Genomic DNA, 72,089 nt, shown 5'->3' on the forward strand with positions numbered 1-72,089 from the left:
GCCGCAAGAAAGTAAAAGACTCTCTACCTTGGCCATGGTGTTGAGCGTGGGCAAGAAAGGAAGTCTCTGCCTCTAAGGGATAGCATCAGGCACAAGTTGCATGGTTTTAAAGTGATTTATATGTTCTTTTATCATTGAAATATGATGATTAAGTTGTATGATGAGGATAATATAATGATAACTCATTGTGTTTTTTTAGTTGATAGACTATTTAATGATGTTTATACTGCTAAGTTGTAAGCTAATAGATGATTAAGTTATGAAATTATATGATGCTATAAGTGATTAAGTTGTTAAGTTATTACACATTTGGTATAGATACATGTCTTTGCTAAGTTACATAAAAATTACAGGAGAATAAAAGATGTTTTAGAAATAAAAATATCTCATTGTGTGGATATAAGTTGTGGTGCTTTGAGAACTTAATTGAGAATCCTTCAATAAGTAAGCTAGCTTTTTCAACAAGTAATTGTTTTAAGTTGTTTCCTCTAGGTTTTATGTGAAATTCATATGTAGGCAAAATTGAGACATACATATATAAAGTGACAAACTAAGTAAGGTACAAGGTCGGAGACTTAGTTCCCTAATTGAGTACTGGAAAGGCGTGATAGCAATGCAAAATAGTCATTCCTAAACCCTAAATCCTAAATTGTTGCATGAGAACCGTAAGATAGTTATGAGTTTTTGTTTTTGCTACGTAGTAGTTGAACTTTACTAAATGTAGTAACCCACTGGGTCGTTACTTTGACACTTCTAATACACATGCATTAAAATCAAATAAAAATACTAGTTAATGCTAATATGTTATAATGTAACTGATAAATAATTATGTTTCTTATATATGTGATTAGGATTTAATTTCTATGTCCACGTGTATGAAAGTATTTGAGGAATATCAACCGCTTAAATAAATATCCATACCTTGTAGTTTTAAAATTATTGTCGAATATTCAATATATCACGTAAAAAAATGATTTTCAAATATTTAATTATCACATTCACCTAATATGTTAAACATAAACGATTATTTTGAATGAGAACATTTTTTTACACCTTTCTTCAACAAGGAACTTTTTAAAATTTATTTTAACTTCTTATTTAATTCAATTTTTATTTATCATATTTATTTATAAAATTAAAATATATTATTTTAAAATAAATTAAATTATAGAAATTTAAAAAATATTATATCACAAAATAAAAATTATTTATAATAAAATTTAAAATATAATATATATATATATATATATATATATTTAACATAACATTTATTTGTGTGTATACTTTATTATAAATTTTAATTATATATCATAAACATTTAATATTTGCATTTTAAATGATAAAATACTAATTCAATTTTATTCGTGTCAAGTTATATGTTTCTATTTTCAAACATTCAATATATCACGGAACATGTTCTTTTAACATATAGCACTTGCATTACAACGACGTATCAATAACTATTTAAAAATAATAAATGGAAAATCACTGGTCAATGGATTACCTTGTCAATCCCTTTTGTTTTATCCAACCGAATACGATTGATAATTGTCCGAGCATATTAAAGTTGAGTAAATTGATTTTGAATTTAATATTTTGTTCCAACCACTTCACACTCTCTCTCTTTCTTAACTTCAAGCGAGCGTGTGGTTTAGCGGTAGGTGTTGATCTACGTAGGTTAGAGATTCGAATCCTATTTTGTGTATGCAACCACATTAAATCTTAGGGTCAGCTATCTCACTTTCTGAATAAAATTTTATATTATCTAACAGATTATTAAAAATACATAGCTCAACAAATAAAGGGGTATATTATCATTTTTCTCATTTTTGTGCTAAAGACGAAGGCCAAAAATTAAAGTTTTATTTTTTGGGAGATGATATTTATTATGTTTAATTTTTTGTTTTATTTTTCAATGAGTGATGTGGTTATCAATCGTGTTCAGATGAATAAGAACAAAAGGATTAGTATTGACCGAACTTTTCAATTATTCTTTTGTTTTGGTATCAACTATTTTAAGATGAGTAATTGTAACGTTATACGTTTTCATAATTAAATTAATTATATATTTTTTAATATTTGGGTCATTAATTATATATATATATATATTGTTTTATTGATTATTTGAGAATTATGATATAATATATTATTTTATATTATTATTATTTTAATCAAGTAATGAGAAGAGATATGCAATGTTATATATATATATATATATATAAATACGTAACTATAGTTAAGGTTGAGTTATCGTAAATGAGTTAATGGAGGTTGAGTTAGGCTTTAAATTAAAAAAGAGAGACATGTCATTATCTTATTTTTACACTCTAAATAATTAAAAGGAAAGAAAGCAAGAAGAGATCATCTCATACACTCATATTCTTCGCATTTTTCTAATTGAGGTAAAAGGGATTGAGAATTCTTGCTATAGAACGTAGAAGTAATTGTTAGGTAGCGAGATTGACCTCTAGCTAATCTCTTTGTGTTGCATGCATTACATGAAGGAGAAAATCTCACTTGTTTTATTTTCTTATTTGTTGTCTTCCACGTGATTCTATTAGTTTTGAAATGTTGTAATTTGCGATTATATATGATTAATTTTGCATACTAAGTCTTTTCTTGTATGAATTGAGTTGCTCAGGATTATTGTGAGTAATTAATAGAGATGTGTAATGGTGTGTAACGAACCGCCATAGTTCCTACACTTTGTGGAATCGCACTACTACTAGTGAACTAAGAGAATATAGAAACTGAACCACTCATACATACATGTGTATAAATATAAATATAATAACTACGTTTCTATGTACAAAATATAGCACCATATATGTACAGTCATCCCAAAATCATAATCTCCTAGTATCGGTCAAGCACACACAATAGTTACCCAAGAAGGTAACTTTGACACTAGGACAAAACTCCTTCTCTCGCAGCGGTCACCTCAACTCCAAGCTAGCCCTGACATGCTCCCATACAAGGTATGATCATCGCAATCCATCCACATGATAACAGAAGGATAAGCTAGAGTTCAATAAACAATCATACAAGTATAAAACAAAATCTATACTACATATTCATCCAATCAAGTTCCAAAGGAACTCTCATCTCAATCAATCATCAATTCATCAAACATGAAGTCACACCACACACTTCATCATAACAACAATCATGCAATAACATGCAACTCATGACAGATAGCAATGCATATCAATCATCTAATGCATCGTCATGCATATACCTAGGAGATCTCCCTAACAGTAGAGCCGTATAAGTGACATCTCAATCATACCGAAATCACCCCAGCCATTTTCACGTCCAATGCGCTCACTTAGTCACAGTTAAACAAGATATAAATCCTCACTCGAGTTTACTCGGATGATGTCACTTACACAATTAGAAGTCCGGTTCCACCGTCAGGTATAGCACAGCTGGGTACAGGCTTACCACGACCTTGGCATGCATTATCAAATCACTTGTGAAGTTCGCCCACCGACTATCCGCAAGGAACCACACCTTTCCCAGTACTTGGTTAAGGGAATAACCCTCGACCTCATACTCCGCTCAACCACTAGCTAAGGACTTAGAGGAGATTCACCCAAACTAGTGGCCTACCTGAACACCACTCTCGCGTGCTCCAACACACTTCGCGCATCAAATCACGTGACCCAACTCCGAGGCCGAGCACGCTTCGGCCGAACACTCTCAACCCGAGCACTCTCGCGTGCTCCAACACACTTCGCGTATCAAATCGCATGATCCGACTCCGAGGCCGAGCACGCTTCGGCCGAACACTCTCAAGACGAGCACTCTCGCGTGCTCCAACACACTTCGCGCATCAAATCACGTGACCCAACTCCGAGGCCGAGCACGCTTCGGCCGAACACTCTCAACCCGAGCACTCTCGCGTGCTCCAACACACTTCGCGCATCAAATCGCGACCCAACATTCCGAGGTCGACCACACTTAGGTTGAACACGCTGATGCCGAGCACTCTTGCGGATTAAATACGCGTATCAAATCGCATGATCCGACTCCGAGGCCGAGCATGCTTCGGCCGAACACTCTCAAGACGAGCACTCTCGCGGATCAAATACACTTCGCGTATCAAATCGCATGATCCGACTCCGAGGCCGAGCACGCTTCGGCCAAACACTCTCAAGCCGAGCACTCTCGCGTGCTCCAACACACATTGCACATCAAATCGCGTGACCCAACATTCCGAGGCCGAGCACGCTTCGGCCGAACACGCTCAAGCCGAGCACTCTCGCGGATCAAATACATCGCGTATCAAATCGCATGATCTGACTCTGAGGCCAAGCACGCTTCAGCCGAACACTCTCAAGACGAGCACTCTCGCGGATCAAATACACTTCCGCGTATCAAATCGCATGATCCGACTCCGAGGCCGAGCACACTTCGACCGAACACTCTCAAGCCGAGCACTCGCACGTACTCTAGCATTTCGAGGCCGAGCACGCCTAGGCAGAGCACTCCTGAGCCGAACTCACACCAAGCATTAATCCGCGAAAAACATGAATTTAAACCCCCTTCGGTCGAGCATACCATTCGGTTGTGTTTATATTACTAGGCGTTAATGAATATGACAAAATTAGAAAGTAAAATATTCCATTAAAGTATGGCCAATCAGTACGGCTACTTACACAAAAAATCATCTTTGTCCACGACGCCAATGGCCGATCACAAAAGGCACTAATGGCCTGATTACAAGCAAGCAAAAAATTCTAACCCTAACCTACTACCACGAGAATCAACCTCTTACACCGCGGCCGAGTCCTTCGAATTCCCATCGCCGACCACATCAATGATCGGCTCCTCCTCCCTTGCCGGTGGGGCCTCTTCGTCAGGCTGGGCACCCTGAGGGAACTCGGCGTAACTTATGAACTTTCCACCGTAGAAATCCCGACTAACATCAAAATTGAAGTCAGCCGGGACCTCACAAAAGTAGAAGGCCTGTCGCATAGCATGTTGGAAGCCGGCATCATGCTGGTCGAGGAATTTCTCGGTGGCCTTGGCTTCGAACTTGGTAGCGGCCTCATTTAGCCGAGCAATCTCGGCAGCTGCAGCGGTGGCCTCGACTTTCATTTTCTGTACCGTCAACTTCAAGTCGTCGGCCTCTCTCCTATGGGCGTCGGCTGCCCTCTTCAGTTCTTCGGCCGACTCGGTGACTTTGCATTGGTGGTCAATGCCTCCTTCAACGTCACCTCAGCCTCCTTAAGCCGCCCCTGCAACCTCTCCTCGGAGACAACCGACCTCATCATAACATGCTTAGCAATTAGGGAGGACGTTTGGCACAAGGAAATTCGAACCGGCCATGACCACCGAGGTTAGCAAAACCGACTACACTAGGAACATGCACACTACTACTAGCGGTCGGAAGCAACATCTGCCACTCCACGTCGAGAACCACAACCCTATACAATTAAAACGTCTTCGTCTTTCCCATCATCGACGCTGCGGGGGTTGTATACCGTATGGTGGATGACTAGGCCGAATATCCAAGTTCGTGGCCGACTAGGCCGAATACCTGAGTTCATGGCCGACTAGGCTGAATACCCGAGTTCGTGGCCGACTAGGCCGAATACCCAAGTTCGTGGACGACTAGGTCGAATACCCGAGCCCACCGACCACTCACAATCTGAACGAAACGTGTCGGTGTGCTCGGCCAAGTCACGGATTTACGCCAGGATAATTATGGAGAGGTTAATTTTTGTAATGCACCGGATTAGCCCCCTAATTTCCCGGGGCCCAGTCCTTAATCGCGACCCAATAAGAATCACTATAAATAGGACCCCAGCAAGGTACGTAACTAACTTTCAACTACCACATTTATTACGCCGATCACTTACTTGAGCGTTGGAGTGTCTTTGCAGGCACACCCCCCTCACATCGGACTACCCGGATAGGAACGAGAAGACCGAGACCCAGGATCAGACCCGCTACAACAAGGATAAGTGAAGTGTGTATCCTAACACAGGAACAATTGTTTTTTTTATTATTTTTGTCTTTGATTCTTTTTAAATTTGAATGTATGAATTTTTTTTTTAAATCTTATCAAATATCAAAACTTCACAAAATCCCACAGAATTCATTAAAATCATGATTTAAAAGTCTTGCAGAATCCATTAAAATCCTGATTTTAAGTCTTATAAAATTCTGTAAAATCTTAAAAGTCATGAAAATCCTGCAAAGTCTTTTAAAATCCGCAGAATTTTTTTAACTAAAAAAGTCTTTTAAAATCCCAACCCAATACACCCCCTTAAGATTTTGATTTAAGATTATTAGAAAATAATTTTTTTTTGCATACCAAAACCCCTTAAAAGTATATTCATATTTAATATTTAAACATAATTTTTAATATAATAAGTAGATCCGCTTCATGTAATATTTTAATAATATATATTATCTGTTTTTGAAATTACACAAGTAACAGATTTATTAAATATATAGTTATTATAAATTAGTTTCAAATTATTTTTTCATGAATAAATAATTTTATAATTTCTTTTTCATGAATTGAATAAATATACCTCAATATTTTTTGTTTATCATTTAATTTTTACGTTGAAGGAGAATTAAGTTTTAAGTTTGCCAACTAAAATATATTTAATGAAGTGGACACCAAAATTTTATTTTAGAAAGAAATATTAGAAATCTCTACAATGTCTACTAAAAATAGTACCTAAATAAAATTATTTAAAAAAGTTATAGAAATTCATATTTAATGTATAGAAGTTGATTAAAATTTATAATAAATTATATATATATATATAATGTTTAAATATATAAATTATATTTAAAATAAGTATACATAAATATTTAATTTATTTATTGATAATTATGTAATTATTAATATTTAATTTATAAATAATAACGTTAAATAAAAAATAAATTAGAAAATATTCTTACAGCTCCTCTCATTCGAGAAAATCTTTAAAAATATTATTGTTTGAAATAGGAATTCGTGTTTAATATATGAGGATAATTATAATTTGACTATTTTGAAAATTTGAAAACTTATTAAAATTATTTAAATACAAAATTCAACAAAAAATGTTACATTATAGTTGTTTCATTTCATTAAAGTAAAAAATATTAACAAATATCATTAAAATGTAAAAATAAAATAAACTTTAATAATATTAGTAAAATTGACAAGGTTAAAAAATAATTAGATATAAGGAAAATAATAGAGAAAAATAGAGATATAAGAAGGAGACAAAGAGGAGAGGAAGAGGAAGAGAGAGGTAGTGAAAGTGAGAGAAGAATAAATAAAATTAGAAGGACAGAAAAAAAAAAAGAGAAAAAAACAAATATTTTTTGTTTTAAAAATACATATTATGATTTTTATATACATTATTTTTTTTTCTTAACACACAAAAGTTGAATTCCTACTCTTTTATGAAAAAATAGGATAAAAATAATTTTTAGAAAATTATATTTTTATATTATTTTTTAAAAATAACTATTAAATATGAGAAACTATATTTGATTTAAGATTATTGGAAAATAAAATTTTTTTTGCATACCAAATACCCCTTAAAAATATATTCATATTTAATCTTTAAAGTTTAAACATAATTTTTTAATATAATAAGCAGATCCGGTTTGTGTAATATTTTAATAATATATATTATTTGTTTTTGAAATTACACAAGTAATGGATTTATTAAATATATAGTTATTATAAACTAGTTTCAAATTATTTTTTCACTAACATCATGAATAAATAATTTTATAGTTTTTTTCATGAATTGAATAAATATACCTTAATATTTTTTGTTTATCATTTAATTTTTACATTGAAGGAGATTTAAGTTTTAAGTTTACGCAATTATTATTATTATTTCGTATTGTTTTGTTGATGAAGACAAGTATTTTAGTATTTATTTATTTAAGTTATGATTGTTTTTACTTTTTACTAACAAATAAGGAATTATAAAATAAATTGATTAAATATAAAGGTAATAAAATATAAGAGAGGAAAAAAAAAATATAAACCTTGAATAGCTTTTGTTTTCAATTTTCATCATCCATATGACATGCATGTGAATGTGAATTAGGAAAAGCAGAAGAGTGATAGTAAAAATAAAGAAAAGGGGTTGATTTTATCCACCTGGTACGTAGGATATTTTGTCCCCAGTCTCTCAGAATTAGTATAAAAATAGGGAGAAAGAGAGAGTGAATCGCAAATCAGAATGCAGAGATCAGGATATGGATCGGAGGGAATATTCAGGTCTCTAAGGCCTCCACTTGTTCTACCAAAGGACCCAAACCTCTCACTCCTTTCACACCTCTTCACCAGAGTCTCTGCCTTTCCCTCCAAACCCGCACTCATCGATTCTCACACCGACCAAACCCTCTCCTTCGCGCAACTAAGGTCGCTAACCGTTAAACTCTCCCACGCGCTCCTGCGCCTCGGCGTCACCAAAAACGACGTCGTCCTCTTCCTCGCGCCTAACGACATCCGCTACCTCGTCTCCTTCCTCGCCGTCACCGCACTCGGCGCTGTCGTCACCACCGTCAACCCCGCCTACACCACCGCGGAAGTCTCCAAGCAGGCCAAAGACTCCAATCCCAAACTCCTCGTCACCGTCCCCGAACAATGGGACAAGCTCAAACACCTCCACCTCCCCGCCGTCTTCCTCCGCTCCCACGCGCCGGCGCCGCCCGAGGCCGGCCACACCTTCGACGCGCTGCTCGAGCTCGCCGCGTCGGCGACCGAGTTTCCGAGTGTTAGTGTGGCTCAGAGCGACGCGGCGGCGCTGCTGTACTCTTCCGGGACCACCGGTGTCAGCAAGGGCGTGATTCTCACGCACGGGAACTTCGTGGCGTCGTCGTTGATGATTGGAATGGACGATGAATTGGCGGGGGAGATGCACAGCGTGTTCCTCTGCGTTTTGCCGATGTTTCATGTGTTTGGTTTGGTGGTGATTTCGTACGCGCAGCTTCAGAGGGGGAATGCGGTGGTGTCGCTGAAGAAGTTTGAGTTTGAGCTTGTTTTGAAGACGATTGAGAGGTTTAGGGTGACGCATTTGTGGGTTGTGCCTCCTATTGTCCTTGCTCTGGCCAAACACGGTTTGGTTGATAAGTATGATCTTTCGTCGTTGAAGCATATTGGTTCCGGCGCTGCTCCTCTTGGGAAAGAGTTGATGGAGGAGTGTGCTAAACGTTTTCCTCGTGTCAGTGTTTGTCAGGTCGATAATTATTCTTGTTATTGGTTAAGGTTCTGTTTGGATATACTTATGTGGAAGTACTTTTAGGAGGAGGAAATTGAAGTGTTTGTTGCTGTGGTTTCAGGGATATGGAATGACTGAAACTTGTGGGATTGTTTCTGTGGAGAATCCGAGGATGGGGATTCGGAATAGTGGCTCCGCCGGGCCGCTAGTTGCGAGAGTGGAAGCTCAAATAATCAGTGTGGATACGCTGAAGCCCCTGCCTCCTGGACAGTTGGGGGAGATATGGGTACGGGGTCCTAACATAATGCAAGGTACACTTCTGATTGCACTGCACTGCACTGTTAAGTTTATTGTATTCTGTGATTGCTATGGTACAAGATGTATGCTGTCAGATCTGAGGGGAGAGGCTGAGGTAACCTTATTTAGAGCTTAGGTCATTAGCAATGGAACTTATTCCCTAGGCCAGACAGGTTAAATGCATCTGGTTTAATACTCTGCTTGAATCTGCTTATTCTGCTCTTAGCTGCTTTAGTTACATCAATTATACATTTCCTCTCGCTCTTTCTCATCAAGAAAACAATTACTTGCTTTTAGTTTGGTGATACTTAATATAGGCTTGTGGGGATGAATTCATCTGATCACTAAACTGTGGTGGAGAGCATCATTCTGGTATGTGTCTTGAAGTTTTATCTGACTTTTTGAGTGGGATTGTACTTCCGCCTCTTCCTGTTTCACCCAATAAAGTTTTGTCAACATATCTTTTACTAGACATTAGATCATTCATTCCATAGGTAATGACAGATTGCGTTTAATTACAAGTTTTAACTGTTTCATGGAATGTTGCCAACAAACTGTCTCTTTCGGTGAAAAGTTATAAATTTTATTGGCAAAACCAATTGAGCACCAGTGCATACTGGAAAATGTTGCTTCCAATATTCCATGTTCTTGTATTAAAAAATGTTATGGATCGGCTGATATGCTTGCTTATAATCAGCACCAGATATTCTTGTTAATTGAACGAATTTTTTCTTTGATTATTTGGTTCTTGCCATGGTAGAGCTGGTATACAGAACATAAAAAAGGCTATGAATATAAGTTACTTTGGTTGTTGGGAAATTAATTTTTGAACTCTATTTATGTTTGAAAAAGGTTAATGCTGATTTATTACTGGAAGGAGATTTATGTCGCGATGTATTGAAATTTGGACCAATGGTTTTGGTATACATGTCTGCGTTAGATATTCTAGACATCGAGGGTCGTTAGTTTACTTCGGATGCAGTTTGTTTTTTATAGGTTCAGAAGGAGTATTCCGTAGGGTTTTTTCATGTATGCAATTTAAGAAAGCTATTACAAAACATTTCAGGTTATCTCAACAATCCACAGGCCACAAGATTGACTATAGATAGAAAAGGATGGCTACATACAGGAGATCTTGGATATTTTGATGAGGATGGGCAACTTTTTGTTGTTGACCGTATCAAAGAGCTGATCAAGTATAAAGGTTTTCAGGTATGTAATCCAAATGTCGCGTCAATGGTGAATATACAATTTATCTGACATGTCTAAATGCATGCATGGTCACATGTCTGAAATCTTCCCCGTTTAGTATAGTAGAAACATAATCCGGTACTTTGGTAGTTTGGTGCGTTAAAATGTGTTCAACCCCAATTTGTACCGGAAAATCAAGTTTAGTCACTTCGGTGCATTATGTGTTTGCTGCTCTGCATAGGTAATTATTTGTGCTTTTAAGTTATTTTCTGGTGGAGGATTTTCACCCTAATGAATTATTTTGCTATTTGTCTCATCGTTCTAATTAGGTTGCACCCGCAGAACTCGAAGGGCTTCTTGTTTCTCACCCTGAAATACTTGATGCTGTTGTCATCCCGTAAGTTTCACATACACGATCTATATTTAATTATGTGTACAGAAAAGGTACCTCTTATGTTATTGGTAATTGGAATTCATGGTTGACTTTCATTCTGTAGATATCCCGATGCTGAAGCTGGTGAGGTTCCAGTTGCCTATGTCGTTCGTTCCCCCAATAGTTCACTGACTGAGGAAGATGTTCAAAAGTTTATTGCTGATCAGGTTAGAGGCTAGAAAAATGAGCAAGATGCTTGGTCTCTGACTTGCATTCATGAAATTATAAGATCTTTGACTTGTGAAGACAAGGTGTAAATCTGGTTCTAAAAATATAGTTCAAAGAGTAAAAAAGAATGCATGTTTTAAATAGAACTGCCTCTTTATGTTCTATGTTTACGTCTCATAAACCTTAACCCTCCGGTTCCTAATAGTAACAAAGGATTTGAATATTGTTTGCATGCTCATCAGGCATCACGTAATGCCTTAATACAACATTAGTTAAGCGTACCCGTTTTCACCACTTGTCAATTGTCAATTGATCTTATCTAAACGATGGTGTGCGTATTTTCTTTTGTTGACACCTTTTTGTATTTGTTTGCAGGTAGCACCTTTCAAAAGATTACGAAGGGTGACCTTCACCAATGCTGTTCCCAAGACAGCGTCGGGAAAAATTCTCCGAAGAGAGCTTATTGAGAAAGTAAGATCTAAAATATGATGTCGTGATATAATTTATTATTTCTTAAAACTATTTTCGGGGTAAATTGTGGGGTAGAATGCAAGTTCAGAGCAAATTCCGATAGATATGTATCTGGCTGGGACTAGTACTGGAACACTTGGATAAGGGAGTACTCAATATTTCTCAGAAAATATATCAACTCATGTAAAATAATTGCTTTGCTGTTAAATAAAATAAACATTTACTTTCTGTCAAAAAAATCAACATTTACTTCACTTTCATACTCCATTATTATTACTAGAAAAAAGTACTTCGTGATTTTTTTTTAATGTGGGTAGTTATTATTTTGTATATGCATTCTTTTTCTATTTTATCCTTAGATATATATTTGTGAAAAAAATAACACCAAAATGAAATATATAAAAAATATTCTTTTATATATTGTTATAGATTATTATTATTATTATTATTATTATTATTATTATTATTATTATTATTATTATTATTATTATTATATACTTTTGTGAAGTTTTGCTAGAACATCAAAATTTGAGTAAAATGAAAATTGTAGTAATCTTATTTAACTTTTTTTATTTTCTAAAATAAAGTTAAAAATTTCTATTCATTGTCCCATATTATTTATTGACTATAACTTACTACCTTACACTGTATTCAAACAAATTTTACTTTGATCATTGTACAGTTAGTTAAGGTGTTTCGTTCTTATAAATTAAGATTTAGAATTAAAGTTGATTTTTTTTGTGTTTTATATCTTTATATGAAGATTTATATTGAAAGTGAGATTCAAGATCTGTAATTTTATTAAAAATCTTTTAAAAAATGTGGCTGGCTATAATTTTGCTTTAAGTTGTATTTTGTTCTGAAATTTTCCAAACACAAACAAATTTTACTTTTACTTTTGGATACAAGTTTTTTAAACAAGTAAATTTTATAGTCTTATTATAATTATAATACGTGCCATACTTAACATTAACTAGTACATTATGTCATTATCCGTGTGTTTGTTTCTCCAATGGATACGCACGTTAAGTATTAAAATCACGCCAGTTGAGTGAAATAATATAAAAGCTAAGGATTGTAGCTTCAACCTGATTCGGGTTCAAAATAGTGTTTTAAAACCCGGACCGACCCGGCCGGTCGGACCGGTTAGACCGGGAACCAGTGGTCCAGCCGGTTCGAATCTGAAGTTGGATCGGTTATGCAGTCGACCCGTTTCAAACCGGATTGAACCGGTCAATTTTCCAGTTCAACCGGTGAACCGGTGGGTCAAACCGGTTCAACCACATTTTTTTCTTATTTTTTTTTAAATTTTTTTAAGGGACCATAAATCACAAAAATAATAATGAAAATTGAATCTCTTAATGAAAAAGTAAGGAGTCTTATTAAATATAACAATGACTACTTGTTCTAATATATTTGTTTGCAATATATACAACTTAAATAACTTTTATAGTATATTATTAATTTTAAATTATATATTTAATAATACAATATCTATGTAAATATTACATATATTATTTTGTGATATTAATTGCAAGCATATTATATATGTACATATTATTTATATTTTTAATTTGTATTAATATACTGTTTAACATGTAATTTTTTTATGTATTTTTTTACAAAATAAAAATAAAAATAATTTTAAATAAGATAGAAAAATTGAAATTTAAAATAAGATATGAATTTATTAAAATTTATAAGTATAAAATATATTTAATATAAATATTTTTTAATAAAAATTGAGTCATGCGGTTCAACTAGTGACCTACCGGTTCAACCTTTGACCCACTGACCCAGTACCTTAACCGGTTTGATGACCGGTCCGGTTTTTAAAACTATGGTTCAAATAGTTGTAACGCTCAGTTAAACGTGTCTTATCATCAGTATTTCAACTCGGATGTGACACCTTATAGTCTTATATGCCTACTATTTTATTATAGAAAAATACTGAATATTCGGGAATTTTTGCCAAAAACGACCTTACATTAATCTTGTCTATTATATTAAGAGTTAATCACCTATATATTATTAGTGTAAATTTTTTTATACTAACAATTAATCAGAGTAATTAATAGTACTTTTTTTATTTTAATTTAATTAAATGAGTAGATGAAAATATACTATTAACGGTTTTGATTGACTGTCGGTGTAAAAAAAATTTACACTGACAATATATAAATAATTAACTCTTATATTAATGCGTCCAAGTTGACCTGTGTTTCTAGGCCTTACTGTCAAGCACAATCATTGCAATAAATAGTTAGTGAACCATTGAGGAGAAAATCTTTATGTCTATATGTCAACGTTTTCTTTCTTCCTCTCTTTTGGAAGATTGGCAAGAATATGCACAAAGAACCCTAAAACAGATCGGGTTTCCATATACATCTCAGTTATTAGTTGATTGAACCGAAACAAGTGGTGAGAATAAGATAAAATAAAAGAAAATGCCAATATGGAACAAATGGTTAATGACTTTGAATAATTGGTTGAAGCTACCAAGATTTGGTCATGAGCACCATCGAAAAGGAGACCCATCTCTCCACAAATCTCAAGCTGATGAATTCATTCGCTATTCAACGCCCTTTTGGTATTATTGCTACTATTGGGAAAATTTAAACAGTATGAAATTGTTTCGCATGAACATGCTATATAAGGATAATGTTAAACGTTTACCCTGTTTTGGAACAGAGGAAAAAGATGATAGATATAAGATGTGTGTGGATCATTATCATTTCGATTCATATTATATTACTACTACTACTAAACACTCGTAACCCTTAATTAATCCACCATTTTATAAATATAATAGTTGATTGATCTCATGTTTTGGATTTGATTGAGACACTAAGCAGATTGTACCATACCAATGTTTCACGTTTAAATTAGTTCAGTAAACAAAATAATATATATGCTTGATTTACTCAAAAGTATTTTGTGAATTGATATGTTTTGGCTATCGCAAATGAGAATCAGCTAGAATTCAAGGATATGGAAGCCTCCTTTACTACTGGTGAAAAAAAAGAAGAAGAAATATATTATGAATTCTTCTACCATTCTTATTTATTGTGATGGTATTTATAAGGATTATAATTGCCAATCATTGGCTCTCTGCAAATGACAGCAACAGAAAATGGAATCTAATAATAGTAATAATATCCTAACAAACTCTAGCAATAATATCTATCAATGACACTTAAGAGTGAAGCAAAATAATCCTCTAAATGTGATTCACAATAGTTACTCAAAGTCATTCAAATAATTAGGCCTCCTTATGTTTCTCTTGGGCCTAACATCTTGGATTGGGGTGGCATTAAGGACTGGGTTGCTATCAGAATCAAAGTAAACTATATTTTATTTTTTAAAAAATGTTCACTAAACGTGAAAGTAAACACATTCTGTGCAATTTTTTTCTTTGTATTTAATCCTAAAATGAAAAATATTTTAAAAAATAGAAATGTTTTAGCAAACTATACACATCTTAATAAATAGGAAAATGCTGTATCCTTTTCCTTTACTGCAAGAGATGCGAAATTATAATTTGGTGTATGTTCTTAATGATGGTTTCATGAGAATGACATGTGTAATCTCCACTGGTAGAGTATTAATTGTTACGTAAAATTCATAATCTATATATATTATGAGTAATTTGTATTCTTATTAAAAAAATTACTTTAATGTGTGGTTTTTAAAATTGAGAGCTGGGACAAGTGTTTCCATCATCATTAATTATTGTTAGTATTAAAATAATGTTGGTCAACGAAAATATATTTTAAGTGTAAATTATTAATTATAAAATATTACGTAAATTATATTTATAAATAATTTTTTTAGAATTGAATTTAATAGTAATACACTATTTTACACAGTCAATCACTCAAAAATCACTGTTTATGAGTCAACAAATTAATCATTTATGATTGATTATAATATAAAACTATTTTACATTGTTGAAAATAAAAAATTTATCTTCTATTTTTTACGTATAATAATGAGAGAATATACAAAAATAATATAAGATAAATAAGAAAAAATTACAATTTTATTTAATGTGACTTGATTTCTCATGTTTATGTTCACAAAGATATTATATATATATATATTATATATATATATATATATATATATATAATTTAAAAACACCTCATAAATTTTATGAATAAAATGTGAGAATTCTTTCTAAATTTCTTTTTATGAAACTTGACAAATTTTTATTCACAATTTTGTAACAAAATTTAACAAACTCTTGTTAATATGACTCTCACTTTTACTTAAAACAATAATCCATGGGATGATTCTTTTCTTCTTCTCAACAATTTCCATTTATTGACCTAAAGTTCTAATTTTAAAAGAGAAAGTGAATTTCTAAAATAAATATAATATTTTTAATTTTAAATAATATCTTAAAAGATAAATAATATTATTTTATATATAAACAATATTTTAAAATTTTAAAATTTAAATTATTTTTCCAACGATATATCACCTTTAAACTTTCCCAACCTCTTAATATATGTAAAAGAAAAACCTCTAAAATTACTATAGCTAGTTTTTTTTTTTAATTTTTTAAATTTGACACAATTCAACTTAAGAAAATGTCATATCAATTTTTGAAAGTGCGAGAAAGTTATGAATATGTTGTAATGCATAAATATAAGTGGGCAGGAATCTGATTTGGGGTATAGATAGAAAAGTATGTGAAAATTGAAATTGAGCTCCCACTTATTTCATACATATCCACATCATATCTTTTTGGTACGCTACCAAGAAAGAAAATGCAGCCATCAATTAATTTTTTTCAAACTTTTCATCCCTTCTTTCCCTTCCCACTTTTTGAATTTTTGCTTCATTGGAATTCCAGTTTCCAAGTATGGTTGTTATGAAAAGTTGTAAAACAACGCATAAACAGCAGACACATTGTGTGGAAGCTCGTTGCCAGATTAAATTATATACTTCATAATAAAATTACCTGGCAACCATATCACACTCTTTTTAAATTTAAAGTTGAAACATAAAGACAACTTCAATATACGTGATCATCTGCAAATGTGTATAATGAAATAATTATAATGGCAAGGAAATGGAAATCTGGAAAATTGGTCTTGTTTGTATAAATTATTTAACAATGCATAGTGCAGTGTTGAGTGCTGACTACTGAAACTGGTTCAAGATTTGAAGCATCACACAGCCTTTTGTATGGCGGTTTCACATATTCTACACTTCTACCATTTTCTAGATTGTGCTGTACTAATTTTTACACCACTAAAATAGAAATAAAATAAACTTTTAAATGGTTTCTTTTTAAAAAATAAAATAATATTATAAATTATTTGATTCCAATAAAAAAATATCATTTCAAATATTCTGTTTAATTGATTAGATATTAATTTAATTGATTGATGTGTTAATTTAATCTATTAAATTTAAGTATTAGACTAAAGAAAATTTATATGCTCAATGGAAAGGGAGATCTTAATCAATTAAATTTTAACGTATTTGAATTTCGCGTTGTTTTGTTGCATATTGTTGCGGAACTTTTTTCCATTGAATCTACTGTTTCTTTTTTATTTCTTCCCTCGTTATCTAATCTCAACTCCTCAACTAAATAATTATATTTCATTTTTTTTTCTACTCTATTTCCACTTTCTTATCAGTTTCTCACTTACTAAACTTATCAATAAATTCTATAAATTGTGCAAAATAAAATAAAATTAAAAGCCAAAATAACATTATTATATCATTCAAAATATAATAAACACCAGAAATGTTTATACAAGAATTTAGCATAATACAAATTTAGATTATGTGTTATAATACTTCATCACATTCTATCTTTAACCACTTAGCTATAATTCAAAGCAAATACACCGACTATAGGTATACTTTATAATTTACCAAGTATAACAAGTTTGACTATTCCCTCAAAATAAAGTACGCCACTTTTGTTCCTATCTAAGTGCTTATGATCTACACTATATGAATTTAGAGTTTAACAATTATATGTTGTAACTATACAAAATTTTTACATTATTAACCAATAAAAGTCATAATTATTATAATCACTATAAAAAAAAACTTATACAATAATCTACATTCTATAATATTATAATATTTATTATTAAAAATTACTTTTATTTATTGATATATAATTAAAAAATATATAATATATATTATTAAATTTTATTTAAAATTAATATTAAAATTGTGTATAATTATATGTTAAATAAATTTATACTTATATATTTTATACTTATAATAACATTTTTATATATTATTGTATGTAATATTTATTATAGCAAATTTTTTAAGATAATTATTTTAAAAATTAATAAAATTATTATAATGATGATTTGTAATTAAATAATTATATAAAATTATTTTCCATTCACAATACATATACGAAATATATTATATATTTATGTATAATATATCACTTGTTCTTGGTATCTACCTTCAACTGTTTCTCATCACAGTTGCACTCAATAAGCAACTAGAGAGTTCCAAAAACCAATTCAAAAAAGGTTGATGCAAGCATATATTACTGGGGTAGGTGGATGCAGGAGGTTTCAAACTGACCCAAAAAGATGCTTTATATTCTTACGGAAGCTATATTGTTATCAGATCATCAAGCGAATAGAATTAGGCAGATATTACACCTTGTTTTGATCATAACCCTATTTCAAAAGTACTTTTTTATATATAAATAAAATTCCATATCATTAAAACGAGAAAAACAATAAACAAAAATTTATAAAATATATATACTTTATTAGTACAAGAATTTTTAAATAATGAAAAAAATAAATCATGAAAGTTTAAAGTTTAAAACATAATATTATATATGAAGAATAAAATAAAATATAAAAAAAAAAAAAACACATCTCATCACTTGTCAACCTAAATAATTATGTGGTGATTAGTCATTTCGTGTGACAAAATTAGCCTATTATATCTACATTATATTTAACTCGCTACATGAACTCGAAATCGAAAGTATTTTTATCATTTAAAAATTTGTTTAAATATTTGTTAGTTAAAGAAGCTCAAAATTAATCAAAATAATATATATATATATATATATATATATATATATATATATATATATATATATATACATTAGAATTTGAGTATGTGAATTGGAATTCCTAAAAGTACTTTCAATATTTTTATTTTACATATAGATTAAATTGAATTCTCGTGATATCACATCAATCTGAATTATCATGACCAAAACTAGGGCATAATATTGTCTCTCATAAGTTTTGTCATTATTCTTCCATTTGGGAAAAAGGGGTAAATGGGGTTGAGAGAAGGGACAAACATAGATTCCTAAGGTATTTCAAAGATAAGATAAGACTATATAATGTTGATTGGCCAGATGTCTATTCAAACCAAAACCATGGGCTGAAAAACAAGTGATGGTTCCATCATTTCTCTTCTCTGAAAATATCTAAGGGAAAGAAGTAATAGCATTAATTCAGTTGTGACATTTTCATAACTATAATACACTTAGAATGGGATTGGGAAGGAAGAAGATGAATTCTCAAGTCCTCTCCAGGACTTACTACAGATGAATTTTGGAATCACTAAAAAAGGACCCTAAATTATTAACGGTTCTTACCCTCCTAGGCCAGTAGTATCCTCCTACTCATTTTGAAAGGCTGAAACCCTTTCAGATCAACCCTCTTGTTACATTAACAATATAGAGCAGTAGCTTTAATTAAAAGTGTTGAAATTAAGTGTGAACCAAAGTCTCACATTGATATTGGGGAATTTTTAACATCGGGGAGCACTCCACATAATAGGTAGTGAATAAGTCTTACAAGTGAGCTTGACACTACAACATAACCTAAAACCTTAAGATAATAGGTAAGTGAGTCTTTCTCACTTATATATTACTCAACATGTCCAACTCTAACCAATATGGAACTTTGCTTTACGCTTGAATTCCAACAAAAAGAAAATAGGTATGTTCAAAGTTTTTAAGTTATGGTCGCAGTTTGATCACAATTGATCCTTTAAGTTTGTGAAGACCCTGAAAGCAAATGTTACTGATCTCGTCATCAAATTGCATTTGCGATGCAACAATTGAGCTAAAAAAATCTTAATTTTGAAGCTGAAATTGTAGGTTTATAGTCAATAGATATCGTACATCATTCCTCCCTATTAAATATAAGTATTTTTTTGAACTAATTATCATATTATTTGATGTATTATTCTTGGCCTTTTCTGATATTATATATATCCTACAAAAATCTCAAAGTTTTTTATGCATGAATTCATGCCCAGAGGAATCTGATTTCAGGCATCTATATATGTTTTATTTTATTTTTTTATAGTTTAAAGTGAGATAATAAATTTAAAAAAAAAAAAAAAAAAAAGAGGTGGAAACAGACATTAGCACCTACTTATTTCACATATAACCTGTCATACGTCTCCATTTTCCATATCTTTGGTAAGCTACCCAAAGAGAAAATACATGCATCGCTTAATTCTTTACAGACTTTTCATTCTTATTTATTCCATCTACTTGTTCCCTCTTTTTGAATTTGCATGCTGAAATTTCAACGGAATTCCAAGTTTGAACAAAGAAAAGTTGTACCAACACATAAACAGGCTCACATACACATTACGTGGAAGCTCTCGTCGCAACGCAACCAAAGTAAACAGAAAAGGATGACTACACATTAATTAGGCAAAATAAAATAAAGTTGAACAGCTGACAATTGTGCATCTTTGTATATATTCCAATTGCCTACAACTAGAATAGCAACATAAGAAGGTATTCAAGTCAACAAAGGCAGCTTCAACATGAGTATCTGACTAACTGTCTGCAAAAACTGTTTCGTAATTAATTAATATGGAGAAGTAACCCTTTTATTAGGTAAAGAAGGATGCAGTATATAATCATGTGATGATGCATAGTTCAGTGCTGACTATTTGATTGGTTGAGATTCGAAGCATCATAACTGAACTCATCTTAAATAAAGTCGAGTTACACCGCCTTCTGTATGGCAGTTTCATTCTAGAGACTTTTCTACCCTCTTTTTTCTAGATTGTTCTATGTACTGCACAAAGTGCTAGTTGATAGCTTTCCCTTCTAAATATTTCCAAATATCTCTCTTTCACCATAGCTTCTAGGCGTAACTTTCAGAGACTCTGCAGAATTATAAACAACATATATATGTATACGCAAGCATTTTACTGCGTTGTGTATGCAGCAGGTTGAATTGCAACTACACTTCCCAAAGGAATTAACGTATACAGTCAGTAGAAGTGCTTCTCTGAGAAAATAAACAACATTTTTTTAGTGGAAAAGTTCTAATAAAATATAAAAATATATTTAAGAATTTATTCACTAAAAACAACTCTTTATTTTTAATAAAAAAAAATTCTATAAAAAACAACTATTCTAAACAAAATTTATATATCCATTGATTTACTGAATTAGCCATGTGTATGATTGTTCTTTGATCGTCAAGCCAAGAGAAACAATATATGAATTTCACCTAGTTTCGTATAAGATAACATCATCTGTTTCATCACTTACTGGCATGGCACACTAGGGCATGATATGCTCTTTGGCAAATTTTCTCTCCTTCTATCAATCTTTCATATATTCTTACATCCGGGAGCGGAGGGAGTAAATGGGGTTTAGGGTATATATTCCGAAGCTGGAATAACCCCAAAGTGGAGAGAAAACTTTATCTTGTTAATTGATTAGAAGTCCTTTCAAGCAAGAACTATTGGCTGAGAAACAACTGAGAAAGGTTTCGTTATTTCTCTTTAATCCAAGGGAGTACTACTACCACTTTTCGTAAAGCATAACAAACAATTAAGTGGTTGTAGGAATTAATTATGTTTCGTCATTTTCATAAGTATAAATACGCTTAGAATGGACAGGAAAAAACCGGATTTTACTTACCTCGTGTATGGCTTTCTGCTGATGAATTTTTAAAATCACTCCAAAAAAAAAAACTTAAATCAGGAATGGAGTTTCTCTCCTTTTTTATGTTTATTTATTGTTTATTACTTTAGTTTTAGATGTACAATAAATATTAATATTTTTATGTTTGATATTTAATATTATTTATATAGTTAAAATTATTTTGAAAAATGGAGAGATTCAAAATCCTAAATCAGCTAGGAACCCCCTTTACAGCCTCTGATTAAAATGACAATAATATTAAGCAGGTAATTTAATTTGACTCCTTTTTATTTTTATTATCAAACGCTTGATAGGGTAAAGGAAGCAGTTAGTTCAACAAAACATACATTTCATTCTACACACACTTGTCTAAATTTTAACATAAAGGATTTGACTCCACCTCCATATTTAGATCTAGATCTGCACAAGAAGCTTGTTTGTGTGTATATGCCACAATAAATAGTATATATTGCAGAAGCACAGCACATAAAAGAGGGACGTTGTGTATGAAAGAAGAGCTAATAATCTTACCTTTATATATATAATCCAAACTTGAAAGCAGAAAGAGCTGCAACTCCACAGAAACAGCTCCAGCACAGTTAAATCAAAGTCAATAATAGCATTCACCTGCAGATGCACCTGCACCTTGTTCTTGTTTATGTTACATTGCAGGGAATAAACCAAGCAAAGTGCAGCTGCAAATGCAGATAAAGGCGATATATTGGCGCATCAATGGCTTTGCTAGTGAAAGGGATTGAGAGAAAGTGAGAAGAATGAGACTCAGAGTCACACACTCAAATATCGAAGGATGTGGGACATGCCTATGTTCATTCCTTTTATGGAAACAATAATAACATCTATATATTTCTTTAATATATATATCTTTTTCACCTTATTTTTTATTCGAAAAATAATAATTTTTATGTTCAAAATATCTCTTTCTGTATTTATTATACAAAATTGAGTGTACAGTGGTCATTCTGCTAAAAATGAGGAGGGAGAAAGCATACATAGTTTAGTAAAAATGATGATTCCAGATAGGTTTATGAGGGCCTTTAAGCACACAAAATATGAGGAGCGGATAAGGATGGATGTCCATTATTTATTTATAATTTGTTTTTGTTGTGATATCTAAAGCTATAGCTAGAAAGAGAAGTCTAAGGAGATAAGTAACGTTTACAGTTTACACACACTCCAACATGCACGCCTTCCAACGGGATTTGGATGGAAAAGAGGGAGTGAAAAATGAGGGATTTGAAGAGAAAGTGAATGAAAAGTGAGGTTGTTTGGATTAAGAGAAAGTTTGTGAAAGTTTGTGAGTGAATTGATTGATGTGATAGATAAAAATGAATTTTTTAATTAATGATTATGTAAGATTACTATTTTGTCCTTAAGTTAAAAAAAGTTTATAATTACTATAATTAAAAGATAAATATAAAAATTTTAACTAAAAAAATAAATATAAAATATTAATTTAAAAATAATTTAATTTAAATATTTACTTTAAATTTAATGATAGATAAAAATTAAAAATTTTAGATAAATATGTAATTTACACTTTTACCCTTGGATTAAAAATGAGTATAATATTATTTATTGTAAATAATAATAATTACAATAAAATTATATTAATAAGTATAATTTATTAAAAAATAATAAATAATGATAGGAATTATAATAAATATTAAAAAATAATAAGAATCATAATAAATGTAACGACCCGGCTGGTCACTACACACACCACTGTACACCGGAAACGCCAGACAGAAAGGACAAGTATATAAATATAGGGTCTAGAATATAAATATATACAAAGTCCCTATCCGACTAGAGTTAGAGTGTACAAAAACAAAATACATTATCAACGGCTACACCAAGTAGCTGAAAACAACAAAGCATCAACAAGGATCCAGCTCCGCCTGCTAGATGTAGACTCACCACTAGCCACCCGCCTAACCCTGCTCTGCTCCCATACATAGTATGATCATCGCAGTCCAAACCACATGGAAACAACAAAGGGTAAGCTAGTGAAAAGAAATAACATACATATATATAAATATATGAATAGTAAACAGCTACCCCTATCAGCACAACAAATCAACACATCAATCAACTTAACAAAATTCATTTAAAGTACCACATCATTTAGCCATAACAGCACACATCTCACATCTTCAGCATACAACTCATCGATCTTACAGCATAATCAGCAATAAGCACACAATGTGTCGTCACGCATATCAACTCGGAGATCTCCTACAGCAACTCAGCCATTATGGCCTACAACAACTCAGCCATTATGGCCTACAACAACTCAGTCATTATGGCCTACAACAACTCAGCCATTATGGCCTACAACAACTCAGCCATTATGGCCTACAGCAACTCAGCCCTTATGGCTTACAACAATTCATATCAACATTCAACACAACACAACGTTGGCAACTTAACATATCAACTTGCAACACAACACAACTGTACAACTCAACATCAACATTCAACACAACTCAATTGTACAACTCAACATCAACTTGTAACACAACTCAACATGTCAACTTGCAGCACAACACAAATATACAACTCAACATCAATCAACTAAAATCATCCATTAGTCATCACATTATATTCGTCTACAACTCAACTAAGCATAAAACAACATTAACCAACATATAGAAATTTCTCAGCTCCGCGCCCGGCGCACTCATGGTCGCGCCCAACGCGGTATAACCAGAGAGCACCAGGGGCTAGCGCGCCTAGCGCAGGTATGCCTACGCCTGGCGGGGCTCAGCTAGAGAGCCCAAGGCTCACACGTGCCCAGCGCATGCCAGGCAGAGACTCCAAGGAGTCTCGTGCGCCCGGCATATCCATACCCGCGCCCAGCGCGGGGAAGGCAGAGACCTCCCCTTGGTCTCGCGCCCAGCGCAATTCAAATTGCGCCCAGCGCCCACAAGGCAGAGACTCCCAAGGAGTCTCACCGCGACAAGGGTCGCGCTCAGCACAGCACATCAATATCAGCATATACAATACAACACACAACATATTCAACATATAATACGGCTTATCCATATTGTTTACAACTCGTCTATCCTTTCAAATTACCCACCCAAACAACACCAATCAACCTAAGCACCTAAAACAACTTTGAACTTAACCAAATCACTAAATGGGAAATGACAACCTTCACAGAAAATAGCACATCATGAGTTATACTACTCCTACCATGTTCATCCTTATCTCATATGAAAGATAATCAAATTTCCTACAACTCTCATGAAGACACCAAGTCTTAATTCATTCATATACCTTGTTAAATATTCTAAAAACCGCAACAGCTATAGGTAAAGCTGGCAGCCTGACCCCTCTTCACTAAAACAACCATATCTGGAGTTCTAAAACTCCTTTTTGAGTGATTCGAGTGTCATTGGAAAGATAACATCCAAGGCTACAACTTTTATGAAGACTCTAAAGTCAAATTCTGAAACACAAATGCGCGCCCGGCGCGTTAAGTGCGCCCCCGGCTCAATTCTCAGCCAGAGACTTGCAATTTCTATTGCGCCCAGCGCTGTCCTCATCGCGCCCAGCGCTGTCCTTATCGCGCCTAGCGCGATTCACCCAGAAATTTCCCCATTTCAAGTCGAGCCCAGCGCGAATAATTGTGCCCGACGCATATTCAAACGGGAACCCTTACCTACTACAAAAATTTCATCAAAACCTGCGAAAACCAACATAAATCCCACATGCAAACCATCCAAAGTATCACATTTTCATCAATCGTCAAGAAAAACCCCTCATTTTCAACATGCAACCATTAAATCAAGAAAACCCCAAATTTTCACCCAAACCCCGGAAAACCCGAAAACAAATTTCTTCAATCTCAGCCCAAAATCAACGAATCATCAGTCCACAAATGAGTGTATGAACTCACTTTCAACAAATCATAGCCAAAACTAGCTTCCCTTACCTTGATGCAAGGATTCCGAGCTCCGGGAAGAAGGAACGGAGAAGGAGATGAAAAACGAGCTTGAACGGGAAAAAGGAGAAATGGAGGAGAAGAGAAGCTCCACGCCCACAGCTAGCTCCAAACACCACTAAACAGCACCTATGCTCACCCAAGAAGGAAAAATTAGCAAGTGAGTAGGAAGAGTTTGAAGAAGAAAGAGTGAATGAGAGAGTGGGAATGAAAGTGAGAGTTGAATGGGAGAGAAGAGAGTCACGGTTCTCACAATAAATAATAATGATACTAATTATAATAAATAATAATAATATTAATAATAATAGTAATAATAATAATATTTATAATAATAAATAATAATAACAAAATATATTATGATAATTATATTTTCTAACATTATTTTATTAATGTTTATGAAAGTGTTTTAATTTTATAAACATGTATTACTTTATTTTTTTTATATTTTCACTTTTTGATGTCAATATTTAAATAATAGAATTTTCTTAATATAAAAAAAATGTACAATAAATTTTTTGAAAGTTAATTAATAAATTAAAAAAATTGATAAATCATTGACATAAATTAGAATGAAATGAAGATACATTTGTTAATTGTACAAGTTAATTTTTACCAATTAAAAAATTAAGAAATTTTTAACATTACAAATTTGGGGTTGCATTTTTATCCATAACAGCCAATTTGGAACGAGTCGTTCTCAACTAGGGTTTTTAAGCCAATTTACTAGTTTGGGAACGGCCCGTTCCAGTTTGGGAACGGCTCATTCTAGGCTACTAAATTACCCTTGTTTTAGTAGTTTGGAACAAGCCGTTCCAATTTTGGAACGGTCCGTTCTGGGCACGCCTGGAACTGAAAATATGGCAGCATAATTGATTATGTGCCATGCATGGGCTGGCATAATCAATTATGCTTAAGCATAATTGATTATACCAGCCCATAATCAATTATGTGTCATGCATAATCGATTATACTGACATATTTTCGCTTCATTTTTTCACCTCTTTTTAGCTTTTGGGCAGGGTATTATCGGGTTTTCTCAAATCTTACGTAGCTTTTATCTTTTTTCTTTGCAAAAGCGCGAGGACGGCAACGCGGCTTCTCCCGCTTTTCTTCGCCTTTCTTTCCTTGCAAATCAGTAGAAACAAACATCCACTTTTTTTGCCTTTCGTTCATCGTGAACAGTAAATCAGTGGAAACAAACACTACCCTAAGGTACTGTAAATTCTTTGCTTCGGTAACTATTTTTTTCTTTATTTCTTAAGATTTTAGAAAAATCAAAATTAGATTATAAATATACACTTTATAAAAATAACATTTATTTTAAAAAATTGTATTATGAATCTAATACAATTTTATAAAATAAGAAATATTCCCTCCATTCATATATCCATCAATCAATATAGTGTAATATATAATATGACGATCATTTTAATTAAGAAACAATCATCATTTTTAGAAGCTAATATGAATGTTCAAATCCTGAAAATCATATTTACATTAATATAACTATGATTTTAATAAATTAAAATAAATAATTTAATTATTTTTTCCATAATTATAATTTTTCACAAGATTTAATAAAATTAATTATTGTATTATAAAAAATTAATTTCCGTATAAGATTCAATGATTAATTCATACATGTAATTATAATATATATCCATTATTATCGATCACCTTATTTATTATAATTATTAAAAGTTACAATTCACTACCCATATTGCTTTTATTGGTATTTTTTAGTTGTAAATGAATCACTATCGTAGTGTAATGAAAAGGGGGGAAAACATTTTCTTTGTTTAATTGTTTTTTCCGACAAAAATCACAAGATAATAACGGTCATTAAATTTTAAGAAGGTTGAAATACTTGTTTTAATTTAATGGTCTTATTTATTTTATTTTTTATTTCTATATTTAAAATAACTTTTTATTTTTATATTTATCTTTTTTAATTTTTTTATTCATATAATTTCAGTTAGATTTTTTTTAAGATTTTATACTTGTATTAATCATTTTGAATCCTTTATTAACTTTTTTTTTATAACATTGTCTATTTTATATTAACATGACAAAAATATTGATTCAATTTTGTGTCTTATGTCAATTTCATTTTATTATAATTATTTTATAATAAATCTTTTAATATTTCAGACCATTTTGACCTATAATGCATATATTGTTGAGACTTTTCTTTTTACTTCTCAAAATTAAAGATATGTAAAATGTTAATACAAAACAGGTGACATTGTTAAGAAAATTAACAATAAAGATTAAAATGATTAAAAAATTATAAATATAATAATTAAAATATATTTTTTAAATTATAAGAACTAAAAATAATTAAAAAAATAAATATAAACTATATGAAGAAAAAAAATATTTTAACCGTTTAAGAATTTATTAGGTCATGTTATTATTTAGAGTTTTATACTTTTATGTATCATGATTTTCCTTTTCTTCTTTCTACAATTGAAATAACATGAGTTTTTTTTTATTATTATTAATCTTTTCAACAATATGACGAGGTGGACAAACTCCAAAGACAAGTTTATGGTAAGCTTGTTTCTGAGTAAAAGTTAATTGACAAGAAACCAAACATTCATATTATTATTATATACATTCAGTTTTTTATTATTATAAGAGTTAATTACTCATACAATAAAATAAATTTATATTGATAATTAATTATATCTTTTAATAATATTATGTTAGTTGTTTATTTAATTAAATAATAATAAAATAAATAATTTTAAAAAATATAATTAATTACTGTATAAAAAAGTTTTATACCGACGGTCTTAACACGTACGATAACCGATTCGATTCAATTCATCGCAATATGTAATATCTTTTTATTTATGTCCATTATTTTAATCACAAACATTTTCGTCGGACTTTTCAATGTAAAGATGTCAATTTTGAATTGTGACATGTTTTGAAGAGTATAAAATTTGATCATGATTATTTAGTTTATAATATAAAAGTTGAGTTACTCAATATTATATTATTACATAGTTGTATTATTTTATACATGTTAATAAATTTTTTTATGTGTCAATTTTTAAGTTATCTTCTATTACATTTTTTTCTTCCATAAATTGTTCTACTTAATTCATGTTTTATTATCAATTTTAATTTAAATTAACCTATTCAAGCTTTAACTTTTATATTATTTAATTATTATTTTACTATAATTTTCGTAGGAAATTTAAAGGGATATTTTTTCCTCTCCTTTTTGACTTTTAGTTTTTTTTTGTCAAAACATGATTTAAGATTTGATAATTCATTTTACAAGAGAAAAAAAATTATATGAGAATCGTCAGTATTATTAATTTTAGGACACCTAACAAATTTAAAGTGATATTCTTTTTTATCTTGTTTATTGTTGTTAATTTTTTTTCTTATACATAATTTGAAATATGATAATTCATTTTGAAAGGGAAGGAGAATCATATTAGAACTATCAAGACCATCAAATTTTTGGACACATAAAAAATCTAAAGTGGTATTCTTTTATTTTTATTTTTGCTTTTAATTTTTTTCTCATACGTGATTTGAGATTTGTTAATTCATTTTGGAAGAGAAGGAGAATCATATAAGAATTACTCAAACCATCAAATTTTGGAACACATGAAGATGTATTTATTAAAGGTTGTAACGTTGTTTAAAAAAAAATCTGGTTGATTCAGTAGCTCAGAACAGGCCGTTCCCAAACTGGAACGGGCCGTTCCAAACTACTGAATTGAACTATATAATGTAGTTGAGAACGGGTCGTTCTGGGAGGGAGAACGGGCCGTTCTGGGCGTGGATTTTGTGCGTGATTTGGGAGTTCGGAACGGGCCGTTCCGAACTCGGTACGGGCCGTTCTGGGGCAGTCCGAAAATCTATAAATAGGGGTTAGGGGCCTTCAGGAAAATGTGAGTTTTTAGAGAGAAGTTTTAGAGAGAAGGTCTCTAGGTCAGTGAGCTCCTTTCTCTCCCAAATTTCTCTGTTTGACTCCTTTTCTCCTCTAGACCACTAATGCCTTATGGCTTTTCTTGAAATTCAGATTAAAAAGCTTGCTTTGGGAGGATTGAAGTTCTAGGTTGAGCTTTGGAAGGGAATTCTATTTCGTCTCAGTTGTTGGCTATTTTGAGCCAATCTTTAGGTAAGGGAAGCTAGAATGTTTGTTGTTTAGTATGCAAATGTGAGTTTAGAAACTCAATTGATGCATGAATGTTGAGAATCCATAAATGGATTGAAGAAAATATCATTTTTGGGGTTTTGAGAAAAAGGAAGATTTTAATGCATAGGTTAGATGCATGTAAGATTTAAGTTTATTTTGAGCTTATGCATTGGGTTTTGTGTTTGCATGTGGCTGGATGTGTTGGTTTGGATGAGAGTTTCTGAACTTTCTGACTGGGATTAGGCTAGGCGTAAGTTGAGCGCGCCAGGCGTGGAAGAGCTTAGGGCTCTAGGGTTGGATGTTGGGTTAGGTGTGATTTGGCTGCGTCAGGCGTGGAGACTCTTAGGAGTCTCTATTTCAAGGACACCGAGCGTGAGTTGAACGTGCCAGGTGTGGATGAGTTTTAGGACTCTTAGGTTGGGATTAGGCTGGGCGAGCTCAGGCTACACCGAGCGTGAATATGTTTATAAATAATTGATGCTTATGCATGTCTAAAGTTGAAGATTTGGATCATGTATGTACGATATATGATGTATGGTGAGGTGTGATTCATATGTATGCATAGTGATGATATATATGAATGTTTGAATATGATATGACATGTGTATGATTGTTGATCATTATGGTGGGCAAACCATATATGATGTATGATGCATGATTGCATGTGATGCCTTATGGCATGAGTCTAGCCTAGGACTTGAGGAGAGGAAAAATATTTTCAAACTGGAAGAGCTCACATAGAGTCTCTTGAGAGTGGTGCTTGGATAAGCCACTAATATATGAGAGTGGTGCTCTGGGAGGCCACTGGATTTGGGAGAGTGGTGCTTAGATAGGCCACTGGGTTGAGTGAGTCTCATCTAAGTCCTTAGCTAGTGTTGGAGCGGGTATGAGGTCGAGGGTTATTTCCCTTAACCACGTACTCGGGAAGGTGCGTGGATCCTTACAGATAGTCGGTGGGCGAACTCCACAATTGACTTGGTTAATGCATGCCAAGGTGTAACGTCTAAAATAAAAAAAAAAATTAACCCTAATTTTATATATATATATATATATATATATATTTACTTATAAATTATATTTATATATTATTTTGGATTGAAAACACAAATAAGTAATAAAAGCAAATTTTTAAACTTACATCCACTTAGTTAACTTATAAGATCTTAAAATATTTGTAAAAATATCTAAACTACTCAAATTTTACATTATTATTTTCAGATATTCACATACATCTCATTTTATTTTTATGAGAGTACATACCTTACATATAGCTCTTTATATTTGCATCATATCCAAAAAAAAAAATATTTACAAAAATATACATTTTTATAATCTTCCTATTACCTATACTATACATATACTATATTTACATATCTGGTTGATATAAGTTTACTATAGGGTTGACATGATTGGTTGGAGGAAAATAAAAAGTGACTACTATCTGGCCATCTATAACTACGGGATGTTGCTGGGTTGGTGAAAAATAAAAAGATGACAATCCTATTCCTTGAAAGGTAACCGCGTTGGCAGCTGCGTCCATAGCCCAACTAGTGCCTGAAAAGACTGCAGTGATAACGGTAGTAAAAGGGTCAGGAAGGATTGGTAGATCCATCTATTATAATATATTAAATTTTTCACAAACAAGAAATAAGGAGTGAGAACACTTATTAAATAAATATATTTAATTAAATAAAGAATAAGATTATATATAATAACATAAAAATTAAATAATAAAATTTGAATCATTTTAATAGTGACTAGTCAGGATAAATGAGCATTATTGTAGTATCAACCAAATGTCAACAGAATATTTTACCATGAATGATTACTCATTTAAATCCCCAAGGTCAAACCTCCAGCTATAAATAATTCAAACTTTATCTTCTATGGCCATAGAACAATATTTATCTTCATAAATACGTGAAGAAATAACAAGATGAGTCCAAGATATCACAATTATATCATAGTTGATTATAAATATATTTACAATAAATATATTTACGTAAAAAGAATATCTTAAGAGTACCAATGATATAAATAAAAATGATAATAATTATAAAATAATTAAACAATATAAAATATGAACATCTTAATAATTATTATAGATAAAAATAATCATAAGTTAAACAAATAAATGAGGTTAGAGACACCTCACTAGATAAATGTACAAAGAAAATAACATAAATAAATATACATAATAGTAAATAAAATTTTAAAGAAACAAAGTTCTCCTCCCCCTTACCTTGAAATATATATTTGTAGTTGTGTAACTTCCTATTTTCTTACTGCTCGATTCCTCTTTCCTTCTCCCTTACTCTCTCTTTTTTTCTCTGCTCCGCTTGGTTTCTCAAATTTGGGTGTCCCAATTTACTATCACTGCTACCTATTTATAATGTTTACCGTAATGATTACTTTAGTTAAAATGAAATGGTAGTTTAATTATAATTAGCCAAGTTGCATATATACATAAATCCACTGCACATTCCTTTTCCTTTTAAAAAAAAAATATAAGACCATGTAAGATTTGAACCCAACACCAAGCACTTGAAGTCCTTAAGCACAAGGAGTGAAACCACTGAACCATTTTATTTTATATTTCTATAACATCATGTAAATTTATAATAAGTTATTTCTCATGGACAATATTTATAATGTAATTAGTTAGTACATATACACACACACACACACACACACATATATATATATATATGTATATGTGTATATATATATATATATTTATTAATCTTACTGAACATAAAATTTTATGAAATAAAACACTATTTATTTATACTAATTAATTTAATTATATATTTAATAATTAAAATATTATTCTAAAAATATGAATTATAACTAATTCTAAAAATAATAATACAACCATTTCATTTATTTTAAATAAGGTAATTGAAATTTAAAAGAAGTATTATTTTAAGAATATATATATTTATATATATATATAATATTAATAATGTTGTATTACAAATTTAGAATATTACAATTCTTCCCCCCTTACAGAAATTTCGTCCTCGAAATTTTTATTGCTTAGAAATAAATAAGGATAGTTTTTCCTGATTTTCTCTTCCAATTCCCACGTAGCATCTCCAGTAACATCATTCCAGATGACCTTTACCAGTGAAATCTGTTTGCCTCTCAACTGCTTGATCCTCCTGTCTGTGATCTGTACAGGCATTGTTTCAAATGTAAGGTTATCCTTTAACTATACTGTATCAGGCATTATTACATGAGATGGATCAGAAATATATTTTCTTAATTGAGACACATGAAAAACATTGTGAAGATTAGAAAGAAAAGGAGGTAGAGAAATTTGATAAGCAACTGGACCTATTTTTCTGAGGATTTGATAAGGACCAATAAATCGAGGTGTGAGTTTCTTTGATTTCATTACCCTACCAATTCCAGTTGTTGGTGTAACTTTCAAAAATACATGATCACCTTCCTGAAATTCAAGAGGTCGTCTTCTTTTATCAACATAACTTTTCTGTCTACTTTGAGTCGTTCTCAATTTTTCTTGAATCATTTTAATCTTTTCCGTGGTTTGTTGCACCAATTCAGGGCCCAAGATTAAATTTTCTCCTGTTTCAAACCAACACAAAAGAGTTATACACCGTCTCCCATATAGAGCTTCATAGGGTGCCATACCTATGCTAGAATGAAAATTGTTGTTATAAGTGAATTCAATCAAAGGCAGATATTGATCCCAACTACCAGAATCCTCTAACACACAAGCTCTCAATAAATCTTCTAAGGATTGAATGGTTCATTCTGATTGTCCATCTGTTTGAGGATGATATGTCGAGCTAAGGCGAAGCTTAGTTCCCAATGCTTGATGTAAACTTCCCCAAAATTTAGAAGTGAACCTAGGATCTCTGTCAGATATAATACTAGATGGTACACCATGCAATCGTACAATTTCTCTTATATACAGTTCAGTCAATTTTTCTAGAGAATACCTAATGTTGATGGGTAAGAAATGAGCAGATTTTGTCAGCCTATCCACGATAACCCATATGGAATCATACTTATGAATTGTTCGTGGTAAACCAACTACAAAATCCATTGCTATACTGTCCCATTTCCATTCAGGTATATCTAAGGGTTGCAACATCCCTGCTGGCTTTTGGTGTTCTATCTTGGCCTTCTGACAAATCAAGCATGTAGCCACATATTGTGCTATTTCCTTTTTCATTTTAGGCCACCAAAATATTCTCTTGAGATCCTGATACATTTTTGTTGCCCCAGGGTGTATACTGAACTTGCTCTTATGTGCCTCACCTAAAATTATTTTCTTAATTTCAGAATCATTAGGCATACATACCCTATCATTAAATCTCAAAACTCCTCTTTGATCTATATTAAACTTTCCACCATCCTTTTTACCCAACAATCTCTTTTTCTTTTGAATGAATTTATCAACTACCTGAGCCTCACCAATTTGTCCATGTAAATCACTAGTAATTTGAACCGCATGCAATTGTATTCTATCCTGACTTACTGAGTTGATAAATTCATATCTCTAAATTTTTCTATCAAATTCATCTCATGAATCATTAATGAAGAGATATGTAAAGATTTTCTACTCAGTGCATCAGCCACAACATTGGCTTTCCCTGGGTGGTAATGTAATTCAAAATCATAATCTTTCAAAAATTCCATCCACCTTCTTTGTCTCATATTCAGTTCCTTTTGATCAAACAAATATTTTAAACTCTTATGATCACTAAAAACATCAAACTTACCACCATACACATAATGTCTCCATATCTTGAGTGCAAAAACAATGGCAGCTAGTTCTAGATCATGGGTTGGGTAATTCTTTTCATGAGCTCGTAATTGTCTAGAAGCATATGCTACTACCCTTCTATCTTGCATAAGAACACACCCTAATCCCATTTTTGAGGCATCACAAAATATGACAAATTGTCCATTAGGATTGGGTAAGGCTAAAACTGGTGCAGTGGTTAATCTTTTCTTAAGTTCTTGAAAACTATTCTCACATTTCTCTGTCCACTCAAAGGGTTGCCCTTTCTTGGTGAGTTGAGTTAAAGGCATAGCTATTTTAGAAAACCCATCAATGAATCTCCTATAATATCCCATAGTAGAACTGCTTCTACTTTAGACGGATCCACAGACACTCCGTCTTTGGAGATCACATGACCTAAAAACTTAACCTCCTCTAACCAAAATTCACACTTAGAAAGTTTGACATACAATTGTTTATCTTTTAGGATTTGGAGAACAGTTTGAAGGTGTTCTTCATGTTCTTCCTTAGTTCGAGAATATATGAGGATATCATCTATAAAGACCACCACAAAATGATCTAAATATGGACGAAAAATCCTATTCATATAATCCATGCACACTGCAGGTGCATTGGTTACTCCAAAAGGCATCACTTGATATTCATAATGACCATACCTTGTTCTAAATGCAGTTTTCTGTATGTCTTCTGCTTTTACTTTGATTTGATGGTATCCTGATCTTAAATCTATCTTAGAAAACACAGTGGCCCCTCTCAATTGATCCATCAAATCATCTATCCTAGGAAGAGGGTATTTATTCTTTATGGTAAACTTATTTAATTGCCGATAATCCACACACAGCCTAAAGCTTCCATCTTTCTTTTTAACTAACAAAACAGGAGCACCCCAAGGTGATACACTAGGGCGTATAAATTGTTTTTCAAGCAACTCTTCTAATTATTTCTTCAACTCTGCTAATTCAGAAGGTGACATCCTATAAGGTACCATTGAAATTGGTCCAGTTCCAGGTATTAAATCAATCAAAAATTCAATCTCTCTGTCAGGTGGTAAACCAGGAATATCATTAGGAAAAACTTCAGGAAAATTTTGAACAACAACTATGTTTTTCAAGTCAACTTCCTCTTTAGCTTCCATAGAGGATAAGATTAAATATCCTTGAAATTTACCCCAACAAAACTTGTTTATTGGTTTGGATAATGAAATCGATAGGTCCTTAGAGTCAGAAAATATGATAGACTTTTCTGCACAATTGAGAAGAACATGATTGGAAGATAACCAGTCCATACCTAAAATCACATCTAATTGTGATAAAGGTAAGCAAATCAAATTTACAAAAAAAAATTTATCACCAATAAAAATAGGACAGTCTGTACAAACTTTGTTGGCAATTACAGATTTGTTTGTAGGGGTTAGAACAATTATATTGTTCTCTAAAGAAGAAATTGGTAATTGGAGGGGTTGAACACAATCATTGGAGATACAAGAATGAGTTGCGCCTGAATCATACAGTACATTTAAAGTTTTACCTTTAATGAAACATTTACCTTGTATTAGATTGTTGTTTTGAGCAGCTTCAGTTCCGGTCATGGTATAAACTCTTCCAGTTGTAGGAGGTCTCGGTTTGGGTCCAGAGGTATTTGCATGCGCCTTTGGTTGTCCACACTCAGAAAACACATGACCAGGCTTTCCACACTTGAAACAAACAGGTCCTTTGAGATGATAGTCCTTAGTATAATGACCCTGTCCACACTTAAGACACTTAGCTTGATTATTCATGGGTCTACTGGAATTTCCTGCAAATTGAGAAGATTGGGATTTCCATTGTGGTCGATTATAAGGTTTTCCTTCATTATTCTTTTTCTTATTAAACTGAGGGCCAAAGGATTTTGGTCTATTATCCTTATTATGATCAAAACCTTCCAAAAATTGACACTTGTGTATTAATGTGGGAAAATCAGAGATTTCTAATATTCCTACTGCCTTTCTTAATTCTGGTCTAAGTCCATCTTTAAATTTAATACACTTCATTCTCTCATCAGGGTGATAAAAGAAAGTAGAGTATTTTCCCAATTCCTCAAACTTAGAAGCATATTCTCCCACTGTCATGTTTCCTTGTTTTAACTGCATATATTCTATTTCTTTAGCCCTCCTAACATCATTAGGAAAATATTTTTCAAAAAATTTGGCTCTAAATACTTTCCGTGTAATGATTATTCCCCCTCCTTCTAATAATCTCCTGGTACTATCCCACCAATATTCTGCTTCTCCTACTAACATAAATACTGCATAGTTTACTTTTTGGTTATCGGGACAGTTCATAGCTAGAAATATTTTTTCTATTTCTTTAATCCATAATTCAGCTTTTTCAGGATTATATCCTCCATCGAATTGGGAAGGTTTATTGCTTCTAAATTCTATTAGTCCCTGTGACTCCCCCATTCTTTCCGGTTGTTGATTCCTTAACAAGGCGGCAACCATGTCTCTAATAGCCTGCACAGCCTCAGTCAGTTCCGTATTTCTCCTTCCTGCCATCTGAAATTTATAGATTAGTTATTATACTAGAAACATGGTTAGCGCATTTCCCCAAGTTACACATGGAACGTTGCTCTGATACCACTAAAATGTAACGTCTAAAATAAAAAAAAAATTAACCCTAATTTTATATATATATATATATATATATATATTTACTTATAACTTATATTTATATATTGTTTTGGATTGAAAACACAAATAAGTAATGAAAGCAAATTTTTAAACTTACATCCACTTAGTTAACTTATAAGATCTTAAAATATTTGTAAAAATATATACATAAATCTAAACTACTCAAATTTTACATTATTATTTTCAATATTCACATACATCTCATTTTATTTTTATGAGAGTACATACCTTACATATAGCTCTTTATATTTGCATCATATCAAAAAAAAAAATATTTACAAAAATATACATTTTTATAATCTTCCTATTACCTATACTATACATATACTATATTTACATATCTGGTTGATATAAGTTTACTATAGGGTTGACATGATTGGTTGGAGGAAGATAAAAAGTGACTACTATCTGACCATCTATAACTACGGGATGTTGTTGGGTTGGTGAAAAATAAAAAGATGACAATCCTATTCCTTGAAAGGTAACCGCGTTGGCAGCTGCGTCCATAGCCCAACTAGTGCCTGGAAAGACTGCAGTGATAACGGTAGTAAAAGGGCCAGGAAGGATTGGTAGATCCATCTATTATAATATATTAAATTTTTCACAAACAAGAAATAAGGAGTGAGAACACTTATTAAATAAATATATTTAATTAAATAAAGAATAAGATTATATATAATAACATAAAAATTAAATAATAAAATTTGAATCATTTTAATAGTGACTAGTCAGGATAAATGAGCATTATTGTAGTATCAACCAAATGTCAACGGAATATTTTACCATGAATGATTACTCATTTAAATCCCCAATGTCAAACCTCCAGCTATAAATAATTCAAACTTTATCTTCTATGGCCATAGAACAATATTTATCTTCATAAATACGTGAAGAAATAACAAGACGAGTCCAAGATATCACAATTATATCATAGTTGATTATAAATATATTTACAATAAATATATTTACGTAAAAAGAATATATTAAGAGTACCAATGATATAAATAAAAATGACAATAATTATAAAATAATTAAACAATATAAAATATGAACATCTTAATAATTATTATAGATAAAAATAATCATAAGTTAAACAAATAAATGAGGTTAGAGACACCTCACTAGATAAATGTACAAAGAAAATAACATAAATAAATAAACATAATAGTAAATAAAATTTTAAAGAAACAAAGTTCTCCTCCCCCTTACCTTGAAATATATATTTGTAGTTGTGTAACTTCCTATTTTCTTACTGCTTGATTCCTCTTTCCTTCTCCCTTACTCTCTCTTTTTTTCTCTGCTCCGCTTGGTTTCTCAAATTTGGGTGTCCCAATTTACTATCACTGCTACCTATTTATAATGTTTACTGTAATGATTACTTTAGTTAAAATGAAATGGTAGTTTAATTATAATTAGCTAAGTTTCATCTTCGTAACATAGTTTGGTTGCTTATAGATATGTCTGCATTCAATTTTGCAATCAGAGAAGATTCTTCTGCACATGTGTATATATCCGCTGCCACGTAACTGCATATATACATAAATCCACTGCACATTCCTTTTCTTTTCCTTTAAAAAAAAATATAAGACCATGTAGGATTCGAACCCAGCACCAAGCACTTGAAGTCCTTAAGCACAAGGAGTAAAACCACTGAACCATTTTATTTTATATGTCTATAACATCATGTAAATTTATTATAAGTTATTTCTCATGGACAATATTTATAATGTAATTAGTTAGTACACACATATATATATATATATATATATATATATATATTTATATATATATATATGTATATGTATATATATATATATATATATTTATTAATCTTACTGAACATAAAATTTTATGAAATAAAACACTATTTATTTATACTAATTAATTTAATTATTTATTTAATATATATGTAATTATATTAATAGTTTGTTATGTAATTATAATATTATAAATATCTATAATATCATTGGATTTATACATATATATATATAGTTATATATATTTAATAATTAAAATATTATTCTAAAAATATGAATTATAACTAATTCTAAAAATAATAATACAACCATTTCATTTATTTTAAATAAGGTAATTGAAATTTAAAAGAAGTATTATTTTAAGAATATATATATTTATATATATATATATATATATATATATATAATATTAATAATGTTGTATTACAAATTTATAATATTACACAAGGTCGTGGTAAGCCCGTACCCAGCTGTGTTATACCTGACGGTGGATCTGGACTTCCAAGTGTGTAAGTGACATCATCCGAGTAAACCCGAGTGAGGATTATATATCCTGTTTAGCTGTGACCGAGCGGGCGCATTGGGCGTGAAAACGGTTGGGGTGGTTTCGGTAGGATGTAATGTCACTTATACAGCTCTATTGTTACGGAGACCTCCTAGGTGTATGCGTGACGACGCATTAGATGATTGATATGCATTGATATCTGTCATGAGATGCATTTATTGCATGATTATTAATATGATGAAGTGTGGTGTTTGACTTCATGATTGGTGAATTGTATTTTGTACATGAGTAGTATTGGATAGGGTGTATGGTGTGACTCTATGAATATGATTGATGGTTGGATGATTGCATAGTATAGATTATTGTTCTATACTTGTATGACTGATTTGTGAATTCTAGCTTACCCTTCTGTTTCCATGTGGTGGAACTGCGATGATCATACTTGGTATGGGAGCAGGTCAGGGCTAGCTTGGAGTTGAGGTGACCGCTGCGAGACGGAGAGTTTGATCCTCGTGTTAGGGTTACCATTTTAGGTAACGGTTTTGTCTGTGCTTGACCGGCATTAGGAAATATTATTTTTAGGATGACTGTACATATATGACGTTTTATTTTGTATTTAAAAAATTTAGTTATTTTTTTATTCGTATCTATATCTGTATGTATGAGTTATCCAACTTAATATTTTCTTAGTTCACTAATAATAGTGCGATTCCACTAAGTGTAGAGACTATGACGGGTCGTTACAAAGGTCAATAAAAACTTGTTTATTTTTTGCACAACAAGCACCAAATAAACTAGATAGGTAATATTTCTTTCTAAAATTGGTTATACTTAAATGTAAAATAAAAATAGTTACCTAAATCTCCCTTTATCATATCTTAACAAATTTTAACGTCTACATGATCTCTCTCTCTCTATATATATATATATATGCATGTGTATATTTTCTTTGGGTTAAGTTTCTAAATTAATTCTTATCTTAACACATCGCATGAAAATAATTAATAAAATAGATATTTTTTTTAAGTTATATTATGTGTATTTATTCTTAATTTTTAATACGACAATGATATTTTTTTTTATATAGGTTGTTTACTCAATTTTTTTGATATCAGTATCTAGCATCGGAGTTATATGGTGCTTAAAATTTTTCTAGTTAGATAATTTTCTTATGATTAATATTATTCATTATGAGATTTTTTTTCTTATTCTTATTGAGAATTTTTTGTCCTGTTTTAAGCCATAAGTTTTGTTTTATTTAGGAATGTTCGAGTTTCAGGAATTATTATATAAAAATAATTTTATCACCAATGAATATACAATAATGGAGTAGTGGAATAGAGATGAATAGTCAAAACATATAAATAAAAATCATTGTTGAAAGAATATTATCATATTTTTTTAATATGAATTGAAATAAATTTTAATTACAAAATCATCAATAATTAATATTTAACTGCTAATTAAATGTAATTCATAACCATGTGTTAATAATTATCAATTATAACAATTAAGTGTATTTTATAACTATCAGTTAATAATTATCTATAGGTTTTAAAATTTTATTATGACAATTTTCTAAAGAAATAAATATTTAGTATATGTTTTATTGATTTAATACAAGTCGTGTATTTGGATTAAAAAAATGAAAGCAAATTATTTATATTTAAAATGAGATGTGTTAAGAAATGAAAATGTGTAATTTGAAATAAGATAAATTTATATTTTTATAATACATAGTTAAAAGACTAATATATAACCTATATCCATTAAAAAAAACTACACAATTCATCAATAAACTTCGATTTAAATTAATTTCCAATTTTCAAATCATCCAATTTAATAACATGAAATTTTATCATTTGAGACATGAGAAATTTTCTAGATTTTTTTATCAAGTATTGTAATATCATTCAATAAATATAAAACTCATCCAATATATTTTCATGCTATTGATATGTCAAATAATTGTATAATACAAAATAAGCATTTTGCAAATTTAGTGTCATTTAATCTTTTCTTTTAAATTTCATATATTAATTAAAGTCATCATTATATATATTTTAAAAGTAACGTAAATATAATTACCAATTGAATACGTATTTAAATCCTTTGTTACCTTATCATATTAATTATTCTATAAAATTTTACATATATATTAGAATGTATTCTACAATTATAAATTCAATTTACTCCACTTTTTTACACACAAAAAATACAACAAATTAAAATTAAATATCAAAATTTTTAATATATGTATCTATTGATTTACCAACTCGTGCATTGCATGGACTAATATCTAATATAACGAAATTCAGCTATTGTATGTTGTGTTTATAATTACAGATTACTTCAATAAGTGATTCAATTATGTTTTTCAACAAGTAAAGAGTAATATTAATTATAACTAAATTGATTTAGGCTCCTTAACTAAGGATTAAATGAAAAAAAAATTGTACATGCAGATTTTTGAAGATAAAAATTGTTATAAATTTTAAATGAATAATTAATTGAGTATTTACTTAATATCTTAATAAAGACGTGAGTACTTATAATTTAAAAATAAAAAATATTTTTAATTATTATAAAGTAACTTAGTTTAATTTATTTTTTTACTAAATATATGTGTTATAATTATTTATTTTAGTATGAATATATGTTACGAAATTATATAAATATATGCTTTAAAATAATTTACTTTTAATTTTATTTTATTGTTACCTTTTATTTAAATTTTATATTTTCTAAAATATCTAAGAATACTTGTAGATATATAAAAAAATCATGGATACTTGATAAATAGATACTAACACTAAACAAGAGAGATGATAGGAAGCTATTACTCATCCCTACGTCACCATGTTGCCATCTCTGCCAAGGACTCGTATTTAATCCTTGCTTGGTTATGGAGTTATTGAAGGTATTGCTTTACTCCTAAAAATCGATCCCTAAAAAAGAGTTTTACCTTTTTTATCATAAAGAAATAAATAATAATAATAATAATAATAATAATAATAATAATAATAATAATAATAAAGAGTGAATAATATTCAATATCACTAATAATGTTTTTAAATAATCATTTAACATTATGTCAATAAAAAAAATCATTTAACATGTTATAGTATGATGCATCATTTGTACATTAATTATAAAAAATTTTAAAAAAATTATCATATAATGAGATACACCTTATAGTGACATAATATTTGTCACTAAAAATTATTTTTAACTACATGTTAGTATATTGTTAAAAAATATAAATATAAATTATAATGACACACAATATATGTGATTAAATCTTACTCAAAATTAATATTAAATTTGTGCATAACTATATATCAAATAAATATATATATATATATATATATATATATATATTATTTATAATAACATTTTTTTATATATATTATTATATGTAATTTCATTTTTTTTTTGTAATAATTCAGTTTTATTGATAGGCTGAGCCTAAAGGGTCCTCAATTTCTATTCAATATTATGATTATTGTCTATTTCATTAGTCTATGTTTCGTTTGTTCTCGTTTAGTTTGATGGGCTCCTTTAAAAGGATTGAGAGTGAACACAAAAGCAAAAAATGCAACAATTTTTTTATTTTTTTTTAAATGTGATTCAGCGAATGTGATCTGCGTTGATGAGAGAGCAACCACCACTATACAAAGAACTGAGATGAATATTTTATAAAAGGACCACCTTTATTATGGATAGAAAATTTAAATGGAATACTTTTTTTAAAAAAAAATTTTATATCTTGAAATAAAATATTTTATTTGGATGATTTTTTTTATTAAGAATTTGAAATTCAAATATTTATAAAAATTTTAAAAATAGTATATTTTCAATTTTTTTTAAAAAGATAAGAATTTAATTTTTTATATTTCTTGCTTTCTTATGTCATCTATATAAAAAGAATATCAATATTTTTTAATTATTAAATATTTTAAAAAGTAAATTATTAAATATTTAAAAATTAACTAATATTTTTATTTTATAAAATTTATTTTTAAAATCTATCTTTCTCCCCTTATATATATATGTATATATATATAATCAATTTTATTATAGTGAAAATTAAATTATTATATTAAAATTAAGATTTTTAAATTAATTTATTCAAACAAAATATTTAAAAATAATAATAATAATTTAAATTTTTAATTTAAATTTTAAAATTTTAAAATTTTAAAAATTTATCATCCAAACACACAGGACTATGATTTTAAACCCCGTAAATCACTCTAACAGACCAACCGTTTAATGTTCATCTTGAATTGTTCTTGTGGGATCTAATTTTTGGCTTTCTTTTTTCAGGACCAACAACTACCAAAAAAGAAAATAGGTGCATCGATTAGCTTTTATCAGAATTTTCATCCCTTCTTCCCCATCCCACTTTTGAATATGCAGTGTTAAGGGAATTCCAAGTTTGAGCCAAGAAAAGTTGTAAACCAATACATAAACAGGCACACACGTTGTGGAAGATTGTCGCAACAAAGTAATGGAAAATGTAGGTGTACAAGTAAAAAAGAAGAGAAAAAAAACACTAAATATGATAAATAATATAATGAAAAATAAGAAACATATAAAAAATAAGATAAAAATAAAATAGAAGAGAAAATGAGTGCATACTACATAATAAAAATAATAATTCCAAAATAAACAACAGTGGACAACTACATAATAAGAAAAGAATTCACCTCGCTGTAATAACAAAGAAATACTCGGTTATCAGAAAGTTCACGCCCCAATTTAGACTTTGAAGCTGAGCCAAGTATACATATTATGATTCATGCTAGCTTCTCATGTGCCTTCAGTTCTTTTCAATTGTGGAATACCAAAATCTCAATTTAAGGAAGGTATTCAAGTCGATCAACAAAGGCAGATTTCAATACATGTAAATGTCTGCAAACCCTGTTTTGGAGTAGAAAGAAATAACTATTTAACTTGTGGTGATAAGTGGGCTAGTGTAACAAAATATTAATAACGGCACAGATAGATGGAAATCTGGAGAAGAGAAGTAACCGTTTTATAATACATAATATTTGGTTATGCATACTTCAGTGCTGATTGGTTCAGATTTGAAGCATCATATTCATATCTGCCTTTATCTTAAAGTTTGATTCATGACCTTTTATCCTCCTTTTCTAGATTGTGCTATACTGTGCCAACTGCCAAGCACTCTTTGCTAGCTTTACCTTCCAAATACTTCCAATGTCTTCTAGAAATTTTGCATTCTAAGACGCATTCTAAACAATACATGGAAATATTTTACTGGGGTCAGTGTATTCAGGAGGTTCAATTTTAACCATACCATAAAGAAGCTATCCAAGTACTTGGATCATAGAGAATTAGCCAATATCAGCTTGTTTAATGCGTAAGTCTCTCCAAATTACTATATATGTAATTTTGATTCTCTTGTGATATCAGTATATATGTTCTATCATTGACCGGCACTAGGGCATAATATGCTCTCTCACAAGTTTTCTCTCCTTTTTATCAATCCTTTACATATTCTTCCACATGGGAGAGGGAGTAAATGGGGTTTGGAAGAAGTGAAAAGTAGAGATTCCGAAGATGAAATAATCTCAAAGATGAGACAGAAACTGATCGTGTAAATTGACCTGATGTCCATTTCAAGCAAAAACAATCGGCTGAAAAACAACTGAGGGTTCCATCATTTCTCTTTCCTGAAAATATCCAAGGGAGTCCTATAATATTAATTAACCACTTTTCATAAAGCATAGCAAACAAGTGGTTATAAGAATGATTTTACTTGTGTCATTTTCATAAGTATAATACCCTTAGAATATGGGACACGAACCTCAAGTCCTCTCTATCAATGAATTTCCCAGAATCATTCAGACAAAGTCATAAATCAGAAACGGTTCTCAACCTCAAGGGCACCTTCTACTATCCTCGTACTCATTTTGAAAGTCTGAAACCCTTTCAGACCCTCTTACTATATTAACAATATTGAGCAGATACTAATAACTTTTGTGGTCAAATTTTGAATAAAATAATGCCTTTAAATCACCAGATCTATCTACTTTAATTTTACTCCTTTTTCTAGTTTATTCTTGGTAAATTTGGAGCGCAAACACTTATAGGGAAATGGAGGTAAGTACGTTAATTCTGACCAAGGAAACCAATTTAGAAACTCATACTACCTTTGTTTAAATTTTAATTAACGTTACAGATTCGACTCAACCTCCGTACGTAGATCTAGATCTGCATAAGAACTGTGTTTGTGTGTGTGTATATTCTACAAAAAGAATAGCATATGTTGGCATGTTGCAGTATATATATTGAGATAGAAGGTCATGAATAAGCAAAATGGATTCAAAGAAGAGGCAAAGATCTTACCCTTTATGATAAAAAAAAAAAACTTGGAAGCACAAACAGCTGCTGCAACCTCACTAGATGACCACATACAAAGTTACAAACAGCTTGAGTAAAGTGAAATCATGGCCAATATGGCATTCACCTGCAGATGTACCTGCACCTCATTCTCAGTTCCTCTATTCCTATATACATTTCACTTCTTTCTGAACTGACATGTGTTCTTATATATGTTACAGAGAAACTGAGTAAAGTGCAGGTGCAAATGCAGATAAAGGCAACATATAGGCATCAACTTATACAATGACCTGCCATATAGCAAGTTAAGAAGTTTGCTCCCAGCCAACTATTTTTATAATAAAAAATTCCTAGTGAGAGAGAGAGAGAGAAGGGTTCACTCAAATCACTAAAAATTTTGGACCAATTCTTGCAGACATGATCTATCTAGATAAATAGCATATGTCCCTCATCCCATGAAATAATAATAATATTCACACATTGTGCTATTGTTTTATTTTTGTCCTTTGGTAAAAGCAAATATGAGTGAGAAAGCATAAGCAAAGGAAAAATGATGATTAGAGGTATGTTTATGAGTGGATAAGAATGGGAATATTATATATTATATATGTATGTCTCTATTATTATTATTATTATTATTTATGGTTTTGTTGTGATATCTAAAGCTAGGTAGCTAGAAAGAGGTGTGCGGATGTCTGCCACACAACAAGCTGGTCTAAGGCCACGTGATGCAAACCATCACCAGCACGTGGGATTTGATATCCCAACAAATTGGACACTGCCACGTAAGATATTGTACTGACACTTCACTTGCCATGACTATGTCTCCTTGTGCCTATTCTGATTTGTGCAACCAGAAAAGAGAAACACTAACTGACAAAATATAGATACAGTACTATGATATTTTTTTTTAATCTTATTTTCTAATTAATATATAATAGATTCATTAATATTAATAAATTTATGCGCGCGTTTTGTCCTTTTTTTATACAGTTTATTTTTAATAAATAAATTAATTAATTAAAGATAGTATAACTATAAAATATTGTTATATACATACCGAATAAAATGTTATCAATTTATTATATATATACTAATATTATAAGTGTGAATCAATAACGAGTGAAGTAAATGTACCTGCTTGAGGGTACACTCGTAGTCTTCTGGGGTGTAAGAGGGCCGGACGAGAGCTTTAGGTGGATTCTTTGGAGTGGGGTACCTGCAAAAGACACTCCAACGCTCAAGTCAGAATATGCACGATTTTCTAGGGTAATAAATGAATAGTGACCTACCTCGTTACGTGTGACCTATTTATAATACCTGACATGGGCCTGAGCATGGTGGGCCTTCTCTGACATTTACCAAATTAGGTAATACGATGTTAATCGGCTGATTATGTCTTAATCATGTACTTATCCTTACTAATCATAATCGTCGTTCTAATAGTTCACCTAATGGCCGAGCCGAGACAACACGGCCGAAACGTCCTCTCTCGGCTTCTGGCCGAGCCGATAGGGGAAGAACACAGTTCTTAGTCCTCTATCGGACCGAAGTGGTATTCGAGCAGTATCATCTGATAGTATATGGCATGTCGGTCCACGTGGCCGATCCACGTGGCCGAGCCGAGATGTTACCTGAGCTACGTCAATATCTGATAGGACATGACGTGCCGGTCCACGTGGCCGATCCACGTGGCCGATAGGGTCCTTCCGGTACACAAGCCCCCCAGCCTTGAGGAGTGTAAGGACGTAAAGGGTAAAAGTGACTTTACATGTTATGACGGTTGAGGTGGAGTGGGGAATTGTAACCGTCGGGCATTAATCGTGGGGTGTTAACGTGGGTATGCGGAGGGTTATAACCGTTGGGTTGATAATGGTAACGTAATGATGAGAGGGATTTGAAAAGTTGAAGCCCATGGATCGTTGGATCATATTGATCTGACGGTCCCTAGGGGAGTAGCGGTTACCATTTGTATTTTGGAAACACTATAAATAGGGGTGGTGGGGACCAAACCCTAATGTGTTTACTTGGTGATAGCGTGCAATTGCTTCGAGCTGACGTAAAGATCAACCTTGGTTGCGAGTTCTTGACCGAAGCCGACATCCGATTTAAGGTATGTTTTGATGGCTGATTTGAATATAGATGTAGAGGATAGGGTTTCTGAGGCGGGTTCTACTGGAAGTAGTAGAGCTATTTCTGTCGAGGTGGGTTCACGTAAGCCTTCTCACCCAAGGGTCTCAGACTCGGCAACACAGAGGTCGGTTAGCGTAGAAATTGTTGAGGGGTTCGAGCAGTCACGAAGTATGGAGGAGGCTTCTTCTCTCGAGGTGACCGAGGGCCGACCGAGTACTCGCCGAGTCGGTTCGACTTCGCGTCGGTTCGGCCCTATAGAAGTTCCTGGCTATAGGTGGGTTCATGGGGAGGTGGGGAGTGTATTTTCTTGGCATACTGACAAGAGCTCAATCGCTGTGCTGTTCGACACGGAAAATTTTGTTACGCTTCCAGAGCGTGAGGTACCATCTGGTTTCTTTTTTGACTCGTGCCGGAACGATGGGTCATGGGAATCGGATTTTGTTTTTCTTGGCCGAGGGAAGTGTAAATACCACTTCTTTTTTGTGTACGACTACTTGTTTCGTGATTTGGGGGTGACTCTTCCTTTTGACAAGTTTTTTATGGGTGTGCTTCGTTTGCTCAACGTTGCACCGGCCCAGTTACATCCAAACAGCTGGGCCGCGATGCAAGGATTTCGGCAGTTGTGTCTGACACTTGGTATCGAGCCGACTCCCCATTTGTTCTTGTATTTTTACTCGTGTCGGCCTACGAAGAAAGCGAAATGGCTGTCGCTGGTTCGGGCGGAGCATTGTTTACTTCAGCCGTTTACTACCTCCTATAAAGGATTCAAAGTGGGATTCTTTAAGGTGATGATTCGGCCAGAAAACGGCAACAAGTATTTTTTTGATGGTGCAGGGAATGCCTTGTTTCCTTTATATTGGACTCGGTCGCCGAGAAAATATGACGTGGTGTCGAAGTCCAAGATGCCTGCTAAGGAGAAGGCTGACTTGGAGGTGTTGGAGAAGCTGCCACGGCCGTTGTCGTGCCGAGATCTTGTTCGTCTCGTGAAATCAGCCCAGCCTGTTGATGATTTAATTGGTATAGTGTTTGTCCTTTATTTAAATTCTTGCGTAGCCATTGATTTTGACTAGTGTTTGTGCAGGTATCATGGCGAACTACGACGACGAGTTGGATATTCGTGCCCTGATCCAGAGCCGAGTTGTAAAGCAATCTGCTCCACATGGGGAGGACCGGGCTCCGGCACATGAGACGGCTCGGCCTCAACCGCAGCCAAGGGAGAAGAGCAACTAGGATGCCCAAAGGGCGAAGAGCAAAAGGAGGGCTGAGGCTGAGGCCGAGGCGCGCCGGCAAAAACAACAAAGGTTGCCCGCTCTTGTGGCTCCTCAGGGGCTTGTGAGTCCCAACTTCTTGGCCTCGAATGTCAGTGCCCAAGATTACTTGAGTCAAGACCTGACTTCAGAGATGGGGCAGTCCATACTGGGACAGATGACCGCGTCCCATAAGTGGACTTTTTTCTGTGAGTTGCAGGCTCGGGCCCTGGCTTTGGCTCAAAGCATTATGATGCAACCAAGCGCCGAGGCTGACGGACTGCGCCGACAGCTGGCCGAGTCGGAGAAGTCCGTGCAGGAGACCTTGGCAGCTCTATCCGAGGCACAAGGGCATGGCAAGAAATGCGAGGCGGAGCTGGATCGTCGGAGTCGTCAGAATGATGACCTGACCTTGAAGGTTCAAAGGTTGGAGCATCTGCTGAAGACCGAGGCTGAGAAGTCGGCTTTGCTCCTGAAGGAGCTAGAAGCCGAGAAGAAGGAGTTCGGCTCATACCGGGAGAGGGCCAGGAGCAAGGTTCTTTTTCAGCATGAAGCCGACTTCGCCCAAGCGGCTCGGCAAGCTCGGCATTTTGGGAGTTTGCCTCAGGACTTTCAATTTGATATGACCATGGACTTCTATCGGGGGAAATATGTCAATTTGACCCAAATCCTGTCGAATGAGCAGCCGGACACTGAAGTCCCTGTTCGTCCTGAGGCCGCACCGAGTGGAGGCGGTCACGTGCAGGAGGAAGTGGCCGAGCAGGAGCCTTCAGTACAAGGGGAGCCCGAGGCACAGGCTTAGGGTGATTTTCTTTTAATTTTGTATGTTGGGGCTGATAGTGCCCCGTTTAATCTCTTGTAGTTCCGGGCCGTTAGAGCCCTTTTGATTTGTTAATGCAATTTCCTGCTTTTATCAGTGTTTTCAAGCGAACAGCAATATAATAAATTTGCCGAACGTAGTATAGTTTATAATAAATTGTAAAAGTCGCATCCTTAGCCGAGAGTCGTCTCGAAAAGGAAGACGAAATTTGAAGTCACATCCTTGGCCGAGAAACATCTCGGGAGGGAAGACTTGTAAATTGAAACGAAAGCCACATCCTTGGCCGAGAGACATCTCGGGAGGGAAGACTTGTAAATTTTAACGAAAGCCACATCCTTGGCCGAGAGACATCTCGGGAGGGAAGACTTGTAAATTGAAACGAAAGCCACATCCTTGGCCGAGAGACATCTCGGGAGGGAAGACTTGTAAATTTTAACGAAAGCCACATCCTTGGCCGAGAGACATCTCGGGAGGGAAGACTTGTAAATGGAAACGAAAGCCACATCCTTGGCCGAGAGACATCTCGGGAGGGAAGACTTGTAAATTGAAACGAAAGCCACATCCTTGGCCGAGAGACATCTCGGGAGGGAAGACTTGTAAATTTTAACGAAAGCCACATCCTTGGCCGAGAGACATCTCGGGAGGGAAGACTTGTAAATTTTGCATGAATATAAAGCAAGACATAAATAGTTGAATTGTATTGTTATTGATGATTGGATGCCTCGTTAAAAACCTTGCCGGCCAAAAACCTCTTTTCACATTTTTTCTAAGAGGAAAAAAGACCGGTTCAAGGAAAAGAGTGCACCGGAAGACATTTACACATATACATGAAGTGGAATCCTAACTGTAATAGGTCTTCAAATGGATAGAATTCCATGTCCGGGGGATGATCTTGCCGGACAATTCTTCTAACTTGTAAGAACCATTATTAAGGGTGTGTCTGACTCTGAATGGGCCGTCCCAATTTGCCGCTAGTTTCCCCTCGGTCGAGCTTCGTCGCGCCGAGCCAGTTGATCGCCAAACCAGATCGCCAAACCAGATCACCTTCTTGGAAACTCCTTGGTTTTATCTTGGAGTTAAATCGCTGGGTCATTCGTTGTTTACACGCTTCAACGATGACTTGGGATTTCTCTCGGACCTCATCCACGATGTCTAGTTCAGCTCGGATTGCGCCATCGTTAGACTCCTCATGAAAGTATGTTCGTCGGAACGAAGGTTCGCCAACCTCGACTGGAATCATAGCATCCGTGCCGTATGCCAGCCGGAACGGAGTTTCCTTTGTGCTTGATTGAGGTGTGCACCTGTATGCCCAAAGAACTTCAGGAAGCTCTTCGGCCCATAATCCCTTTGCCGTGCCAAGCCGTTTCTTCAATTCGGTGAGGAGAACCTTGTTAGCAGCTTCGGCTTGACCGTTGGACTGTGGGTGCTCGACAGAAGTGAACCGGTGTCGGATGCCAAGGTTTTCAAGAAAGAAGTTGAATTTCTTATCCGTGAATTGCAGTCCATTATCGGAGATGATTGCGTATGGGATGCCGAACCGGGTGATGATGTTTTTCCATACGAATTTTTGAACATTAGCTGCTATAATGGTAGCTAGCGGCTCGGCTTCGATCCACTTAGTAAAATAATCAACGACCACTACCAGAAACTTGCATTGACCTTTAGCGAGTGGAAACGGGCCGAGAATATCAATGCCCCATAAGGCAAACGGCCAAGGGGCGCTGACCGAGTGGAGCTGCTCGGCCGAGGCATGTATTAGGTTGCCATGCTGTTGGCATTGCTTGCACTTCTTCACATATTCGGCGCAGTCGGTTTTCAAGGTCGGCCAATAGTAGCTGTTGAGATTTCCGTTGAAACACTTTTGTTAATATTTGTAAATTCGTTTAATTCTATCAACGGTCTCAAACACGGCAAGTATACCGGCCGTTCAAGTAGTAAAAATATCGTATCCACAGGGATTAGAAGGTAAAATAAGCATTTATTGACTATTCGTGACTAAAGAATAATTCCAATTTGTAGTTTGTCATGTGAATGTGAATTAAAGATCATGACTACTGGAACGAAAGCTATAAAAATATTTGTTTGAGAGTGGAAAAGGTTAGAAATGATATTGTGGTATTGTGAGGTTGTGGGGGTCAGATTTCACCAAACGTAACACTAATGTATCCTTAATCTCTTGTTACATACATTGCTTAGTCAACCCATAAGTTTACTCAAACCTAATCCCTTAGAGAAAGAGACTAGGTGCGGACATTGAATATCAATCCCTTGAGTACCCAATATCTACACCCGCATTACGGGCTAGGGTTTAAGACTACTAATGGGTCAAGCTCTATCCCTAGATACAATCTCCACTAGGCATATGTTCCAGAACTAGTTTCAAGGGTATTTCCCAATACTCAATGGAACCTTAAATCATGCAAAGGGTGATCAATCCAAAGCAAGCATTAAGCGTAGAAACGTACACAACAAAGAATGAAACAATACATATATATATCATTGAAAACGTAAGGATTACAATAGAGTACGTTGGTTACATCTAACCCCACAAAAATGGGTGGAACCACTCAACAATGAGGGTAAATACAAAATAGAGATGAAAGGAGAAGTGAAGAACCGAAGGAAAGATCCGCACAGGAACGATCCCAAGCCCTGGGAATCCCTTCCGCAGCTCCTGGAGGCGCCCAATGTGTGAATGAGGGTTTCTCCCTCGAAAATGGCTTCAAATACGAGCTTGGGAGATCAGATTAGGGTTTCGCGCCCGGCGTGTAAGTCTTCACGCCCGGCGCATAATCTTTTGAACACTTTCTGCCTCATTGTAAGCCCGACGCAATTCCATTTTACGTCCGGCGTAATGTCTTCCAGAGAGTTTCAAGCCTCTCTGTCTCGATCACGCCTGGCGCGGGTAGTTTCGCGCCCGGCGCATGTGTAACTTGCAGAAATTGAATGCTCTGCTCTTCTCAAGCCAGGCGCGGTTCATATTGCGCCCGGCGCAGCCACTCTGCTCTGCTCCTTAGCTCCTTAGATTTCCAATCCTAAGGTCTTCCATCCTCAATTCACTAGCTCAATACCTGCATAAAAAATGAGTTGTATTAAGGTATTGTTAGCTGAATTTGGGTTAGTTATATCTGCACGCAAAATGAACCAAAAAGAGAACAATTATATTGCAATGGTTCAAAGGATGAGTGGAATTTGTTCAATAAGTCTCATCCAAAAAGAGGTAAAATTGAGACTTAATAGTAGCCGGCTCTCAGCACTTTAGCAGCTAAGGTTCTTGCACCTGAGTGTGATCCACAAATTCCTTCATGAACTTCTCGTAGAACATAGTCGGCTTGTGGCTAGTCAAGGAATTTTAATAGGGGTGTAGAAAACCCTCGTCGGTATAGTTCATCGGCAATTACAGAGTAACGTGCTGCTTGAGTTCGGACTTTCTTGGCTTCCAACGGATCAGACGGTTCAGAACTGTTGATGATGTAATTAATGATGTTGGTCATCCATGAACTTGTCGGTCTTTCAATCGGCATGCACTCTTGTGGAATACTTGATGCAGGTAGTTCCAAGTGAATGGTTGACCGAAGCTGCCTTGGTTTTCGGCTACTAGCTAATCGGGCTAGTTGGTCAGCTCTCTCATTGTGACACCGTGGTGTGTGTCGGACTTGTATTTCATGAAACTGATCCTTCATTGCCTTGAACATGTGGTGATACTTCAACAAATGCGCGTCTTTAACTTGAAAGTTGTCATTGACCTGTTCGGCCACTACCTTCGAGTCAGTCCAACACACAACTTTTGTAGCACCCATCTCGGCAGCCAACCTCATGCCGGCAAGCAAAGCTTCATATTCTGCTTGGTTATTAGAGGTCTTGAAGCCGAATCGCAACGATTGTTCAAGGGTAATTCTGGATGGGCTTTCCAAGATTATGCCGGCACCACTTCCTTGTTGATTGGACGACCCATCCACATGCATAGTCCAAGCGGTATCTTCAAACTGGCCGAGTGGTGACAATTCATTAACGAACTCGGCTAAGCTTTGTGCTTTGATGGCACCTCGAGGCTCGAAACGAATATCAAACTCAGAGAGCTCAATTGACCATGCCATCATTCGGCCGGCTAATTCTGGTTTTCGCAGTACTTTGGCAATCGGACAATCTGTTCAGACTACGACAGTGTGACTCTGAAAGTACTGACGGAGACGCCTAGCCGCATACATGAGTGCCAACGCTACCTTCTCTAGCAATTGGTATCGCCGTTCGGCATCTTGCAACACTCGGCTAATGAAGTATATCGGTTGCTGTTGTCCGTCATGTTCCCGTATCAAGCCGACGCTTATGGCTTCGCCCGAAACCGCCAAGTACAGGATTAGTTCTTGGCCGGATGTTGGCTTGGTCAATACCGGGGGAGTGCCGAGGCATTTCTTGAAAAGTTGAAAAGATACTTCGCATTCTTCTGCCATTGAAATCTGTTTGCCTTTTTCAGAAGGCCAAGGATCGGCTTGGAAGTCTCGGCCATACATGGTAGGAAACGAGATAAAGTTGTTAGTCGACCAGCTAACTTTTGGACCTCTTTCAAGTTGTTGGGCAACCGGAGACTAGCAAAATAACATTCCCTGGCCGCTTTCTGATCTGCATGTACTGTGATGATTCAGCCTGATTCAGAAGGAAATTTCATGGCTAAGTGCGGGGTTGACACAATCGCACCTAACCTGTTGAGGGACGGTCTTCCAAGAAGAATGTTATATGACGTGTTAGCATGCACAACCACGTACTTGATCGGGATGTCTTTGACTTCGGGTCCATCGGAACAAAAACGAGTGGATAACTTGATGTATCCTTTCGTTTGTACACGCTCACCAGAAAATCCAACCAGTGGCTCATTGTATGGGATCAGTTTGGCTTCCGGGATGCCGAGTTACTTGAAGGTATTCCAGTAGAGGATATCGGCCGAACTTCCTTGATCGACCAATGTCTTCCGAATGATGTAGTTGTGGATTTCCACACTGATGACCATGGGATCGTCCTGATCAGGATCGATGCCCTTGAAATCAGCCTCAGTGAATGTGATGGCCGGCAACCTCTGCCGGGTGCACTCAACTGCATGGACAGTTCAGACAGCTCGTAGATGTCTCTTCTGTGCTGAGGAGGTGGATCCTCCGCCCGCAAATCCACCGGTAATAGTATTGATGACCCTTCGGGGTTGAGTTGTGGGCTCGGCTTCTCTTCGGTCTCTCGACCGGCTTCGTTCCTTGTGAGGGTGCCTATCGGATCTCTCTCGGCCATGTTGTTCCCCACGATGCCGGTGATCATCGCGTCTGGGAGAGCGGGGCCGATCGACAAAACGTTGAAGCTGCCCTTGCTTGATTAAGTCCTCGATTTTATCTTTAAGAGCCGCACAATCCTCATTTGAGTGACCTCGGTTTCGGTGATATTTGCAGGACTTGGTTGTGTCGGCGCGTGGAGGGGTTGACGCTCGTTTTGGTACTGCCAAAACCTCTGAAGCGAGTGCCTGATCTAGGACAGCAGATCGACTGGTGTTCAATGGGGTGTAATGAGAATACCTTGGTCCTCGTGCTGGTTTTTCGCGAGAAATTTCTTTAGGACGGCTCCGATAGTTGCTCTCGGCTGGCTTATCGGCTTTGGCGGCTATCTCTGCCCGTGTTTGATTACGGAACTCAGCTAATTCCTCTATTTGCATGTATTTGTCGGCGCGCCGACGCAAATCATCCATATCAGTTGGGGGTTTCTTACAGATGTTGTTGGCGAAAGGTCCCGGTTTCAAGGCGGTGGTAAGGTGGTGCAGAGCTACAGCAGGGTTGAGGTCTCGGATCTCCAAAGCCGCTTTATTAAATCGGCTCATGAAGGTTCGAAGGGATTCCTTCTTTTCTTGTCTTATGCTTACCAATGAGAGCGAGGTCAGCTGATGAGGCCTGCTGGTGGCGAACTGAATGGTGAATTGAGATGCTAATGTATTGAAGGAGTCGACTGAGTTGGTCGGAAGTCGTGTGAACCAGCTCAATGCCCGACCCTTTAACGAAGTTGGGAAAATTCGGCACAAGGCAGCATCGTCAGTAGTACTGAGGGTGACCTAAGTCAAGAAGATGTCGACATGCTCGTCGGGGTCAGTGGAACCATCATACTTATCGAGTGGCAATGACTTCCAATGGTCAAGGAGTGCCGTCTGCATAACACTTGGAGTAAAGGGATGCCAATGTGCTCCGGCTGGCAATGGATGTATCGGTCGGCTGCCCGAAGCATGGGCAGCTGGGGTAGCAACAGAAGTGTGGGGGATGGAGGTGTGATGGCCGTGCGAGTGGAACGACCCCTGAGTGTGGGTCGTCTCAGATGGTTTCCATGTGGGGTCTCGGTACTGGTTTTTCAGAGCAGCATTCTCTTCTCTCAATGCGGCCATCTCGGCGGCATCTCTCTCTCGCTGCTGTTTCATGGCGATCATTTCTTCCTTCATCTGGCGTACCATATCGGTCAAGTTTGTCTCCTCAACCGTCTCGGCCTCGGACTGGTGCTCCTCTTCGGACTGTTGCCCTTCGAAATTAGTATTCCTTGTCTTTACCATGATTCTTTTCCTCGTAAACTTTTGATGTTTCTACTATGCTTTCGGTTCGGCCCCACGGTGGGCGCCAAAATGTACCTGCTTGAGGGTACACTCGTAGTCTTCTGGGGTGTAAGAGGGCCGAACGAGAGCTTTAGGTGGATTCTTCGGAGGGGGGAGGTACCTGCAAAAGGCACTCCAACGCTCAAGTCAGGATATGCACGATTTTCTAGGGTAATAAATGAACAGTGACCTACCTCGTTACGTGTGACCTATTTATAATACCTGACATGGGTCTGAGCATGGTGGGCCTTCTCTGACATTTACCAAATTAGGTAATACGATGTTAATCGGCTGATTATGTCTTAATCATGTACTTATCCTTACTAATCATAATCTTCGTTCTAATAGTTCACCTAATGGCCGAGCCGAGACAACACGGCCGAAACGTCCTCTCTCGGCTTCTGGCCGAGCCGATAGGGAAAGAGCACAGTTCTTAGTCCCCTGTCGGACCGAAGTGGTATTCGAGCAGTATCATCTGATAGTATATGGCATGCCGGTCCACGTGGCCGATCCACGTGGCCAATAGGGTCCTTCCGGTACAGTAAATATTGTAAAGATAAGAAAAAAATTAAAAGTCAATCTATCAAATTTTCTAATAAAGATTAATTATCATTAAAGTTAGTAGATATTTAATCATGGAGTTGAATACAAATAATTAATATGTTGAATACAAAGTTAAATTATTCAGACAATTTCAAATTTCATATATTCCTAGATCAAATTTTATTTATTTTTCAATCAAGACAATTAGTCTCTTACGAAATCTTGGGATACTAGTATGAAACAAAAAAAATTAAAAAAAATCGTAAATATTTGTATTAATAATATGGATGATTAATCAAAAACAATTATGAGTATATGAAAAATAAAACAAAACTTACTATAATTAGATAACGTGGCTGTTTAATATAAGTTAATTTATGTGTAAGTATTGAAAATTAATTATGACTTTATCAAAGGTCGCTAGTTCAAAGAATGGCTTCATTAATCAAATGTTGGGATTTAATTTTGTCTTCATATGATATATCACCACTAAAAATATCATTTTACAAATGTCCTATTTAATTATTATTGTATTGATAAACTATAATAATTCTATTTGAATTTTTACACTGAACAACTTATACAAATGTCCTATTTAATTATTATTTCATCAATAAATTAAGGGTGTATTTAAATCAATTAATTTTAAGAATCTTTTTTCAAAATCAATATAGCATGGACGGATTATTTTTAAAAATTTATAAATTGTAATTAAAGCAATATGGTTGAATTTATTTCTAGGCTGTAAATGGGCCAAAGCTAATCCTTTTGCCTTGACTCTGATTAGTGATTCAGTTGTGAAAATCAGTTGCGACCAGCTCATGCGGTACTTCTTTCTTTCTTAAATTGTTGGGTTGGCCAAAAGTAAATAATGAGACAGAGGCAGCCACGCTATCACCGGCTCCGGAAACACTAGCTGCTACTTGTACTCTATTCACATTTCAGACAATTGTTGCTTTCACCTTTTGTTTATTATTCATGTTCTCGTGCTCCCACACATGTGTGTGTCATGCTTTATTTTTCTTTTTCTTTTTGTCAGATTAATTTTTATAAAGAGGATACACAAGATTTTTCCATCTTTACATTAGTATAATATTTTTAATGTTAGGTTTAAGTGTCTTTTTTTAGTTCAAAAGAAAATAAGGGTTTTGAGAGATTTTAATTAAAGACAGGAAAAATTAAAAAATTTGTTTGATTGAAAAAAGGGATGAGAAGGAAAGGGAAGGTATTTTTTTTTTATTGATTCACAACAAGAGATAAAAGATTTTAAAAATTAATTTATATTTGTATCTTTATAGTTTTAAATTAAAAAACATAATTAAAGATATTCTAGATATTATTCTAAAAATATTTTAAAATCTTTCCCTTTTTTCCAATCTTCCAATATTTGAGAGGAGCTAAAATTAGGTTTAGAGGAATTTTGTTTTCCTCTCTTTCTAAAACTTGGATCAAGCAAGTTAAATTTTAGAAAACCTTTCCCCTCTCTTCTATTTCCCTCCGACTAATAATTTATTTTTATCCATCATCTAAAAAATCCCATACTAAAAAAGTATTTTATAAATTTATTAGCGTAGAACCTTGTTAGTATCTCATCATTGTAATTGATGTGCTTCATATTACTAGTTTTTTTATTACATAGTATTTTTGTAAATTATTTTCAAAAAATTTTAATTATAATTTTTTATCACTCAAAATTATAATGTAAGTGACAAATTTCTTAAGACCATATTCATTCTATTATAACCTCACACTAGGTCAATCCTAGTAATTCAATTGTAAAAATTTTAAAGATACACTAAAAAAAAACTGACATGTTTTTAATAAATATTTTGCATAATACAATAATACAATGATAAAAGATAAAAAGTATTGTACGTAGATAATTTTATTTTTGCATAATAATGTTGTATAAACAAGAAGAGAGTCAGAATTTCATGTATAAATATATATTTGTTAATATAAAGGAGATTTGTATTAATGGCGAATAAATAAAGTTAAAAAGATTATATATGTTTGATTTAAGAAAGTGAAAAGGAAAAAAGAATAAAAATCACATTCAAAGGACATCCTTAAACAAGATATGTGGTGGGTGGTATGAGGAGGAGTGTGGAGCATGATGGATATTGAATGTGACCATCGAAGGGAAGCTTGACTAATGTCTATACAAGACACTGTCGTATCGGACCACAGATAGTGATCGTTGCATTTTCAGAATGGCCTTCATATAATCTCATTTTTAATCCTATCACTCATTCTATTTTTAAGTTATACTATAACTTTATGCCATCAACATTTTTCTTTCTAAAACGATACCAATACTTGGTCCACAACTTCTCTGATTTTGGACAACTATATAACATTATATCGTGTTTCTCTCGTCAAAAATATCTAGATTTAGCATCTAGTTGTATGGCTGAGGAGTTTTTTTTTTTAAATCACAAGCAAAACAAAAATGTATTGAATTGAGATTTTATAAAATCTTTTATTATCAAAAAGTTTTGTAGATTTTAAAATATTTTATAAGAATTTAATGATTTTTAAAATTTCAAAAGACTTTATAGAAATATATTGACTTTTAAAAAATATTAAAAAAGATTAATCGAGATTTTGTAATATGAATTAATGGATTTATCTTCCCTAAATTTGGTTTAATTGAAGGAATTTAGGGACTTGAAGAAGGAAAGATTTTGAAGGGATTATAATTATGATCCAATTGAAGCAATTTAAGGATTTGAAGTAAGAAGGATTGTGCTTTAGTAATGGTGATCCTTGTGCCTTAGTAATGTCTCACTTCTTTCTTAAAATCTTCTAAAGATGAGGGGACTTTTTGAATGTTGGTGGAAGCAATTTTGCTACTGCAAAAAGAATGCTTAATAGACTATCGATCGTGCTAGTTTTAGTAATGTCTCACTTCTTTCTTGACATCTTTTTAAAGACAAAGGAACTATTATAAATGTTGGTGGGAGTAGTTTTGCAACTACAGGTAAAACGCTCAAGAGTTTGTCCCCTTAGCCTTGGTAATTTTTCTTTCTTTACATTCTTCTAAAGATGAAGGAAATATTTTGAATGTTGATGGGAGTAGTTTTGCTAGTATAGATAAAACTGTTTTTGTGGTCTTCCCTTCTTCAAATTCTTAAATTACTTCTGTACTTATACGAGGATACTTCGATAATTTTGCTATTCTTGATGGGTCTTTGTCTTCCATGATGTGTCCTACGGTGGAGTACTTACAAAAGGTACTCCAATGTTTAAGTTAATCCTCAACGTCAAAATTCTCAATGCTAACTCAAATTAGTAATTATTATAAACGTACCTTTTTTCGTTGTTGTCTACCTTTATTTATACTAACTTTAATGGGCTCAAACCCATATGCAAGCCCATAAGAGAATTCATTAGTGCTTATCTATAACAAGTTAGGTAGGTTATTACATTAGGCCGAGGACTCTTCGGTGTAATTATATTAAAGAGTCTTTGGTCCTCTTCTTGTACTGACTTGGTATTCATGCCCCTCCCTTTTTCAAATCTCTTAATTCTTTCAATTCAATTGTATTTCTAATTCCTTTAAAAACCTCCATTCTTCAAATTCCTAAATCCCTTCAATTAGATCTTAATTTCAACCTCCTCCTCACTTTCCTTTTTTTCTCATATTTCTAATTTTGATTTAAATATTTTTTATTTAATTAACTTTAAAATTTTATGATTATTTTTATTATTACACATGTGGCAAATAACTCACCATACTATGACATATAGCAAGTGTTGATATGTCAAAGTCATTACCATGTGGATGATTTAACAATTAAAATTAACACTAAAGACTAATTATATTGATGGGAATATAAACTATGAACTAAAAACGTTCTTATACAAGGGAAAAAAGCAAAACTTGTTATATTTTGAAAGATTAAAAATATATTTAATTTTTTATAATTCTATTATTGGTGTGAATTGTAAAGTATACATCAATTTTGTCGATGCCTCATTTTTGTTGAATAATATAAATGGTTACTTTTAGTGGAATACATTTTTTTCTCATCTATAAGAGTTGAACTTGAAATTTTACTTAAAAAATTGAGTCCAACTTTTTTCTGACCAATAACTTATAACTTGATTATTTTTTATCCATGAAAAATAAACTTGTTATCAAAGAATTTACTACACTCACACACCCTCTTCAACCAACTTACTAGAGCCTATTGGTAGTTAATTTATTTAAAATAAAAGATAAATTTAAAAAGTTACTATATTTAAAGAGGATAAACTAGAAGCTCTTATTAAATGAGAAAAAAACCATTGAATGCACAATCTATTAACATAAATTTATTCTAATTTAATAAGTGATATATATTAACAATTGCCTTAAATATTAAAAAAAAAGTTTTATGATCCATAATAATTTTTCTAGTGCAAGCAAAAATTTCTTTCTAGGCAATATATATGACCCACACACGACAACAACAAAAGACTAAATTAATAAAAGAATGTTTTTAAAGATTAATCTAGTCTTAGAATAGTGGATTAAGTCTAACTCAACCCTACAAAACCGGCTTGTAAGGTAAGGGTTGCTTTCCACTTATATACTATTCAATTGCCTAATCTCTAGTCGATGTGGGACTTGGGTTTTTCCCAATACACCCCCTCACGTCCAGCACTATTGGGCTTGGTACGTGGATAAATGGTGGGTGGCCCTTTTTAATGATCTAGGATAGGCGGGACTTGGATTTTTTCCCAATACACCCCCTCATGCCTATGGCACATGCATCAACGGTGGGTGGCCCATTTAAAGTAGATCTAAATGGCTCTGATACCATCTTAGAATAGTGGATTAAGCCTAACTCAACCCTACAAAACCGACTTGTAAGGTGAGGGTTGCTTTCCACTTATATAGGTGTGAGGGGTGTATTGGGAAAAACCTTAGTCCCGCCAATCCTAGATCATTAAAAAGGGCCACTCACCATTTATCCACGTACCAAGCCCAATAGTGCTGGACGTGAGGGGGTGTATTGGGAAAAATCCAAGTCCCACATCGACTAGAGATTAGGCAATTGAATAGTATATAAGTAGAAAATAACCCTCACCTTACAAGCTGATTTTGTAGGGTTGAGTTAGGCTTAATCCACTATTCTAAGATCTAGAAAGAAAAAATTAAAAATCATATAAAAATAACAATTTATTGAAAAGTTGTATTTTAATCGTGTATAAAATTAATGATTAATTAATGTTTGTCTTTCTTTTACCTTTAAATAATTGTAACTCTTTTGTGTGGGCGTGTATATGGTTTTTTACAAGTATCAAATTATAAATTTTGCAGCACTTCGTAACTTTATTTGGATTGGTTGTTTTGTGAAGTTGCAGGTGCAATATTCATGGTATTCCTTTCTTCAAACTTCAAAGGGAAATGTATTTTTACACTTAATTATTTAAAGTTGTTCCTTACCCTTCCCAACCCATATCTGCTGCTGCTGGATTCTTCTCCACGATCGAGACGTTATTTCAGATATTTCTCATTCACAAATTTTAATATCTTTTTCCTACCACATTACCATTTTTTATTATGTCAAAACAACTCTCCACTTTTATGATTAAACAAAAATATTTATCATGCATATATTTTCTCTTTCATCCCACTTATATTTTATTTTCTTCTCTCTTTTCAATCAATCATTCATTATCACTTTTTCTCGAGTTTCTCTTTTTTCTTCTCATCTCTCTCTCTCTTTTTTTTTTCTTCATCTTTATCCACCCAAAATGGAGTGGATGAATGTCACCACCGCGATTAAAATACACTACGAGGGATTGAGGGAAAAGGAATATCAATGATAATGTAAGTTAAATTTATTAATTAGTCAACCTGTTTTATTTATTTTTGTAAGTTGAATTGGACTAAAAATTCTACCGATTCACTCAACTCATTGACATGACGGATTCAATATTTAATCAATATTTTTATTATATAATTTAATTTATATTTTTAGATAATTATTTTTATTTTAGATGAAATAAAAATATATTATTTAATTATATATTTTTATTTGTATATTTTCATGTATAGTGTCTTTTATTGATAGAAATATATATTATTTTAGTTCTTGACATGAAAAAATAACTTTTCTAATCAATTTTATAAACAATAATAAAATTATAAGTTGAATTGAAAATGTATATCAAATATTTTAATTGAGATTTGTTTTAAAAAAATTGGATAGGTCGAAGATAAACTAACTTATCAAGTAACTAATTATTTTTAATTATCCACTAACTCACTAAAATAATCCATCAATTCATTGTTAAGTAAAGCAAATTATATCTTTCAACCCTATTTTATGTGGGCCAACTTGTCTTGTTTCGATATATTTTATGGGTCAACATGCTCCATCCCACTTTAGGTGGATTACCAACTTTATCATTCCATAAAGAAGAGCAAATAAACAAAGAAAGGGAGAAAAAAAGAGATTTATTTTGAGACTATATTTGATATTTTAAAAATGATTGTGTAGTAAACAAAAGAAAAACTTATATATATAAAATAATAAAAATATCTCTAATAAAAAGTATAGAAAAATAAGAATAAGTTATTATTATATCCTCTAAAAAAAATGTAATTATTATATTTGCTTTTTTTCAGAAAAAAACGAAAATTATATTACACCCGCTTATTTTATTGATTTTTTTAAAGGGTCAGATGTAATATTACCAAACTATTCTCTGACTTGAGCACTGGAATTTTTGTAGATACATATTGTTAAGTTTCCTATGTCCAGTATTCACAAAACAATTTGCAGCTATAAATAGTATCAATATACATGAGTTAGGTTTAACCACTTTTGGTCAACTTTGAAGATGAAAAATAATAATAATAAAAAAATTCTCACTAACTGGTTAAGAAATTAATATATAAAATTTTTAACTGAAATCTATAATAAAGTTATATAAAAAATGTGTTCATATAGTTTTCATAAATTTGTAGTTTTAATTTATTAACCATTACACAACATCTTTATTGGTAGAATCTATTTATTTTTTTTAATTCTACTCTTGAGTCTTGACACCGAGATTTAACAACTTTTTGTATTTTTTTTTCTCCAAGAAGAACCGAATTTGGATTTTTAAGAATCGGTTTTACACGCGGTAGCTAAATCATTAAACTGCAATGGTGAAAAAAATAAGAATAATTTCTTATTCCAAGAACTTATATAAGAACAGAAACATGTTCTCAAGATTATTTTTTTTCTTCCTCTAACCATCCAATAACCACAAAATCAAAGGAGGGGATGAGGGAGGAATGAAATCTATTAGTAGCCCTCCTCCATGCGAATAAAAAATCATGTTATTTTATGCATGTTAAAATATTATTTATTATATTTATAAAAATATTTTATTCATACTAATTAATATTTATTTATAATAATTAAATTTAATTTTTAAGTTCTCAAAAAAAAAAACAAAAGAAGTGTAAATAATAAATTATAGAAGAGTGGATCCCTTATATGATTTTTTCATTAGAGGAAAATTTATAATTTATAAAAATGTAGTGAGTTGCTTAGAAGTGACATAAGATGATTGAGCCCTATTAAAATAGAATAAAAACCTGAAAAATGTGATTTAGACTTGAAAAATGTTAAGGGATCATCTCAAGTATCACTCATATATATTGGTGATATCATATATTAACTTCTAAACAATTTCACAAATTTTCAAAATAAATATTATTTATATATCTTAAAATCATTGTTAGAACTAAAATTAATAATTTTGAATTTTAGAAGGATAAATATCAAAGAAAAATATTGTTTACAGAGATTAGAACCAAAATTTACTCATTTTATAAAGGCAAAAAATATTTTATAAGAATAAAAAATAATGTTTACAAATTTTGGAAAGATGAAAAATAAAGAAAAAAAATTTATAGAAACTAAAATAAAAAAACTCACTCAATATACTTAAGCCTTTATTAGGTTCATTTTGGTTAAAATGTAAATCTTGGTCATTTATTTCCTAAAGTTGAGTTAATTTGATCTTTCTAAAACAATGATTATTTTTATTTTTTGGACATGATTTTTTTTTAAAAAAAATTATCAATTAAAGACTAGAAATATTTATTATAATATTCACTTATATGAGAATTATTGAACTCAATTAAAGTTCAAATAAAAAGTGTTACAATCATAGTAAAAATTATATAAAAATAATTAAAAAAATTAATAAAAAAATTTCAAAAATATAATTTTATATTATTTTTTAAGTCACTCATGAAACATATTTTTCATATGATTTTTACTATATTTATAACTCTTTTAAAATCAAATGTCAATTAAATTTTATAATTTTCAAATAGTTAAATTTAATATTACAAATTTTGCATATTAAATTCTATTAAAAATTGATTCAAAATTGTATTGTAAAATTAAAAATTATTATTTTAAAGGGATCTAATCTACATATAAAAAGATAAATAATTAAAATAAATTTTTTAATAAATAAAAGATTAAAATGAATCTTAAGAAAAAATAATAAAAAATAAGATATTGGAAAAAAATTATAATTTAGCAAGATAGAAAATGTATAAAAAAAAAAAAAAATTATGTGCAATCTTACATACCTTACGTGTGTTAATATAATGTATACTTTACATGAAAAGTAAAGCTCAACATTGAACCAACTGTGTTAGTAATAGCTCAATTGCATACCCAGCTGGCCCCGTTGTTTTCTTGTTGGCAGTTATCATATTCAGCCTTCTGTAGTTTTTCTTCAGTAATATTAGGAGGAATGGATAAAGAAAAATTCTAATCCCTCATAATTGTTTTAAATCAGATCATTGAGATAATGTCTTTCTGAAACTAAGAAACACAAAACGAATAGGCTCTTCTGCTACAACGATTACGATGCCAACACAATAGAACGGGCTTGTGAATCATTGTCATTGTCATTAACGTGAGTGAATATGCTTTGTCAACTACAGGGAAGCAATTGAAAACGAAAGCAATATGGTAGTATGGTTGTAAGAATTCTGATTTTCGCTTTTGTTTATGTACAAAAAGGAGAAAGTTGGGCGTAGCATGGTTTCATAAAAACTCATTGAACACTTGCCAGGCCGAGGCGTCTGCATTTACACATGAAAAAAGAGCTATTTGAGGTCCAATAGTGATTCTGTAGACCCTTCGGGTGAAATATTTAACTCTTAACAATTTCTTGGATATAGGTCCATTTAAGGCATTACCATGTTCAGCTGAATCTTACCTTCATGCTTGTTGAGAAAAAAAAAAATTTCTTTTCTTTTTCGTGATGAGAAACACAATATTAAAATAATGTCATAAAAAAAATAAAAAAAAAATCATATAAATTTATTTAACGTGATTTAGTCTCTCATGTTTACGTCTACAAAGATGTTCATTATTTATTTCAAAATATGTTACATATATCTTGAAAATCTTCCCATCAAGTTTTGTGGGTTAAACTTGAAAACCCTTTCTTTACAAGTTTTATGGATGAAACTTGAAACCCCTTTCCTCACAACTTTTATGAGTGAAACTTAAAAACTCCTTCCTCATGAGTTTTTTGGTGAAACTTGAAAATCATCCATCATTCACAAGTTTTCTAGCAAAACTTGGAAACCTTCCTTCATATGATCTCCTCTCTCATTTAAGGCTGTGACCCCCTTTACACGTCGGGTGGTTCTTCATATGACCTTCTCTCATTTAAGAGTTTTTATATATTGACCTTACATCATTATTTTTAAAAAAGAAATATCTAAAATAAATACAATATATTTCAATTCTAAATAATATCTTAAAAAAATCAATATCTTTTAAAGTCTAAATAATATCCTAGAAATTTAAATTTAAAAATTTAAATTGTTTTCCCAACAATGCTAACCATATGAACTTTTATATACTGGTAGCATTGTAGCATATAGAAAGTCGTCAAGGATTTTATTGCTTAAATAATTTTCCAAGCTAGTAGCATATATATACGAGTTTGGCATCATTAATGTCATACCTAAAAGTTAAAATCCAATGAATTGATTCGCACCACGACGCCTGACGTTGGCTTGTAACTTCTTTTTCTCCCTAGATAAAAGCAAAAGAGGGAATTCGCATAACAGTGATCATCATACAAAACATAGTATTTTATAGGAATTGATAGGTAATTGAGATAAACTCAAATGGTGATTAATGAATTCAGAAGTAAACCGATTCAAGCATATACGTTTCTCCACCATAAATGGTTGATAATGTATCAGTGTGAGTATTATAGCTAACACATTGATAATCACTAACCAGTTCTCATTTAAAGTGCACAAGATCTGCATCCAAGCTTGACTGAAAATTATGTAACCCCAATTACCCAATTGTATTTATTAAATATAGCGGAAGAACACTAAATGGTAAACTAGGAAGGAACCAAATTGGTAGTAGCATAGGTGGAAAAGAGAAGTGGAGTGACCCCAATTACTGTCCAACATCCTCAATTCCTCGTGGCAGGTTCAAAGTCCACTCACAAACCTGGCATCAGGGAAATGGCACTGCCTCCATGAATAGGACAAAATATAAAGGTAGAAAGGACAAACAAGAAACGAGCGAGTGCACCAATCTCTCCACTAAAAAGCTAACTAGCCAAATTTGTTCTTGAAAATGAAATTGTCAAAGTGGGCGGAGATTCTTCCATTTCATCATTTACAATATGCATCAGATATTAACAATAACAACGTATAAAATGTGAACAAGTTTTGTCAATCACATTTAAAACCCTTCCTATCAAGGCTAAATTTTTCTCTATCCAAAACTAGAACACGAAAGAAAAGAATGATTCTATATTTATATACTCTGAGGCAGAATCAAATCCTTTATCACAAACCAAAAGCCTCACATAATGTGACAAGCATAGGGATTTTCCTCATTGAACATTTGCGCTACATGATTATATTGGTCTATGTAGTTACCATGGCCATAACCACCATTAGCATAATCACGTGTAGGTAGCTCATAATACATTAAATTCTCCTCCTGATCCTTTTTACCCTTGCCATCAGCAGCAGCAGCAGCACCACCACCACCGTTGTCTTCGCCTCCAGCCTTTTTCTTCTTCTTGGCGGTGGCACTATTCCCTCCTTTGTCACCCTCTTTCTCTCCTTCCTTTTCCTTTTCCTTCTTCTCCTTCTCCTTCTCCTTCTCCTTCTCCTTCTTTGGAGGGACAACCTCAACAACCCTCTTGAGCTTCTTGGACAACGTTCCCGCCACAACATTCACGTCCACTGTGCACTTCGCCGTCACCATCCACCATTCATCGTTACTATTTATAGCCACGTCATCGCCAACCCCTACACCGCACCATTCCAACACACACTCAAGTAGTCGATAGAAACACACATAAACAAACGCCAAATCCGAAAAATAAAAAAAAACAAATTAAACAAACACCTTCGACCTTCAACACCGCTTTGCGAAGCCTGTTGAAGCAACCTCGGCATCGACAATACCGCGACACCTTCAACACCACGGTCTTCTCCGGAGTCTGCCCCGACCAAACCACAACAAAATATATTAAAAAAAAAAAAAAAAACATTGTTACATTAATAAAAACAAATTAAAATAGAAGATTAGAACCTGTTTGTCTTTAGGTTTTTTGTCCTTGTTGGAATGGGGAGAGGTGAGTTGGACATTGTTGTTGGGCTTATCAGCGAGCTTGTTGTCTCTGTCAACGTTACCGGTGACGGTGAATTTCCCTGTGTCAATCTCCGTTTTCCATCTCTGAACGCCTTCAACAATAAGAAGGTTTAATTTGAAGGCTCGAGACTAAGTTGAGTGAAATAAATAATAAGTTAGAGAAAGCATTGAAAATTGAGAGGGATGGAGATGGAAACCGCGAAGGCATTTGAGGACTTTGGAAGCGCAACCGTGGCATTGCATGTGGACCTTGAAGACGATGGTGGGGGAGGGCGGTTCCTCTTTGTCCTTGTTGTTGACACAGTCGCAGTTCTTGGTCTGCTTCTGCCATTGAAACAAAGTGGTTAAGACGAAGGAAGAGTTGTAGAAGAAATGCAGAAGAAGGAGATGAAGTTCAACCTGACCCATCATAACTGACTCCTCCCAACTCACAAGGTCAGACTCAGGATCCCAATATCTCTCTGCTATTGCTTTTCCTATACATACCACCTGTTCGCTTTCGCTAAATATTTTCCTTTTTTCTTCTTCTATTTTTCCTATTTTTTAAATATGTTTAGTAATATTAGAGAGAGATCATTAAAATTTTTCAGGAGAACAGATTGGTCACATTTAACTTGAATTTTCTGAAAATAAATCATGAAAAGTATTAACAAACTCTCTTAAAATCGGGAAGATTAATAACTTCTTCATTAGTCCAATTTAAAAAATAGAGGGTATGTTTTACGATAACTCATAATGTGTCATACTTTTGTGGATGTAGTAAAAGAACGTTTGATATATAATTTTTTTTTACTCTTTTAAAAATTTGACATCGAAAATGTTAACTTTTCTAAAAAAAATTTATAAGTTAATGAGTTTTCTTAAAAAATGTTTTCTAAAACTAAATAAACATATTTTTAATACCAATTTCTGTTTTTACAGGTAATGAAAATAGGAAATTATTAAATCATCATCTCAACATTCTCAAAAGAAAAGTTCTTATAAAACCTAATGCTTAAAATTAAAAACTAACCTAAAAACCTTGTATTGAAAGTAGGGATAACAAATAAACGTGTACATGTGAGTAATATTTGAACTGATCATTCCAATTTTGACGAGAAATATTCAGTTTGATCAGGTACGGGTATGGGTAAAACTCAAAATATTAAATCGGGATGGAGACAGGGACGTGTATATACTTATCTGCCATGTTCCCGTCCCCATCGATCCCCGATTTGATTGTTTTAAATAATTTTAATATTTAATTATGTGTAATTGTTTATTATGATGTGAAACATGATTGTTTAATTATTAAGAAGTCTCTTGATTAAAATGTGAGATAAATAAATAACCCAATTACAACGGTAATATAATGAAAAGATAAACTAAAAATATTATGTGTTTTTTGTTGCAAAAGAAAATTAATTTTTGATGGGTACAGATATGAATATACCCGATATCTGACAAAAACAGAGATGAAACAAAAATTACATAGTTGACGAATAAAGAACAAGAACGAAGATGAATTTAAACTGCAAAGACGATACAAATATCATGAAATTCGTAACCAATCTGTCTCGTTTTCATGACTAATTGAAAAAGGCTTTTAATATACTGCATGCTCCGGTATAATTAAACTTTATTTTACATTTACGCGTTTGACAGGATATTGAAAACGCTTACAAGTTAATGCGACTAATTTATTAGTTAGTTGACAGACTAATAGCTTAAAAATGTGTTGCGCAACATATTGAAGAACTTTATAAGCTAATTTCACTAGTTTATTAGCTAACTTAACTAAAATAAATCTATTTAGCTCATCAGTTTATTTTAATAATTTTAACTAATTTTTATAAATTAATTGAAGTAGTTTATTAAAATATTCAATAAAGTGTGAGACAATTAATATATAACTTCATTCTTTAAATATGTGATAATAGTTCAATTTTAATTCATGTGTATAAAAAAATTATTGGGAGAAGTCAATGACATAATTGGATTTTAATATTTCAAATGATCGATCTTTAACTCTTGGTTAAGTGATACTCCGTTTTACTAAAAGAAAAATAATTTATAAAAATAAGGTAGCTTATAAACAACTAACTTTTTTTCATTTTTATTTGAAATTTGTCCTTTTTTACCCCAAACTAAATATGTACTTTTATATTTATTGTAATGACCTTACAAATTTTTATATTTTATAGTTTAATAACAAGGTAGTGAAAAAATATAAATTTAATTACTTAAGATTATCATACAAAACAGTTATTGGATATGCCACAATATATGTATGTATAAGAAATAATAAATTGAAAACATAAATGTCCTTTAATAAGACTACAAAATAATCCTATACATACATAAATATAACACATGCATACACACACAATAATATAAAACTAAAAATATAAATTTTAAGTTGTCAGTCAAACAACTATTTTATATAAGTTATATTAGAGTAGCATCTAACAAAAGAAGCATTATTATCTCCAACATGACACTTCAACAACCAATCATGTTCTACTCTCATAATAATATAATCATCGCAGTCTAACACATTAAAAAATACAAGGGTGAACTTATAAATAACAAAGAAACACCACACAGAAGTAAAATAAAACTATATCAACAATTTCATCATTGCAACACATCTGCAACCTAATGTCCAACTTAACAACACATACTAGCATACAACATAGATTTACAACTCAACAACTAATCAACATACAACAATGTGTCATTAATACAACATTTAAACTCATCATGCGATTAACACAATAACAAATTACAACACAACTACTTGTTCAACACAACAACTTAAACAACACTACAACACAATGTGTCATCAATTTTTAACTAAGAGATCTTTTATAACACATATGAATAATCTAAGTAGTAAGACCTTATCAAACCAAACTTTAATAGTCGATCAATCCACAACACAACATGATTTATCAAATTTAATCACTTAAAGTAAGAAAGTCTGGTACCCGTCATCAAAAATAGTGTAGCTTGGGTATGAGTATGTCATGAAATTAACATGCATTAACCAAATTATTTTTGGGTACGACTTGCTAATTATCCTCGTGATACCACACATCTTTTTAGTAATCAGTTAAAGATTTTACCCTTCGACTTCATACCTTATTTAATTCTAACTAAGGGTTTAAAAGAGACTCAATACTCCACTTTAAGCGACAA

At 32.7% G+C, this 72,089-nt stretch overlaps 3 protein-coding genes and 2 long non-coding RNA genes across 8 annotated transcripts; 1 reads left to right on the forward strand and 4 right to left on the reverse strand.

Moving 5' to 3' along the window:
* Positions 1–8,189: 8,189 nt before the first annotated feature.
* LOC109811616 (putative CoA ligase CCL7) lies at positions 8,190–11,996 on the forward strand. Its single transcript, XM_020375401.3, has 6 exons — positions 8,190–9,215; positions 9,319–9,508; positions 10,561–10,706; positions 11,015–11,082; positions 11,183–11,285; positions 11,662–11,996. Exons 1-6 carry the CDS (start codon positions 8,217–8,219, stop codon positions 11,773–11,775), a joined length of 1,620 nt encoding a protein of 539 aa, XP_020230990.1. The 5' UTR covers positions 8,190–8,216; the 3' UTR covers positions 11,776–11,996.
* An 8,424-nt stretch (positions 11,997–20,420) lies between these two features.
* Positions 20,421–23,100, reverse strand: LOC145952849 (uncharacterized). The gene is made up of 2 exons (XR_014430337.1): positions 22,217–23,100; positions 20,421–21,041 (listed from the first exon to the last, which is right to left on the reverse strand). It is a non-coding gene; the product is annotated as an uncharacterized LOC145952849 (long non-coding RNA).
* Positions 23,101–44,069: 20,969 nt separating this feature from the next.
* Positions 44,070–46,715, reverse strand: LOC109811630 (uncharacterized). Of its 3 annotated transcripts, none has more exons than XR_003805283.2 (3): positions 45,906–46,407; positions 45,710–45,804; positions 44,070–44,788 (listed from the first exon to the last, which is right to left on the reverse strand). It is a non-coding gene; the product is annotated as an uncharacterized LOC109811630 (long non-coding RNA). The 3 variants fall into 3 exon arrangements; XR_014430257.1 differs by lacking the exon at positions 45,710–45,804 and adding an exon at positions 45,164–45,229 and having other exon boundaries at positions 45,906–46,401; XR_002240855.3 differs by lacking the exon at positions 45,710–45,804 and having other exon boundaries at positions 45,906–46,715.
* A 6,722-nt stretch (positions 46,716–53,437) lies between these two features.
* Positions 53,438–54,196, reverse strand: LOC145952521 (uncharacterized). The gene has a single exon (XM_083064895.1). It carries the CDS (start codon positions 54,194–54,196, stop codon positions 53,438–53,440), a length of 759 nt encoding a protein of 252 aa, XP_082921021.1.
* Positions 54,197–67,772: 13,576 nt separating this feature from the next.
* LOC114916702 (heavy metal-associated isoprenylated plant protein 3) lies at positions 67,773–69,833 on the reverse strand. Of its 2 annotated transcripts, none has more exons than XM_083065611.1 (5): positions 69,309–69,833; positions 69,107–69,227; positions 68,850–69,001; positions 68,664–68,757; positions 67,773–68,563 (listed from the first exon to the last, which is right to left on the reverse strand). In XM_083065611.1, the coding sequence occupies exons 1-5, from the start codon at positions 69,318–69,320 to the stop codon at positions 68,109–68,111; spliced, it is 834 nt and encodes a 277-aa protein (XP_082921737.1). In that variant the 5' UTR covers positions 69,321–69,833; the 3' UTR covers positions 67,773–68,108. The 2 variants fall into 2 exon arrangements, with proteins under 2 accessions (XP_082921737.1, XP_082921736.1); XM_083065610.1 differs by having other exon boundaries at positions 67,774–68,563; positions 69,107–69,233; positions 69,309–69,830.
* Between the last annotated feature and the right edge of the window lie 2,256 nt (positions 69,834–72,089).

This window comes from Cajanus cajan, chromosome 10, assembly GCF_000230855.2.
Source record: "Cajanus cajan strain Asha chromosome 10, NIPB_CcT2T_4, whole genome shotgun sequence".
NCBI classification, from domain to species: Eukaryota; Viridiplantae; Streptophyta; class Magnoliopsida; order Fabales; family Fabaceae; genus Cajanus; species Cajanus cajan.

What these genes read in the sequence shown, in the direction of transcription:
- LOC109811616 (XM_020375401.3), top strand. Translation starts at nt 8,217, where the DNA reads ATGCAGAGATCAGGATATGGATCGGAGGGAATATTCAGGTCTCTAAGG. An exon ending in GGGTCCTAACATAATGCAAG is followed by an intron (nt 9,509 to 10,560) that starts GTACACTTCTGA and finishes AAAACATTTCAG; the next exon opens with GTTATCTCAACAATCCACAG. An exon ending in AAAAGTTTATTGCTGATCAG is followed by an intron (nt 11,286 to 11,661) that starts GTTAGAGGCTAG and finishes ATTTGTTTGCAG; the next exon opens with GTAGCACCTTTCAAAAGATT.
- LOC145952521 (XM_083064895.1), bottom strand. Translation starts at nt 54,196, where the DNA reads ATGGCATGGTCAATTGAGCTCTCTGAGTTTGATATTCGTTTCGAGCCT.
- LOC114916702 (XM_083065610.1), bottom strand. An exon ending in AGTCCTCAAATGCCTTCGCG is followed by an intron (nt 69,002 to 69,106) that starts GTTTCCATCTCC and finishes TTATTGTTGAAG; the next exon opens with GCGTTCAGAGATGGAAAACG. An exon ending in AAAAACCTAAAGACAAACAG is followed by an intron (nt 68,758 to 68,849) that starts GTTCTAATCTTC and finishes TGGTCGGGGCAG; the next exon opens with ACTCCGGAGAAGACCGTGGT.